General features: G+C 38.6%; 2 protein-coding genes and 1 long non-coding RNA gene across 4 annotated transcripts; 1 reads left to right on the top strand and 2 right to left on the bottom strand.

Moving 5' to 3' along the window:
* Positions 1-6,278: 6,278 nt before the first annotated feature.
* LOC103696923 (ADP-ribosylation factor 2) lies at positions 6,279-12,338 on the bottom strand. 2 transcript variants are annotated; one of them, XM_008778646.4, is made up of 8 exons: positions 12,173-12,312; positions 11,900-12,004; positions 11,429-11,589; positions 9,314-9,384; positions 8,818-8,937; positions 7,546-7,664; positions 6,856-6,937; positions 6,279-6,611 (listed from the first exon to the last, which is right to left on the bottom strand). In XM_008778646.4, exons 3-8 carry the CDS (start codon positions 11,574-11,576, stop codon positions 6,606-6,608), a joined length of 546 nt encoding a protein of 181 aa, XP_008776868.1. In that variant the 5' UTR covers positions 11,577-11,589; positions 11,900-12,004; positions 12,173-12,312; the 3' UTR covers positions 6,279-6,605. The 2 variants fall into 2 exon arrangements, with proteins under 2 accessions (XP_008776868.1, XP_008776867.1); XM_008778645.3 differs by lacking the exon at positions 11,900-12,004 and having other exon boundaries at positions 12,173-12,338.
* Positions 12,339-16,373: 4,035 nt separating this feature from the next.
* LOC113461271 lies at positions 16,374-18,725 on the bottom strand. Its single transcript, XR_003383424.2, has 2 exons — positions 18,649-18,725; positions 16,374-17,188 (listed from the first exon to the last, which is right to left on the bottom strand). It is a non-coding gene; the product is annotated as an uncharacterized LOC113461271 (long non-coding RNA).
* A 28,994-nt stretch (positions 18,726-47,719) lies between these two features.
* On the top strand, positions 47,720-51,835 carry LOC103723010 (putative disease resistance RPP13-like protein 1). Its single transcript, XM_039132863.1, has 2 exons — positions 47,720-51,053; positions 51,156-51,835. Exon 1 carries the CDS (start codon positions 47,854-47,856, stop codon positions 51,010-51,012), a length of 3,159 nt encoding a protein of 1,052 aa, XP_038988791.1. The 5' UTR covers positions 47,720-47,853; the 3' UTR covers positions 51,013-51,053; positions 51,156-51,835.
* Positions 51,836-72,089: the final 20,254 nt, after the last annotated feature.

The following is a 72,089-nucleotide window of genomic DNA, read 5'->3' as shown; positions in this document are numbered from 1 at the left end:
TCTTTTTGAAATTCAGCCACTATTGATCTTCATTGAGTTACCTAAATCATGTCTAAACTTGTCCAATTGAGTTCACCTTGCTCGGACTCACCCGAGCAGTCGAGCATTGTCTCCTGATAGACCTTGCTTTTTTTTCATTCGGATTTGGGTATTAGGTCGTATCCCCAATAGCATTTTAATTTTTTACTTTGCTTGGCTTTTAAGATATTGAAAAAAAATTATTATAATTTAATGATATTAAAATAGGTGAATCTGACTTGTCTAATTGAAGTGATATTTTGAAGCAAGAAGAAGTAATCTAATACTTCAAAGTATGTTTTTCAAATTTTGGTAAAATAATAATTAGTTTATTAAATATGATTATTATATCTATTTTATACTTGGTCGTACATGTCATGCATATTATTGTTACAGTAGTATTTTTTTTAAATATGTTATGTTATATTATGAAATTTAAAAAATATGACTAAGTAAATTATGAATTTTTTTCATATGTATGTATTCTTAGCATAGCTATGATCTGGCCCCACCAGTGGAGATTATTTATTGGTCCTGTCTATTTATAATCTGAGAAACTGTTTTTGACACTGAACCACCTGTGGTTAGAATAGTGATATTTGGACACCGAACCACTGGTGCTTAAGAATAATAGTATTTGACACTTTGTGCATTCTGTCTTATACCACTAGGTTACATGGCCATAGTCTAATGTTGGGATTCTAATACCAGTTATGAAAATAATAGTAAACTTCAAAAGAGATATATGTATTATTCAAAAATTAATTTATTTCTAGTCAATATCTTGCTCTTTAACTAATTATTTATATAGCATGCTTAGACCTCACATTGGGGTATTATGTTGCTTATTGGGCTAGTGTAGCTCATTATCTTCTCTTTCTCTATTTTTTAGATCTAGATTTATTATTGTTCGGGACTTGGGATAGTTGTTAAATTTTCTAAAGATATTCTCAGTTTTTTTTTTAGTTCTAGTTAGACTATTTAGACTAATTAGAATATATTATTTAATTTGAATAAATAATTAAGCATATATTGACTTAAGTTATTTTGGAACAATTGATTGTTAAAATTAAAGATCTTGATTAAATTAGTATTTAAAAATTATTGCTTTGATATGATTTGTAGCGTTGCAGGTTTGTGTGGTCCACCATGCAAGTATGAGGCATCTGTTATGCTCCGGATTCGGCGCATAATAATACTAGTGTTTGTACCCAAATGAGATTTTTTTTTTGGTCGGCTACCATTGAATCTGGGGTTCCTTCCTAAAATCAATGCTAGGATTCACCAGCAGCAGATTATTTGCAGGTTTTCTCTATTATTCTCTTTGTTATGCTTGGCTATTACCAAATCTAGGTTCGCCACTAGAATCCATGCTAGGGTTCATCTGATGTTCGATTTTTATGGGGTTTTTGTTGTTTGATTCGCTCTTATGGTGGCAGGCTATCTCTGAATCTAGGGTTCATCCCTCATGTCCATGATGGATTTTGTTGGTTTCTTTATGTGATTCACTCCCATTTTCATGGCCGAAAAATCATCGAATCTAGGATTCATCCCTCGAATCCATGCTAGGGTTGAACCTCATCTGGACTTATGTGGATTTATCTCTCTTATTCTGTCCTATTATGATCGGCTTTCGGTAAGTATAGGTTTTGCCCCAGAATCCATGGTAGGATTCATCACAGATTGGATTTCTATTTGGATTGCCCTTGTATGATTCACCCTTTCTGGTTGGTTGTAACCTAGTCTAGGGTTTATCCATATTGTCCATGATAGGGTTCATCTGAATCTAGGGTCTATGTGCATTATTTCCTGCTATAATCTTGCATGATATGTTTCTTTGACATATGTTTGTAATGCTCAATCAGTAATTATGTCATCTTCCAGTTAACCCTACTTTGCAATTGCTTTGTTCTCATTTTAGTGAGTGTCTTTATAATGAATCGTTGGTACTTGTGGATCCAAGGGTTCTCTATGCATTACTGTCTATTGTAGTTTTCCATGATATATTTCTAATGATCCGTTATTACTTTTTCCTTGGAATGTATTGTTCCTTGTCTAATTTTTGAGTTGAACTTTGAGTTGCTTCTGATTTCTTTACAATGATTGATACCATGCATAGATTTTGCTCTCATTTTAGTGCACATTTGTCCAACAAGTCGTGTACTTATAATTGAGAGTTGAGATTTATTATGGGTTTATGAAAAATGTATCATTGTAGATTTATCCTACCATCCTAAGAAGATCCATAGGGTTGTCATCATCATCATTCTTGTGTCTGTGTAAGCCTACCTCTACTTGACCCATAGGAAAGGTAGAAACATACCTAGAGAGCCATCTAGGATTAGGGAACTGTATAGGAATACACACATGCTTAGAATACTGCACATCGATGTTCATGCATTCCTTAATTTAGCTAGTTCCTTTAGGGATATGGCCCATATGAATGCTGAGGAGCAATGGCCATGTTCTTGCATTTTATTGGTCATAATACAAAGAATGGTCATATGGATTGATTGTGAGGTCTGGTGAGATGGTCAGCCGATATTCAACCAAGTACTATATGTGATTTGTTGTATTCATGACATGTATGATAGTAAGCTAGCCCCAGATTCATCCGCAAATATTCCAACCATCATTGGACCCCATACTTCAAGGTATAGTTACTGATCTATCGATTTCCTTTATTAATTCCTTTGTTAGATGATTGGTTATGATAACCTATTGCCCCATTTTTCTGACTACATCCTTGGTATTGGACTACCAGATGGGACACATGTGGAGGCTATAGTGATTACCAATATCATTGCTCAATTTCATGTAGGAAATTAAGGTCGCACCCAAGATGTCATTGGCAGTCATCAATCCCAACTTAAGATTGACCGATGTCAGTGCTGGATGGGGGGCTCTGCAAATGATTTCCATGTCCTAAAACATGCACTATGTCTCCCATACCCGCAAGGCTCTTTGTCCTTCTATGTAGCAAATACCTACAGGCTCCAATATTCTTGCACATTTGTGTGTACCCTAAAGCATCTTATTTATTGATTGCAAGGAAGATTTTCCTAGTGGATGCTGGGTAAACACACCAATGCCTGGCTTTATTTCCCTGTATTGTTTCCACCCACTACCACCTGAATGAGCATAAGTGACGTCCACCCAAGGATAGGAAGGAATTGTTCAACCTTTGGCATCACCACTTCTTAAAAAGGTAAATGGCCCTTCAAGATGCTAAGAAACCACTTCAAGATTTTGGCAAATCATCCATTCTTCCCCTATCACCCTCAAGTATGTTCATGCTTGCGCGTTATATTCCATATAATTTCCTTCGTGTTGTGACACCCGATGACTGTTTCTTCAATCTATCTGATGATGTTGTATTGGTAGATGGAGGACTTAGCGAATGAGAGTAGTCCGTACATGCATCCCTAAGATGATGGGATGAATTGATTATTCTTAGTCAGATTTCTGTGATTGATGTACTAATCCTCACGATACTTGTAATTTGCAATGACGCATGTATTATTTCAGGGCTATGACTTGGTGTTTGGAAGACTGTGTTTTCTATGTTCCTAAATGTTATTCATGGTTTATTCCTTTTCTCCATGAATTGCATGCATGATGTTATAGGTTACCCAGGTCATGGATGGTTCGAATCCTATGGGTTGCCCGTTCCATTCTAATCAATAACGTTGAAAAATTTCCTGGCAAAGGTGTGGTTATTCATGGTATATTCTCTTCCTCCATGAATTGCATGCATGATGTTATAGGCAGTGCCGACTCGAGCCTTAGGCGACCGCCTCGGTCGCCTAAGGCCCCCGGCCTAGGGAAGGCCCCCACCCACGGCCTTCCCTCGGGTCGTCATTTTCCGGCATGAAGGTGGAGCTGCAGCAGCTAGTGCTCGCCATCCTCGACGACCCGATCGTTAGCCGGGTCTTCGGCGAGGCCGGGTTCCGGAGCTGTGACATCAAGCTCGCCGTCCTGCGCCCCCCGCTGCCCATCCTCCGGCTATAAGTAAAAGATTTTAGAAGTAAAGTATATCGGTCTCCCTTCCACCATCCTCAAAGATCCTTGGGACGATCAAGTCCTCTTGGAACCGGGAGGAGGTGCTGCTATACAAACACTCGTTCCCCCCCTCGTTTCCTTCCAACATCCTCAAAGATCCTTGCGACAGTTGATGCACGCCTGAAGCCACTCTTATCTTTCATCCCTTCTCTTTTTTGGTTTTGGCCTTGGTTTTCTTTCCCTCACATTACTCCTGATCCAGCTGGGCCATCGGGAAGAAAGATAGGGGGATTGGAGATGGACTTCTTGGAGGGTGGAGATTCTTTTAATTTTCTCCTCTCGATTTCTTCTCCCCTCTTGGGTGGTAGAGAGAGAAAAGGAGCGAGAGGGGGTTGAATGGCTGCTGTGCTTTGATGTTGCAGTTGCTGCTTGGGTACTCACTTGAAGGGGAGATGGTGGGATGGGACTTTTATTTATTAGATGGAGTGAATTTTCCATAATGCCCCTACTTTTCTCTGATAGAGAGGTTCAATTCTTTTCTTTACTTTGACCATGAAGTGCTATGGGATGATTATTTCCTATTCGGCTCTTGCTCGACATGGTAAATATTATTGCCAAGCATTATCTCAGTTATTTAATCAGTTTCATGGCCCTTTTTTAGAGCAATTACTTTTATGTGCTTTCATTTAAATATTATATTAAATTGAAAAAGTTTTTTTGCTTATCTTTGTTAGATTCATGTATCTTTGTTGAAATAGTGTACTTGATAGCTATCTATTCCTATATCTTTTTTTAAGTATTTTATATTTATTAAAAATTTTATTATTAAAAAAAAAGAGGTCTTATTTATTGGATTCGTCTTAGGCTCCTAAATGTATTGAGCCGCCCCTGGTTATAGGTTACCATGTCATGGTTGGTTCGAATCCCAAGGGTTGTCCCATCCATTCCAACCAACAATGGTAAAAGGGTTCCTTGGCAAAGGCGTGGGGAAAGGGTCTTGAAGTAGGTGGCGGAGCTAAGCTTGCGCAGTTTTCCTTCGAGTAGCTCATTGTCATTTGAGGAAAAGCTCAATGGAAAGGCAACCCGGACACGATCATTAAAAACAAAACCTGAAAAATGTTGTCAATGTTGTGAATGAGCATTCTAAGACTTCACATGGGCGGAGAACCATCTCAGATGGATGCCATGTTCTTATAGGGACATCAAGATTTCTAGGTCGCAGAGTGGGGCAAGGTGGGAAGATGAGAACAAAATTGTCATAATTGAACTAGAGATGGGTATGACTACTATATCTATTTACTACCATCTACAGGTTTATATATTCATATAGTATTTACCTGTTTGAATTCAGGTACACCGAAAGATGAAAGACCGCATCAAGCCAATCAAAAACTTTGATGTCTTTTGAACCATATGCAACAATGACCAAGTTGATGGGGAGTTTTTCATGCCGATCTTCAGCCAGTTTGTGGACCAACCAGGGAGTGTGTCAAAGTGCTGGCACAGGCCCCACGAGATACACCATTGAGAGATACCCACTGTACTGAAAATTCTACTGGGGAAAATCTCCGAGATTGAGGGTTACAATGACAACACGAAGGAGATGGTATTTGATGAGATGGCAATGCATGAGGCATCTAGCAAGGACATGGATGAGCAAAGCTTTGACTTTGGCCACCAAATGGATGAAAAACTTTGCAGAGACCAGACAAGATCGCACGCTCTATTTGGGGTTGTACTTACATATGTCATCTTGATACTTCTTGTGCGGTTTTCTTGTTAAACACTGAGCTGAGGTTTAACCACATATTCGATGCCCCTTATGGAATGTTCTATTGCAATGATAAATATTCTCATGCAACAGGCTAGTATTGCAAAAAGAAAGCATGCAGCTCATCAGTCACTGGTTTACCTGAGCCAAATTTTGTCCAAGCTACCCAACAGTAATAACCAAAGGGATTGTAAAAATTCACCACAGGTTGGTCAAACTGGAAGTAGAAATTCATCCAGGTGGGGCTACAAACGACGCAAGCTACACATGAACAGTTCAGCCTTGCCATATTAACAGGCTGATGATCGGGCTCAGTTGAGACCATATAGCCTCATGTAAAGCCCTATACATATAACTCTAGCTTGAAAATTCACTTGGATAAAGAATGGCAAAAAAAGAGGAACAATGCTTTGAGGCCCAGCCATGTAATCAAAAACATTGATCCGGCCAACAAAGTAGTAAATGCATGATCACCATAAAACCAGACTACTAAGCTCAAAATAACCTTTATGGATGAATCATCTGCAGCCCAATTAAATACAGGCAAAACCAACATCAGGACATCAAATTGGAGGACAAATGGCAAAGGCCTAATGAGCGATAAAACAGAGTACAGAATCACAAATTTGACGGTGCAACATTCTATCAATAATTGAAACAGAGTTTTTCAAACGTGAAAACTGAGGAAAAAGAGTAAACCACGTGAATAACAAGCTGGAAGTTTCGAAGATCTAAAAATCCCAAAAGAATTCATGTTATCTATGGAGGAATGTTCCAATAAAGATTCTCTAGTTCTGGCAAGCACCTTGAAATTTCAAGCCTGCAAATGATAAGAAAGACATCACGTTAATGCAAAAGCATCTTGCAGTGCAAGCTTCAGATTGAAAGTACCAAGTAGTAGCAAAACATGAATAAGAAATGTCAATCAAATAAAATCAAATTAAAAGCTCTCAAAACTATATGGATGCACAGATGAACAAGTGCAAGTACTAATAGAATTGAATTCTCAAGCTTAATCTGAAAGATTCAAGAGGAAGGTGAAAAATAAGATAGGGAGATGGCACCTTGTTAGCGATGTTGTTGGACAGCCAGTCAAGCCCCTCATACAAACCTTCACCAGATGTAGCACAGGTGCTCTGAATGTACCTGAGATCAATAGTAGTTCTCGTCAATCTCATTATCTAGCACATCTCTAAGGTAGTAACTTATAAAATGCACACAAATGGACCAACATGCATGTTTTTTTTTTTTTTTTTTGTGTGTGTGTGTGTGTGAGAGAGAGAGAGAGAGAGAGCAACAAGATGCAATAATTTGTGTTCAAAAAAGAAGTAAAAAAAATCCTTAAGTTTCTAGGTCAGAATGTAACTCATCTAATGGAGTGAAGTTTGGGCATGACAGGCGACAAATGGACAGTAATGTAAAAAGGATGATAAAAGGAGGATGGTGGTTGGTTAAAGGTAGAGGGAGAGATTTCAACCCTGTGAATTGCACATCGAATTAAAATTTAAACATATAACACAAAGGCCTTCTTCCTTGATCTTTTTCAAAATTCAAAACATGCAGAGACACTAAAGTTAAGACTTGCATAAAGCTAGATTTCAATGTATATTAGATGATGTATCATTAACTATCATTAACATACTCCTTACTAGGACTTCAACCAAATGATCAAGCACATTCCTAATCTGAAAGACCACTCACAAAAAAATCAATATCTATAAATTATTCCCTATACTGAAAATTAAGTGCTTTACCAGTGTCGCTGACGCAGGGAATGCAGGCCAAGCTTATCTGTTATTTCAGCAGCATTCATTGCATTTGGCAGATCTTGTTTGTTTGCAAAGACAAGCAAGACAGCATCCCGTAATTCATCCTGCATATCAACATAAGTGAAGTCAATCACAGAAATTCAAGTCAGTCTTGGACAAAAGGTGAACCAGTGACATCTTTAATTGTCAATAGGCAAAAAAGAAACGATACAGGCGGCTGACATACCTTTCATGTTTTGTAGATCTTTTAAAAAATCATCTGTACATTATATTGGTGCAACTTGCAAAACAATGCAAGTATACCTAGTAAAATTTTCGACATAAACTTCTGATTTTATGCATGTGACTTTACCTATGCACATCAACTTTCAGGAGTCTATAAATAATTATATTTGGGCATTTTCTGTGCCCACTATGGATCAATTTATGATTCAGTTTCCCATGCCATTACAACATCATTAACTTCATGTATCAGTAGTTAAACACATTATATATTAATAAAAGTGAAATGTTCATAATTGAAGTCCTTGAATAATAAAAAAAATGTTTTGCAGTTGCATTACAGTAGAGTATATTAATTCAAGTAAAACCACAAATTTCTGATATTATCTTATTTAAAAATTGGCGACAAGAATATCGTCTTTAACCATTTATTTTAAGTTACCAAGGAAAGCCTAAGAAACACTGATTACTCATCACCATACAATTTACTCAAACAACTTCATTTAATTAACCAAGGGTTGTCAACAGATACAACACATAAATCTGTCTGATGTCCATAACAGGATAGCCTGTAAGATAAATCTGACACATCAAGTTGTATCATAATCACCTTTACTCACTTTTTCTTTTTCAACTACTTGAGTTCCTCTTCCATTTTATTTCAGCTTAGGATAAAAACACTGTCGCATCCATTTATGACTGATTTGATCAAGTGTAATCACAATAATCTCTACTCACCCAGAAAATTCAATTAATTAAACATGAATCTTTGAACTAGACACATAAAACAATTACAAGAAACAGAGAGATTGCCTTTTGTTATAAAATATACGAAATATTTTGCTTAGAAATATTTAACATGCTGCAACATCATTTATGGTCGTGATAGTTAACTTTCTTTAGGTGCTGATGTTAAATTCTAAAGCACACACAACATACTTACCTGTGCATGTCTATATTTATGTTAGTGTACAAGAATATAGCCCTGTTGGGTTTTTGGGTACCATGAAGTGTTTTCACAATAAAATAGGTTACCTCATTGAGCATCCTGTGAAGCTCATCTCTTGCCTCAACAACACGATCTCTGTCGTTGCTGTCGACAACAAAAATAAGGCCCTGTGTGTTCTGGAAGTAATGCCTCCACAAAGGTCTGATCTGTTTTCCATAATATCCACATCGGCATAACATCAGTCAGATATTAATAGAATAACTGATATTCATCCAACCATCATCATGATAATGAAATATCCAGAGAAACAATCAACTAACATTTACAGTAGATCAATCATATTAACAAATGATGATAGCTTCTTCTTACTTTCCATGATACCAATGGGATACTATTGGACATATATTGTGAAACACATGAAATAACTAATGCCAGAAAGTTCCCCTATGTAATGGTACACATGAAACAATTACACGGAAAACAGAATATTTAGGAAAAGTCATAATTTTTTTATCACCTATTTGAATATTTATTGCTAACCATGCTACAAAAGTCATAAAAACAATGCTCATACTGCAATACCTTGTCCTGACCACCAACATCCCACACAGTGAAGCTAATATTCTTGTATTCCACAGTCTCCACATTAAATCCTGCATTAAAGGCCAAGACAATAATTGTTAGTAACATGTATTTTATAAGCATATACAGTTGAATTTACAGCTTATAACAATAAATATCAAGAGACAACAAGTACAGAAATACCCACCCTTGCCCCACCCCCCCACCCTCCCACTTCAGTATATGACCACATTCTTAAGCCACACTGCACCTCACAAAGCTACAGCAACATGAGCATCCCCAATTATTTTCATGTTTTCCTTACAGAGAGCTATACCAAAACAATTTTGAGAACAATCCAAGCAGAATTACATAGTTTGGATGCCAGACTGAGAAACTAAAAATGTGTTTTTGGGGCTAGCAAATCAAACATTGAAAATATGGAATTAAAAAGAAAATCAAGGCTATCTGTCCAGTCCCATTCGACTGCTTGGCACATCCTCTATAGGAAAAAGGACAGCAATTTGAAGATCTGGTTCCTGATCAGTGCAAACTAAAGCTTAGAGGGGAAATAAAAGATTTAAGGATACAAAAATCAGATTTATACAAGACAGTTCCAATCCACTATTTAAATCCTGCAGCAGTAAGGGAAATAATGAAGAAGATGAGGTATGAAGGAGAGCTGCAGGGGTGGATGGGGGATGAGAAGTGAAAACAGAATGGTCAAACCCGGCCTCTTTCATTTCCTTCACTTTCAAAGAGTCAACAAAACATCACCTTCTTACACCAAGGGTAAGTGGCAAAAAGATTTTTCAAAAAGATGTTGATGTAATAGCAAATAATAGGCCTACAAAATAGGATTCCAAAGCCCTTCTTGAAGATCCAAGCAAAGACACTTCTCCAAGACTAAAGGTCCAACCTTTTAAGCAAACTGGACCATAGCCCAGTGGTCGTACCCTCCTCCATATGGGAGGAAGTTCAAGGTTCAAATCCTTGTGGTACCGCTTCCAAAAAATTCAAGTAATTGCAATTGGTGGTGCTTCCACAATTTATTCTGAAAATGAAAAAGTAGGATAAAGGGCCAATCTCTTGGTTGCACCAGAGATCATCTCTAAACAAATGATTTACCCATATTCCATAAAGCAATGCCACTAAAACAGATGAATTTACACACCAGATGACCCAAACCTAGGAAAAAGATTTACCATCGCTCACAAGGTTCTGAGACAAACATTGAACTATCACATTGTTTGATGCATGGAAGCTAATATATAACCAATACTTGGAAATTATTGTTCACAATGCAAAGTTGGGACTTAAAGGTAACCCCATTGCCAACTTGCTTCTCATGTTTCTCATCACCGCAAGAAAAAGCTTTCAAGGTCATCTAAATCATGCATCAGTTTTAAAATTTAAACATATATGCGAGCCCAACTAATATAATGAACATTTAGTATATAGTTATCAGGAGTAAGCCTCCACATGCTCCCTAATGGGAACACCAAGATCACCATAAAAGTGACTTATAACCTTACATGGTGACCCTTCTGTAGACCAATTCCTATTTGTTAAAATAAATACTCATGCACAATTTCAAAATATTGTATTTGAGACATAACAGCCTCAAAATTCATTGAAGTTTGTTTTAGTCTGATCTCCATATGTTCCCTATACTAAATCTAATATCTTTGCTTGACAAAATAATACCAGGACAAGTTTTTTCAAGAAATCCAAGAACATGATAAAAAGGTGCTTAAACAAAAGTTCAATCATCAGAAAACTAGAAAATTGCAGAGTTCCCTAGAACCTAAGTTTAGCAAATCCTCTAAAGTGGAAGGCTCACTAATAAACACAACTTAGAGCTCATCCAAATAAGCATCATCAGAGAAGTGTGGTCACAATTCAAACATAAAAGGAGGCAGTGAATGTGCTTAAAACCTGTAATTTAATCAATAACCAACGTTGGAATGATCATAAGGGACCATTTACCGTCAACAAACTAATAAAATCTTAAGCCTATATTTTTTTCCTCACACTTTGCATAATGAAAACTCCCAAGGAAGGTTATCAAGGTTAAAAGAACAATTAAGCAATGTCAAAAAGGAGAAATTTTACACTAAGAGATAGAATTCTCACCAATAGTGGGGATGGTGGTGACGATCTCTCCAAGCTTGAGCTTGTAGAGTATGGTGGTCTTACCAGCGGCATCAAGCCCCACCATCAAGATCCTCATCTCCTTCTTCGCAAAGAGGCGGCTGAAGAGCTTCGTGAAGGTAAGCCCCATCTTTCTTCTTCAGCTGTTAAACACATGACGGTATACATGATTTTAATGTCAACCATCCCAGTGAATTAAAACTGGAGCGGAAAAAAACTGGATCTAAGGTGCACGGATCTAAAACTCAACAACAGGAACCAACGATCTGCCACACAAGTAGACTATTACGAATCACAGATCGGCAAAAATGCCAGGTAAAACCAAGATCTGAAACGGAGAAGAGGAGGCAATTTGGAGGAAAAAGCTTAGTAGTAACGAGATCCACACAATTACATATTTAATCATAAAAAGGAAAGAGATGTAAAAAACAGCGGTCGATCCAATGCCTTCACCTTCGAAACAAAGGACAGATCCAATATCAACAACAACAAGGAGGAGAATCAAATCATCCAAGATGTAAACGATCTAAGGTCTTCGCCTTCAACAACGAGAAAGATCTATAAAATTCAAGGATCCAATATCAACAATCAAAGATCTATAAAACAAATTCAACGTGAATCCAAAATCCGTGGTGAAGCGATTCAAATATCTGAGACAAAGTAATGGATCGAGCAACGATCTTTGAGCTGGAGATCGAGATAGGGAGGAGGAAACATCGGCATTACCAGGAGATCGATCTCTGGAAGCTTTGGATGGGGGACGAGGAGAACCGGAGTCTCCTCTTCTTCTTCTGCTCGAGAGAAAGAGGGACGGAGAGGAAGACGAATTGGGGGAATTGGAAAGTGGGGCGACGCGGTTATATAGAAGGGAGTGGGAGAATGGGAGGGGAAAGGCATCCTCCCACCGTCGTTGAAGTCGCCGCGCGCACATGCTAGCCAGCCAATGTCACGTGACTTCCAGGAAGGAGAAATATGGACGCGGTCATCTCTTTGGTGGACCCAAAGAGAGTTGCAGAGAAGCTTCCCGTGGTTGGTCTGACAGCTATACACAGACCCCACTGACGGACGTACCCAAGATGTTATCTTTATTTATGTTTTACTAAAATTCTGTCATAGATTTCATCCATCTAAATGAGTTCCGGGCCATGTCCAAATGTGATAATATAAATTAAATTTGGATTTATCACAATAAAAAAATCCGAACTCGGATACAATCATGATTAAATTCAAGTTTTGTAAGATTCTACCAAGCATATAAGTTTAGTGAAGCAACTAGTTAAGAATTAATAATTTTTATAATTAAAAACATAACAATAGCCTTCCGCCGGCACATAAATCATGCAATATATGGGGCATAGTTTTTTCTGTCTATTTTTAAATTATAAAATAAAAATATAATAGATTGTAATGAGTAGAAGACTTTAATATCTATATTTCTATTCTACATGAAGCAATACATTTGTATTAACCGATGAATGTGTTAATATAGATATCATTAATACTGGCGTCTCCATAATAAATAAAAATTTCTGCACAAATTAAGCATCCATTTTATTTATATATATAAACTTATATATAATATATACAAATAAAATTTTGTGATAGATTATGGGGAGAAAGAAGTATGATATGGGAAGTAAATGTTGATTTTGCCAAAAATGATTCATTTTTGAAAACCAATTTAAATTTCTATTGATGTTATTTTGTTGACATTAATTGAAATCTAAGTGTTAGCTATGACTTGGAAATTGAAATAGCCATGGATGAGAATTATAAAGAGCATGCATGAGAAAATGCATAAATCCAACGGTGGTGAAAAGGAATTAATGCAAGTCATGTAGCCAATCTTTTTTATATTTTTAAATAAATGCGTACATACATACACACACATATATATAGTGTGTGTATATTCGGGTTATCGATCTTTTAGATTTGAATATAGCTACATTTGTCAGATAAAAAATCAGATCCTAAAAGGAGAACCTAGTTTTGATACAATAAAGTTATTGAAATCTTTTGGATCCATTCCTCATTATTGTACACCAAATTAGTTAGATAATTGAGTTTTGGGATTTCATTTACACCCATAACTAAAACATGGTAGCACCCAAAGAAAAAACTTAAAAAGAGTTGAGGTATACTAATATTTTGGCTGAAAGCAAGATATAGAAAAATGCATCTCTATTGTAAAACCTAGATAAATAAATAGTTTAAAGCATTGATTTTAATATTAGCAATTGAAATTTGACTTAAGATCCGAAAAAAGGGAAAATTTAAATGTGTCGATATCATATATATTGTAACAGAAACTACATCTATCCACCAATTAGATTATAATAGCTTTCTCTAGAATGGAGAAGGTCAGTAGTGCCATAGTTGGCAGCCACAGACTCTTGCCAACAGTCATTAGAGGGTGGATGGATTAGGCCTAGTATCCTTTTTGTGTACTTGGAAACAGTGCAATACATAGGGAGCATTGGATCTAATGTATACCTCTTTAATCACTATGGCTAACCCCCAAACCACTTTGCATAGAATTGGACACGATCCAACCTAAGCAGAACATTTAGATGATACCATATGATGTGGTGAATATTTGTCACCCAGACCTCGAGGTAAACCAAAGTTCCTGACCTTGATATTGTTCAAAGTACTTTATCTTGATTCTAGCTGAAGTGCCATTCTAGCTTGATCAAGCAATAAGAACGTGCCACATGTCTCATTAAAGACTATTTGAAGGCAGTTAATCCCTATCAAGAATGTAGCCACAATCTCGGTGATGGTTATGCCAGCTCGTCCATAATTGTATAATTAAAAAGATTATCGCCGACGTAGAGAGTTGTTACCATGTAGTTATTGCACATCTTGGAGAGCTATTACCATGCAGTTATTGCATGCTCTATTAATCTCAGTAATGGACATCAACCCCATCCTTTATATAAGGAGAACTAGAGGATCCTCGAGTAAGTTATTTTGACGACTCTATTCTCTCTCTCTAGAAATTCCCTCTTGCACTATTTTCTTAGAATTTGATTGATTTGAGCATTGGAGGATCCTCCGTCAAAAAATTCTAGCAAGAGGACTTTATTTTGAGGTTGGTTTGACATCTTGGGAGACCGGTTAGCCACATCACCAACATCTCTTTTATTCGTTAGCATAGGATATTCCAGCTCAGAGTATAGCCGACCTCACCTTTACCGCGGGTTCCTACCAATCTCAACCTTCACCTCACAATCTAGTGGCACAAGGTCCTTCAATGATGAAATATGTAAAAAAGATAAAAAAGATATCTCTTCGACTTTTTCAAAATTTGATATCCAACAAATCCTCAGATTGGAGAATATCAAAGCAGATCTATTTTTCAAGTTAGCAACTTCAGATTGTATCGATCTAAAGAAAACATCCTATTTTGAAGTACCCGAAAAAACAAGCATTGAAGAATCTAGTTCAGTAATGCATACTGATTTGAAATTGAGTTGGATGGACCCTCTTATTGAATATTTTAAATATGGGAGGTTGCATGATGATCGAAGTCAAGTCGATGATTCGAAGAATCATGCATGATGATTGAAGTGAAGCTTGGAACCAAGTCCACACCATGGTTCCCCCAACCTGTTCCTTCTTCACATTCCTCTTTCTTCACTGTTCACAATAATGTTAATGGGATGAGGCTGAGGACGGATGACAATGAAATCAGGTCTTCAATATTTAAAACCTACGGCCTTCACCTCAAGATTCATGGTTGATGATGGCGTTCTGTGGTCTAGCACAGCAAAGGCTTCCACAAAACTCTCTCTCCATCTCTCACATCCATCCCTAGAAGCATATTGGGTTTTTCGTGATTTTTCCTGGCCAAAAAGAAGGGTGGTTTTGAGCTACATGAGTCAAGCTCGAGCTAGCTCAAAATTAAATAAGTCAAGCTTGACCATGCAGCTTAACTCGAAATTGAGCTATGCCTCCCTCGGTCATGTTTGAAGGATGTTGTGGGCAATCTAGTGGAATAGAATAATCAAAGCATGAAACCTGATTTTTTTTTTTGATAAATCATCATGAATATATAGATTACATGCAAATTGAGGCCACAGAAGCACACAAATCGCTAAGAATTACTAGTTTTAGCCACTTCTTCCATTTGTCTATCTAGAGCTCTACGTATTAAGAGGATGCTCTGCCAAAAAAAATAAAAATAAAAAGCTTGTTTCACCAGTTCTCTTTTGCTCTCACACTCAATCTTATAAATAAGAAAAAGATCCTAGCCTGCATCTCTCTCTCTCTCTCTCTCTTCTCTCTATGTATAGTGAGTGGGATCTTAGGATATCTAGGAAATAAGGATTAGGATATGTTATCCATGCTTATCCATAAGTAATATCGATAATTTCAGTCTGATACTTCCAAGGAATCCTAGTTCCTAATCTTAGCACCCTTCCTAGAGACCAAAGTCTGAGAAACCGCCTAGGTTTGGGAGGGAAGTAAACACAAGACTCTTCAATGTATATTCACATGAATGAGAAGGGAAACCACACACATGGAGCATATAAAGATAAGATAAATATACTCTCTTTCAAGATGAAGGGATTTCATCCTACTCTCTGATTAGTATTAAATAGTTTCTAATCAGATCAAAGGGTAAAATTTCCATGTTCTTCCTCTCATATGCATTGCACATGTGAAGATATTGTTAGCGTTAATCCTCCTGGTAGTTTTATAATCAATAACATTGGAGTGGTTTGGACTGTTAACATGCACAAATCCACTCGATTCATGCATCTAAGAACCTCTGTTAGGATTTTCTTGCACAATTAACAACAAAACAGAGATTAAGGGCTCAAATTCAGCTCTTCTCACTCGTATGAAGATACCAGTTAAGAAAACCATAACAAGACTTTTGGAACCAAGGTAAGAAGTGAGTAGGCTAGAAAGAATCTTGATCCTACAAGCCAAAATTTATTTGGACACAACATTTGCTTTCACCAGAGTAGCCAGTCAAAATAGTGGTATTCCACCTTCCTGTGATATTGGGTTACTAAAGTTCTACCAAAGGATACGTAGGCAATTCTGATACAAAGTATTGAATACAAAGTGCCCTGGGGCCCTACACTGGTACCAAAAATATGTACAATGCCATGCGTCATGTCTACTTTGGTGCCTTAACACGGCCAAAAATGACATTTCCAATTACACAATTCAGAAACCCCTCTGTGTACAAGGGAACAGGAAAAAATTACGCCCCTCAATCCATCATGGACCAGATCAAATGTTTGCACCGAAGACCACATAATAGAGAAGAACTGAATTTTGTTCCACATTTGATCACATACCAATTGCTTCCGACCAGAGTGGATCACAGTTGCTTCAGATTAGATGATCACAATGAATTATTTCTAAATATCCCTGAACTCAATTCCACCCTCAACATCGCTCAACATGTGATGCTTCTCTTCCAAGTAGTAATCACAGAGTTCCAAGAGCTGGTCAGCAAGCAGGGGAATGCCAGGGTTTCGACCATCATTGTACTTATGGGCATTATAAGTGATCTGCCAAACATCATGCCTGAAGTCTTCTCGGCTCTTATACCATGTTTCTTACCTTCTCTCTGATCATGGAAAGGTCCATCGGGCGCTTTATGATGTCAAGGTAGTCAGGGGCTTCTTTCTTTGTCACAGGTTTAAGGAAAAGATATGATATTTCGATATTTTCCCTCAAGCTATCGAGTATGCTCTCCAATATGTTGGACAACTCAACCTGTGAAAGAATCCATCCATCATACAGAAGATTCCATAAAAAGCCTGGAAACAAATGAAGAGAATTATAACACTAAACATCAATCATAGCACCAATGAAGGGGCATCATTATGAATCCTTATTCAGCAAGTGCTAGTGCTTCTGCAAGCTTTTCCAAACCTTTTCTCACAACAAATAAGAGAAACAAATGCATAATCATAAATTAAGAGTCCAATATACAAGCCAAGACTATAGGGATTGTAAACCCAATTTTCAGTGAAATGGTTTGATAGAAACAAGAAGAAAATGTACATACTATTTTTCAGGAAATTATAGTTCAGACGAAGATAAGCACTTGAGCTTTTCTTTTTTTGGCTAGATAAGCACTAAAGCTTTTTTTTTACTTAATTAATTCACATGAATGGTTGCAACCACTATGTTAACCTCAAGATCAGATTCTGATGATAAGCACACACATAAAAGGAACTGATTTTCAGATGAAGTGGCATGAGTGCACTTGTTCTTTTGAGGGTTTTAGCAGATCGTAAGGTTTTAGGAGATCATTAAAAATCATACTTGATGGATCATTAATGTATTTTTTCATCGAAAAATATCACATTTTTAAATAATTATCTAAAATTAACAAGATGGAGGATGTGACTGACTACTGACTTTACCTTGGAAGCTTATGTCCAAACTCAAGAACGACTTGCTAATGAGTGTATCAAGAGATTCAAGACCTAGGCTTTCAAGTTGGTCATTCATTCAGAAGAAACCACTGAATTCTTCCTCCAAACCTTCCCTAGTATACTAGATAATATTTCTTAAGTAAAAAGTATCTGACTTACAAATTTTGGAGTGAAATCTTTTTAAGTCAAAAAATGGTTCATGCTGTTGCATGATATTTGTTTTGCAAGTCAATTTCAATTATTCAGAGTTCAGATGCTAATAAAAAAACATTGCTTCTTTGTAACTCAATAGGTTCTACCATCCTAAATCTGTGAATTCTTAAATGGGCGGGATTCTAAAATGGGCCAATCAATCTATTTACCAATGTAGCCAAGTTATAGATGACTACATGAGCAAATTAATCAAAGTGAAATTGAATAGATCAAAGCTACTTCGAATTGCATGGAAATATAGAACATTGTATGTCTGGGTAGTCACTTAAACCTGTAAATTAATGTAAAACCTTGTCAGATATAATACTATACCCAGATTTAGGAACTTGATTAAAACCAGAGTAAATTAGTAAAGTATTACTACTGCTACTACCACTACAGGTTAACTTTTTTCTTTTTGTGCTTTCGGTCGTATGTAGTGTCTGTGAATTGCTAGCAGATTCCACAAAAGCATGCAAATGTTTATTGAAAGCAATTCTAGTTAAGCCGGCACGGGTTAGGCAGAAGAGGCCCTTTAAATGACACTGCAATCAAGAATGTGATAACTAGTAATTTGGATCCATTTAATCGTAGTGTTACCTCTCCTCCTCTACGGCGCTTTGTTAATGGTGTGTATTCTGTCTGTCCTGCATCAGCCAGAGACTGCCTCTTTGCAGCTCGATCCTCCTTCTGTCGTTTCTGTATGGCCTATGATCCAGTAAGTATTCATCTCTGAAATCAGGTTTTTTCTTTTTCTTCTTCTTCTTCTTTGCCTTTTCCTCCCTCCTGAATGATTCTTCATACCTTCTAGCCTCAAACAATCTTTGATGCTCTTCTTGCATCCTTCTTTCCTCCTGCAGCATCCTCCTAGTTTTCTCTTCTGCTATCCTCTCCTTGCTTCTCCTTTTCTCTTCCTCATCCCATAATCTCCTGTCATAGATGGGATTTGTTTTGCTTGTCTCTTCAGGGAACTGCCGGCTCTCCTGCTTTTTCTGTTTCTCAAAACTTGATAATTCAGTAATTTTCTTTATTTTTCTGAAATCATGATCCATTCCAGTGTCGATGGCAGAATTAACTTGCTCCACATTAGTATTAACTTTAGGCTGTTTGATGATAATTTTATTGCGTGGTTGTTCTCTCTCTGGGTCAACAGGAGGATGTATAACAACAGAGGGTTTCTGAATTTCATGCTGAACATCATCAGACTTCATCTTATTAGATATTATTATTTTATTGATCTTTCCTGTCGATTTATTCTCTGCCTCTGGATCTACAATCTGTTTATCAGGAGCATGAATCCCTGACAAGTTTTTCTCACAAGGCTTGTCAGCTGGACCACATTTAAACTTCACTGGAAGAATCTTTTTCTGCAAATTCAGTCCTACCTTTTCAACACTTTCTGTTACATCTGCCTCTGCCACTTTTGCAAACATCTTAGGCACCAATTTCTTGCTCGGAGTTTTCACTTGAAGCTGAGTTGCAGCATCAGGAAGATTGGATTTACCTGAGACACTTTCTAGTTCTGAAGTTTCCGCATCTTCTCCATATTTAGGGCAGTTCTTGTTGGTCCTCATGTGTCCAAGCTGGTCAATCACAACATCTTTAGTCACTACGAAGAAAGACAATCCATTTCCAAATGCAAACTCGCATACAATATATTACCCACCTGACCACAGGCTTCACAGACAAAACTTTCTCCCACTGGCTTATCACTCTGTTTCTTTTCCTTGAAAACCTGATTAGCACAAAGAGAAGGTTGAAATATTATGGAGACAATTTTATACACAACTGAAAACTGCACCAAGTGGTAATCCATAACTATAAAAAAATTACTTGATCAATGCTCTGACCAATTATTCAAAATGTAAAGAATTAGTGCAATCGTACTTTAGATTAAAAAATTGGCAATCATTAGGTGAACTTCTACAATGTATTTAGTATGTAGGATCCAAAACACGAATAAATGATTAGTGAGCCCTATATTAGATAAAGGCATATCTTTGCTGGAATATAACTGAAAATGGCTATTCCTTTCAATACTGTCACTGAAGCTAATAAAATTAAGCCTTTGTCATTGCTCTTACCTTTCTGGTTATGTTATTCTGTGAGGACTATAGTGCTGGTTTTGTATGATACGTATATTGCTTGAAGATTATCAACACGCTAGCCCTCTATACCATCAATGCCACCATGTATCTTTTTCTGCAGCCTGAACCATTTCATATCATTTCAACTTCCGATATATTTTCAGTGCTCTTGTTTTCGTGCTCTGCTCTTTTATGAGGCAAGCTCTGAAATGGCCCGGCTTCCCTTATGAGATTAGCCCAAACCAACCACCATTATGTCGATCCCAAGCAGAATTGAGCGCCCAGACCATTTGCTTCCCTATGTACAGGACGACACCGAATGGTACAGGGCTATGTCCTGCTTCCTGTTTTAATGCTTGTCCATCCGCATTCCATTGGAATAGCTTGAAGCTTCTTCCTATTCCTATTTTGGTCCTTTAAGGTCAGAGTAGAAGTTATAGTAATTATCATTTCGCATTGGATTAAAACTACAAATTGAACTAGTCCATAGTGCACAAGCTTGATATAGAACCACAAATATACGACCCTCCCAAAATACTGGAAAATAGTATACATCCATGAGTTGTCAGCATAGTTATAAGAATTTTTGTAGTTTTATCTTATATTTTTCAGCTTTGTTTTTACTATGTAAACATAGTTACGTACCACAAATCTGTACCATGAATTATTTGACAACTAATGTTGTTAAAGGCATGCCTAAGGCGCCTTCACTTGAGCGCTGAAAATGTGCACCTTTTCTGTGCCTTGCAGAAAAGCCCAGGCACAAATTCCAGCCATTCATTATAATAATGCCAATTGAGGTTTTGGGGCTTAAGTAACCAGAAGAGAGAGGGGTAAAAACCTATCACCAAAATGAGATAGAGGGGGACAGATCTAGGGTCCTGAGCAGGGCAACAAGCATTCTTCTTCCATTTGATAAGTATCTCATTCTTCCTCCTCTTAATCAATTTTTCCCCTAGGGGATCTTAATTACCACTGCTTAGCTTTCAGTTCGCCTCTAATCATCAAATTAAATGTGAATAACTATCCTCCTCTCTTTGAAATAAGGGGTGCTTCTGGTTCTATGCATGCCTCAAAAAATTGTCTTCTTCATATTACCACTTCTTTAGAGTCAATAATTTTCTGAGGAACTATTGAACTCAATCTTTTGCTGCCATTAAAACTGTTGGGGTCTATCACCTAGAAGTAATCAAATTGGATCAGTGATTGATCTCTAGGTTTCATCGTAAACCTAATTGGTTACTTCCAATTACATAAATCAATAGTTCAAACCACACTCAAAGGCAGGGCATTCCCATTGATAATAGGAACTTCTGTCCTAGAAACAATGGTATCTCCAGTTATTGCCCCTCGGATTCTTCACTTTCTTCTCTCCTTTTTTCTGGGGATATGGACTGGCTTTTGTCCAACAGAAACTGGGGATGGAACGGGCCTCTTAGGTTTTCCTAATGTTTGCTACTTCTTAATTAGGTTGACATGTTTTCTATTGGAAATATGAATTATAACGCTTTTTATATTTTTACTTCTATCATAAAATTGATAATTCCTTGGTAAATATGTCAGTATCATTAACAATGCGTTAGTACCATACATGCATGCAAGCATGCATGTATGTTTATGTAGAGGATTTTACATCCTATGGATTTTAATTTGATGTTGGGGGTTGAAAATGCAAATGTAAACCAATTTTGTGATTAAAGGCCAAAAATGGTAATGTATAAAAAAAGTTATACATTTTGGAGGCCCCTTGCTTGTGCATCAAATTATCCCAAAATCCATAGAATATCCTATCACTAGAACTAACATGAATGGGAGGTTCTAATCATAAGCAAGATGTCTCCAGAGCACATCTATATTTATATGTAGACAGTAGACATTTTAGGCCTTGTAGAATATACAAAAATTTGGGCCTTGTAGAATATATTTTAAGCTGTAAGGAACCAACTGCATCATAATTTTAGGATTTGCCACCCAAAATCTGCAAATTAGAAGTCAATGTCACATCCTCAATATAATTGAGTAGCGTTGGTGGAGTGTTTGAGATTTGGCTTGTTGATTATAGTCAGGCTTCGCAATAACATTTGAAGATATTATGAGGAAGTTGTATGGGTTTAGCATGCCAATATGTATGAATTCTAGACCAGAAAATAGCCAGAATTAAAGTATCATATACCATGCCTATGAGACCTAGAGGTCAGCAGGGTATGTATGCTATGCCATAATATGCTAACTCTTTGAATGTGCAGGAATGAAAGAAATGCAGGTGTGTAAAAAGCATGGTTTTAAGTACCAAACCATACCAGTCCATACCTAGCAATAGTGTGCAGTAGGGAAAAAAGAAACCAGTACAGAACAAAGGCTCCATACAGTACCACACCAACACTTGGTATGGGTGCAATCTTGACTTAGCAGCTTTATGATATGTTGGTATGGGGGCATGCTATGCTGTGCTACGTTATACTGGTAAGGCACCAGTAAAGGATTTGATACTGAGACATAAAACCTTGGTAAGAAGATTCACAGCTAGCATTACTGAATTATTCTACTTCATTAAAATTTATTGCAGACCAATTACTACTGTATGTTAATGTATTTGATTTGTCTTAAACATACAAATATATTTTTTACTGGTAAACAAAGATTTAACATCGTATATCATACTAAATTTCTGTTTATAATTTATATGTTATTTCAAAAGTTATCAAAGGCTCAAGGCCCTCTAAGGCACCAACATCTCTTGGAGCCAGGGCGCAAAGTGAGGGGTGCTTGTCAGCAAAGTGAGGCACAAATAGCACACAAATATACATAAATATATATACATACATACATATACATATATATATATATATATATACAAGTGTGTATAGGTTAGCGAATCCGAACCGGGCGGTTCCAGCCATTCCGAGCCATACCGGCGACCCACCGGTATGGTTCCGGCAACAGAAACGAAATTCATTGCTAGAGATAGAGAAGGCGACCCACCGCTGCCCGCCTCCCTGGTCCCACGGCTGGGATGCCGCGGACCCGCGGCTGGCGGAGGCCACGGGCGTGTCCCGAGCCACTCCACGGCCGGCCGCAGGCCGTGGGGTGTCGCGGCAACCCCGGGGCTCGGGCACTCCATGGCCGGCGGCGCGCCTCGTGGCTTCAAAAAAAAAAGGAACAGGGGCGGCGGCGTTGAGAGGAAGAGGAAGATGGAGAGGGAGAGGGAAGGGTTTTCCTACCTAATGGGCTTTTGGATTGGGCCAGTGAAGCCCAATCCAAATGATCTGAGTCTTCTACACAGCGGGTCTTCGGGTTGGGATTGCGAGGCCCGGTCCGAATTTCCTCATGCATTGATGCAGAATGGCTCTTTCATATAACCAGCCCATGTTTGTTTAATGGACCAGAATGGGCTTTGGGTCTGGGGCTAAAGAGTAGTAACCTTTGCACTTGTTATTTAAATATTAAATAATTTGAATTAAGGCCCAATTAGTGTGACTAATATACCCATAGTGTATGCATTCGAATTTGACCTGGGTTTGACCCAATTTGATCATTTATTATTATAATAATATTTTCAGAAAATATTATTTAATTAATTATTATTATTTAATTCAAAAAATAAAAAATATATAATTGCTAAATAGGGTTATTTCACAACACCAATGGCCCTCCATTGTTGGTAGATTGGAACACTTTTAATTAATCTTGGTTGAAACTAAAATAGTTAATGCCATTATTAAATCTTGGGGTTCTGGTTTACTTTTTGGAAAAATAAATGTGTGTGTATTAGCAGTAGGAGTGTTATTAAAATAGTAGCACAATCTTGCTAAAGATACATGCCATTTAAATAATGGTCAGCATTTAACCAAATAAACATATATGCTAAAATAGCAAAGGATTGTGTTTGATTTGGTAGCCAAAAAAAAATCAGGAGTCATAAAAATTCGCATATAAGATTTGTGACATGTGACGTGATCATGATGAATAGTATCTATTTGCTTTTACAAGTTGTACCATACAAAATGGAATTATTATTGTACATAGGGTAAAAGTTCTTGATACCCACTTAGACAGTAAATATAATTGTTATATTCTAGTTTATAATTGTTGCATGAAATTGAATTATAAAGTATTGAATAAAGTATGATATTAATCACTTGAGTATGAATCGTACTTTATTGCATCGATAAGTATGATATTTTTATATGCTTGCTTTTTATTTCTTTGTGAAATCTGGCCGCCATTGGATCCCGTCTACCAAGGCATCCATTCATGAGCAAGGTTATGATCACCTACAGATTAAAACCCTAGATGGGTTGGACAGTGGCCATGTTTTTACATGTTTTTACTTGCCTTTGTAACTTCTTTCAAAACCCTACGCCTTTTCTTATGTTATAAATCAACTGGTCTGATGAGCAATGATTCTAACCTTAACTCTTTCCAAGTAGAAATTATTATATACAGCAAGAGGCTCAAGGGAGACGTGTAGATAGGGCTGTTAATGAGCCGAGCTATTCGGGCTCGGCTCGATAAAAGCCCGACTCGGGCTCGGCTCGTTAGTCAAACGAGCCCAAGCCTGAGCCCAATTTGAGGCTCGTTTATATCCGAGCCCGAGCAACTCACGAGCCCAAACGAGCTCTAGTCTCCCAGCCCAAATAAAAGACTCTCAGCCCAAACGAGCTCTAGTCTTCCAGCCCAAACGAGCTTTAGTCTCACGAGCCCGAGCTCGGGCTCGTTCTGGAGCTCGTAATTGAAACGAGCTTTACGAGCTCAAGCTCGAGGTCGGGCTCGTTCTGGAGCTCGTAATTGAAACGAGCTTTACGAGCTCAAGCTCGAGGTCGGGCTCGTTCTGGAGCTCGTAATTGAAACGAGCTTTACGAGCTCAAGTCCGAGCCTTTGCTTTGCCAAGCAAGCCCTAGCTCGAGCCCAATACAGAGCTCGTTACTGAGCCCGAACCTGAACTTCTGTGAAACGAGCCGAGCCGAGCTCTCCCAGGCTCGGGCTCGGCTCGGCTTGTTAACAGCCCTACGTGCAGAAGTAGCAACCAAAAGAAAGAGAAAGAGATGGAGAGCAACAAGGTTACTTTGCTCCAGTTGGCGACCATGGTGCTTGTCGCCACCATTGCTCCTTCCGCCTTCGCCACCTGTGCGAATAATGGACTCCCCTCTGATGCCAATGGAGTTACTAGTAACCGGACTCCCCTCTCAAGGTGGAGTCCGCACGAATGATGGTTGTCCTGGTTCCTCATGCAATCTCTTCAATGTCCATTGTTGTAGTGGGTGTTTTTGCCTTCCGGTTGCAATTTTGGTTGGGGTGTGTGTTGGGTCGTGTTGTAAGAGAATGGCGATCTGGTACGGACACCAGTGCCAGATCAGCCATCACTTGAGTCTACGGTCGCTACATGGTCCAACCAGTTTAGTCAGCTTGATTTTATTTTAGATTGATTTTATGTTATGGGTTTGTTTGCAAATTGTCATTTTAGGGCTTTATGAAATTGTTTTTTTTTTTATAGAGGTCTTTTTATTATTTCTTAACCCTATATATATGGGTCCATGCACTTGTTTAGGGTTAATGAATGATTGAATGAAATTAGCCTCCTTTTTTCTGAGATTCTGATGTGAAGCCATGGCTAGAGCCAGGTTAGAAGCCTGGTTCTTTTTCTTCCTGTAAGAACCCATCTTTTTTTTTTATTTGGGCTGGGGCCGACCCCTAGGCCACCGCGCGCCTAAGGGCCTCGGCTGTTTAGCCACGGGAGTCTTCCTCTCCTCCTTCACCGAACTCCCCCAAATCCACCAGAAAGGGAAAAAAAAAAAATCAATCGAGAGCTCTTTCAAAGAGAGAGAGAGAGAGAGAGAGAGAGATCCGTGAGAAGCTTGGGTTGTTCGCCGTCGGGCCGGCCGGAGGAGTTCGCCGGAGGCGAGGTAAGGTCCTCCTCCTTCTCCTTGTCTTTAGGCCACTATTTTTCTTGGGAATCCGGCCGGCAAGCCGCCGGATCGATGTGAACCGTGTTTTCCTGTTTTGGTCTGCTTTTCTCTTCCATTCCGGCCGGCCGTCGCCGGTCGTGGCGCACTGCCCGCACCGCCGGCACCGCCAGTCATGGGGCAGTGTCGACCATGGGCCGCCGCCATCAAGTTTCTCTGTCAGACGGGAAGAAGGAAGAAGAGAGGAAGAGAGAGGGTCTTTCCCCTCTCTTTCTCTTATTATATAACCCTTTTATTATATTATTTGTTTATTTGTTGTTTGGTTTTCTTTTTACTCTTGAATCCGGGAAGATCATGGCCTTGAGGACTCTAGATAGTCTTAGGATGCTAGATTTTAGAGGACCCTTTAGAGGATTAAACAGGGGTCCTAGATCATCTTATATCTTTGATAAATTTTAATAATAACTTGGTTCTGTAGGGGAACAATCTATTGGACGAGAGGACGCTGAGCAAAGTCCTGTGCATTCCGGTTCATAGATCACCGTGAGGGCGGATGATTACTTGTCGGAGTTTTCAATAAAGAGTAAGAACCCTTGTACGCCAATCCTACATGATATAGATATTTTTGCACTATATATATTTGATATGCTATGATCCAGACAAAGCAAAATAGTTTTATATTAATTATGTTTTGATCGTGTTAGCTTGTGATTGGTGTTGTGATGGATGCATATATGTGTATAATCTACACCTGTATAATTGGATTTATGGATGTGGTGGTATGGACTAACCATGTTTTATTGATTGCCCTGTCACGGGCCGGAAACGTGACCATGGTTAGTCTAGGCCGGAAATAAAGTGGCAAAGGGAATGGATGTGTTTGTGAATTGATTAAATGATCAGGGACTTTGGGCTTATCTCGTTATTATTGATTGCCCCATCACAGGCTGGAAATGTGATATTATCGATTGCCCCATCACAGGCAGAAAATGTGATACTATCGATTGCCCCATCACAGGCTGGAAATGTGATACCATCGATTGCCCCGTCACAGGCTGGAAATGTGATACTATCGATTGCCCCGTCACGGGCCGGAAACGTGACCGGGATGTAGCCCAAAGTCGGAAAGATAATTGATCTGGATCAAGTTAATATAGAATGGAAAGAAAAAGCATTGAAAACATTAATGAAGATTTATGAGCTATCGTATGCTATATCATTTTTGTGTGGTTGAACTTTCATTGATATTTGATGTACATACTTATGTTGATTATTTGAGCCTTTTGATAGCCGGTTTATGATTTCATGAAATGTGAATCGATTTGTCGTGGCTTTCAAATTCATATTATTATTGTGTTGGTTTGGATGTGTAGGAATTCTTACTGGGCTGTAAAGCTCACCCCCTCTTCTTCTTTTTCTTTACCAGAGTTACATGATGCATTGATTTGGACAGGATGGGCGCAGAGTGCGAGTACCCGAGTCATTAGTTAGTTGGTTTGTTTATCTTTCTTTGATGTTGATGAACATTTGAAGATCTTGTAATTGAACTAATTTGTTTATCTGGTGTGGACATGTTGGATTTGTCTATTTGAATTACTAAATTAATTGTGGATTTATTGGAATTTTTGATAATCATAGGCCTTGCATGATCTTTAGGGCACTGCTCTAGGGCTCATGCGGCCGGTCGCGTGCCGGACCCGGGTGCTGGGTTCGGGGCGTGACAGAGTGGTATCAGAGCTTGGTTAAGGTATCCTAGAGTTTATGTTCAGGTGAGTGTGAGTGGGGATATGATAGAAAAACTATCAGAGCCTTGGTTTATAATCACTTGAGATTGTAATAGGAATGATATTGTAATCTAAGCTTTAAGACCACTAGGGACTATGGCCTTAGTGGCATTAGAGTTTGAGGTTTAAGATCATTGGGGATAGTGACAAAATTGGAATCCGAGCATATGTTTAAGATCACTAGGGATTATGATAGAAATATATCATAGCTTAAGGTTATGATCACTTGGGACATGATAATTAAATTCAGTGCTTAAGGTGTAAGATAACAGGGCATTGTGATAAAATGTATGCATCGGATTTGGTTTTTGATGAGTGTGGAAGAAAAGTATAAATTGTCTTTGATCATGATAAGAGAGGTTTGACCTAAGATAACTGTAGGAAGGTCAACAATGGCATATCGGTTATACCATGTTCAGATATTATTTAAATGATCTGGAAGTTCAAACTTGATATAGGTTTTGATGTGATCGTACTTTTGGTATTGCTGCTAACTATTAGAGTGGGATTTGTACGTAGATCTTCTATAGTATTGGAGTGAGCTAAGGAGATTTCATAATATTGAAAAGAAATGTTCTTCGAAGTTGAAAATGTATGTGGATTATATCTGGTATTGGCATGTTGGAGATTGCAAATAGGTCTATTTTCTATTAATGTATTTGATTATTTTGAGGCCATAGAGTATGCATTATTGATGGGGGAATTCTAATTATTTGAATTCTCATGTTTGGATTGGGCTACTGGATTTTACTTGTAATTGTAGAAGACTATTTGATGTGTTGATGTAAAACTCAAGCCTAGGTTTAAGATTTGAGCAGGGATCTTTTGTCATTATTGATGAAGCCACTAATAAATGTCATATTGAGTAAAGACTTTGATCATGAGATGCTTACATGAATTATCATATATAGCATTGCTGATGAATGTTAAGAATTTTGGTGGAGAAAGATCTGGAGATTGATAGAGTTAATTTCTAATCATAGTGTATTGGCTCAATGGCTTTTAACCCATTGAATTGAAGTAAATCTTTTTGGAAAGAAAATCAATATAGATTGTCTAATTGAATTGCTGAGAAAATCTAAGGTTAACTTATTTTAAATTAAACCTAGATATTTTGGATCCTAAAATGGTTGTGAAGATCATGTAGTGACGTTAAACTTGATTAATGCCTTGAAGGTTAGTTATGGTTAGTATACTCTACATAAATTGAGGACAGAGAGATCTGGAGGTTCTACTCAATTAAAGTTTTGAAATTTGAATTTTCCTACTCCTAGTGCAAAGTGATATTTTGGTCCTAAATCTTTAGAGGCTTTAGAGTATTTAATGAATTAAATCAGAGTGCGCAGCGAAAGTGTGGTGGTTTGAGTTATTTTGAAACTGGTTAAGGACAATATTTGATCTAAAAGACATTATGATGGAACACTTGAGTTAGATTCTAATAGAGGAGAATATTGTTTATTCTATGGATGATCGAGAGGTAGCTATGTAATTTTACCAGTGGGCTCTTCTATTGCTGAGAACTTTTGGGAGAATCTTGGGCATCTTAAATTTAGCATTAACGGTTGATGATTCCTTGGTTGGTCTTAGACCTGAAATGTTTTAACATGAATCTCGTACTCCTAGATCGGTATTGTCAATCTAGCTATTTGAAAGGGGTTTGAGGTTTTCCTAGGATAGAGGTTGATCATTAAATTATGGGCAAAGTTAAGAAAAGAAAGAGGATTAAAGATTATGAAGACCATTTGACGATAAAGCCTTCTCCTATCCTTGTTAAGCCAATTATGATCTTTATGCGAAATTAATCAAGAGTAATTAAATTCTCGGAAAAAGAATTATGACATTGGGAGGTGGGCCTTCTTTTGAAGGAGATCAAAATAACCTGCTATGTGTTATAGATGGAAAAGATCAAGTTTTGTGATGCCATGATTTTGTATGTCAAATCTTGTGAGCTTGCATTTTGAGAGGGAGATTGTTTAGGAGTTCGAGGAGTATGTGACGGTTGCAACCTCTCAAAGTCTGAAACTTAAGTATGGTAATTTCGAGGACAAAATTTTTTTTTAGGGGAGGAGAATGTAAGAACCCATCTTTTTTTTTTTATTTGGGCTAGGCCACCGCGCGCCTAAGGGCCTCGGCTGTTTAGCCACGGGAGTCTTCCTCTCCTCCTTCACCGAACTCCCCCAAATCCACCGGAAGGGGAAAAAAAAAATCAATCGAGAGCTCTTTCAAAGAGAGAGAGAGAGAGAGAGAGAGAGAGAGAGATCCGTGAGAAGCTTGGGTTGTTCGCCGTCGGGCCGGCCGGAGGCGAGGTAAGGTCCTCCTCCTTCTCCTTGTCTTTAGGCCACTATTTTTCTTGGGAATCCGGCCGGCAAGCCGCCGGATCGATGTGAACCGTGTTTCCCTGTTTCGGTCTGCTTTTCTCTTCCATTCCGGCCGGCCGTCGCCGGTCGTGGCGCACTGCCCGCACCGCCGGCACCGCCAGTCATGGGGCAGTGTCGACCATGGGCCGCCGCCATCAAGTTTCTCTGTCAGACGGGAAGAAGGAAGAAGAGAGGAAGAGAGAGGGTCTTTCCCCTCTCTTTCTCTTATTATATAACCCTTTTATTATATTATTTGTTTATTTGTTGTTTGGTTTCCTTTTTACTCTTAAATCCGGGAAGATCATGGCCTTGAGGACTCTAGATAGTCTTGGGATGCTAGATTTTAGAGGACCCTTTAGAGGATTAAACAGGGGTCCTAGATCATCTTATATCTTTGATAAATTTTAATAATGACTTGGTTCTGTAGGGGAACAATCTATTGGACGAGAGGACGCTGAGCAAAGTCCTGTGCATTCCGGTTCATAGATTACCGTGAGGGCGGATGATTACTTGTCGGAGTTTTCAATAAAGAGTAAGAACCCTTGTACGCTAATCCTACATGATATAGATATTTTTGCACTATATATATTTGATATGCTATGATCCAGACAAAGCAAAATAGTTTTATATTAATTATGTTTTGATCGTGTTAGCTTGTGATTGGTGTTGTGATGGATGCATATATGTGTATAACCTACACCTGTATAATTGGATTTATGGATGTGGTGGTATGGACTAACCATGTTTTATTGATTGCCCTGTCACGAGCCGGAAACGTGACCATGGTTAGTCTAGGCCGGAAATAAAGTGGCAAAGGGAATGGATGTGTTTGTGAATTGATTAAACGATCAGGGACTTTGGGCTTATCTCGTTATTATTGATTGCCCCATCACAGGCTGGAAATGTGATATTATCGATTGCCCCATCACAGGCTGGAAATGTGATACTATCGATTGCCCCATCACAGGTTGGAAATGTGATACCATCGATTGCCCCGTCACAGGCTGGAAATGTGATACTATCGATTGCCCCGTCACGGGCCGGAAACGTGACCGGGATGTAGCCCAAAGTCGGAAAGATAATTGATCCGGATCAAGTTAATATAGAATGGAAAGAAAAAGCATTGAAAACATTAATGAAGATTTATGAGCTATCGTATGCTATATCATTTTTGTGTGGTTGAACTTTCATTGATATTTGATGTACATACTTATGTTGATTATTTGAGCCTTTTTGATAGCCGATTTATGATTTCATGAAATGTGAATCGATTTGTCGTGGCTTTCAAATTCATATTATTATTGTGTTGGTTTGGATGTGTAGGAATTCTTACTGGGCTGTAAAGCTCACCCCCTCTTCTTCTTTTTCTTTACCAGAGTTACATGATGCATTGATTTGGACAGGATGGGCGCAGAGTGCGAGTATCCGAGTCATTAGTTAGTTGGTTTGTTTATCTTTCTTTGATGTTGATGAACATTTGAAGATCTTGTAATTGAACTAATTTGTTTATCTGGTATGGATATGTTGGATTTGTCTATTTGAATTACTAAATTAATTGTGGATTTATTAAAATTTTTGATAATCATAGGCCTTGCATGATCTTTAGGGCACTGCTCTAGGGCTCATGCGGCCGGTCGCGTGCCGGACCCGGGTGCTGGGTTCGGGGCGTGACACTTCCCCTCCTCTTTTCTTTTTCTTCTTTCTTCCCTCTCCTCCCTACCGATGCTTTATCATGGCAAATGATGTCGATCAAGTGTGCATTGTGTTGTTGGGTAATGGAAGCTATGTAAGGCTTCATGTCCTACTTCGAATGGTGTTCGATGCTTTAGCATTAAATAATGTCGACTGAGTCTCTGTGTTGCTGTTTAAATGGAAGCTATATAAAGCATGTCTGCTTCGATGTTTTCTATGTGTGTCTGTGTTTTATGTAGCTGTATCTTCTATGCATGCGTGGATCTTGCCTATTTGCGAGTCCGTAGAGGAGTGCCATTGCATTCCGGTTAGCAGGACTAACTTTCCTATAAACATGTTTCTCATCTTCCCCAAAAAAGAAAAAAAAAAGAAAGCTTTCTTATAAGCATCACTATTTGAGACGTACCCTTTTCTAAAACAATACTAGAGCATTACCAAAAGTGTTATATGGAGAGGAGAGCGTTTGTGTTTGTTTCGGGTGAATCATCAACGTTTTTTTTTTTTTTTTTTGAGGTGAGGCGAGCTTGCACATAGGTTGCATATGATTAGCAGTTAAACATCGAGCATAACTCCTACCAATTCCATTATTTTTCCCAATGAAATAGCAGTTGAATAACTTTTAATCCTCATAATTGCACCTACGAGTTGATTAAATTCAAAATTAGATGCTAGAGGCTGCATCTGGACCATTAGATCAAACATTATACCTAGGGCAATTCTCAAACTCACTTGATTTACATTGGTCTTTCAACCAAAGACTTGAAGAACCAAGTTCAGTCCCTTGTGATGTAATTAACATAAATAGAAAAGAAGTACGGCTGCGTTTCGCAGCTGTTAGCAGTAGAGCTTTCTAAAGTAAAGCTTTTTGAAATAATTTTTTTGTAAATTGCTATTTGTTGTTTGGTAACTACATTTCTAGAGTGATGTAGAACTTTAATATGTATTTGGTAAATAAACCGAGAAAATACTTTTGGTATGATAAAATGACCATAAAGGATATTACATAGTATTATACAATAGAGCATAATTAAATATAACATGTATTAATACATAAATATATAATATAATATTATATTATTGTAATGCAATATAATTTTATTATAATATAGCAATATAATATTGTATACTATAGCATAATAATATAACATAATTTGATATTATATAACATAACATATCAATGTATTATGATATGATATTATATTTATAGTATAATAAAATAATAAAGATATAAAATATTATAATTATTATCATTATATATTAATATTGTATTAATATAATATTTTTAGGAACTAATTTTTGTAATTATAATATTTTTATCGTGGGTATTTTAGTCCAAAAAATTATAAATCAAAATAGCTTTCCGACGTATGCTAAAAGTGCTTTTTCGAAGAAGCTCTATTTTAGAGCTTCTCTCAAAAAGCCATTTTAGCTTTCCAGCAAAGTTAAAACAGCTTTCTGATTTTTTTACCAAATAACTCTATTCCATCCAAAAGTATTTTTGGAGGATTAAAAAGTACTTTCTGACCCATTAAAAGTTCTTCTAAATGGGGCAGTAGTAATAAAATATAGGTAAGACAAAGCCCTTTTATTAAAATAAAGACAAAGCCCTTTTATTAAATATTATATTTATAGTACTTTTAGGTGGTACGACACTTAGAAATTGCTATATTTCCAATGAGAGTCTGTCCAACTCCATTTTGCTAGTAGGGCTTGCTTGAAAAGTCTAAGATCTATTCGGGAGAGATCTTTGGAAAAGTTATGTAGCTGTTCCTTTTCCTCTTCGCTATCTCCTTTCTTCTGACTCTCTTGGTTGTACTCATACAAGAGTTGTGTGAGCAGTCGTTGTACTAAAAAAAAAAAAAAAATCTAAGATCTTTAACTCCCACTTTTTCCATTCGACCTTGCTTGCTAGCCTAGAAATAGTATCCGATCCCTTTCATAGAAATGCTCTTCTAAATTTATCTATCTTCTTAAAGACCCAAGCGGCAACTTGTAGAGTAACATCTGAGGTGTTTGGGCCCTCTTTTCCAGCATCAAGCAGCCTCCTTTCCCTTTTTTTTTTTTTGGGTACAACGGCGCCTCATACACAACGGGCGTGGGTGCAGTCCATAAGATAAAAAAGGATAAGAAAATACAAGAACGACGGGATCAAAGAAGCAGTCTCCTCTTTGATAGCAAACAATCGTTAGCTTCCGGTTGCATGCCTCCTCTTCAATATCGAGCGGTCGTTGATTGGGCCACCTATACTTGGGGGTGTTAGGCGGTAGTGGTCATACAGTAGTTAGATGGAAAAAAAGTTATAATCAACAAAAGATGATGGGAATGCGCATGAATCATGCTTTTTTTTCAGGAAAGAAAAATAAGAATAGAGTTGTTATTTGATACAAGATATATTTACATTTGATTTGTTTATTTAAAGCATATAAAAAAATAGAATTATTTTAGGTGCACTTTACATAATTTCAAAGAAAAAATTGGTTAGGTTAGTTCCTATAAAATTAGTTTATATTTTTGAAATTCTGGAAAAAAATTCACATGTAAATATGAGATACAATAATACTTTTAGGGTATTTTCTTTTAGGATTTTTGTCATCAAGTATTTTTTTGGTATTTGTTGACTCATACTGGTTGGACGATTTTTTTGCTAAACAAATATTTTCTCCTTCTAATTTTTATAAATTAAAATTAAAATTTTCTATTTCAAATTGTGTATAAATGAATTATTCTTATTTTCAAGTTTTGTTTTTTCCTCTCTTCGCTGAAGGCTAAAGTAAAATATGGCTTTTACAAAGTATTGTATAAATTAAGCTGCCCTTTTACTTATTTATTCATTATCTTATGCTTTTTTCCTCTCCTCTCCCTTTATTTCTTTTATTTCATCTTTGTTTTGTAGTCATTATATTGTTCTATTATTTAATTTGGTACATGGACGTTTTAGGATTGTTATATGTGCTTTAGTTGTTCTTTAGTAATATTATGTTTCTATTAGATAAACTATCCAATATATAGAATAATAATAAATAAATAACTAGATAACATAATATGATTATAGTTTTATTATATCCAATCAACATAATTATGTACTCTACTATTATTTGTACAATGTTATGAATATACCGGGTGGATGACCACTTAACTTTCACCTCTTGAGTTTTCCCACCTCTTGGATTTTTCACCTTTTGTAACTTCTAAATGTGCCATATATCCCTTGGGGATGTCTACATTTATCAACCTTTTCATCTTCTCTTGTCTTTTAGGTGTTTTATCATTATGACTATCATACCTCATCATTATAATCCTTGGTCTTTTAAAAGGATACCTTAAGGAGGATGAAATGTACACAAGTGAAAAGAGAAAGAAAGATATAAGAAAGAAATGAGAAATACTATCAGTTCCTGAAGAACTAATTTTCTATAATTTTTTTTGTCTTATTTATTTTCTTATCTCCAATCTCTGTACCTTTTATTTTATAATACGTTATTAGCATGAAGGCTCTACTAATTGTGAAAGTACGTGGTGTTCTTTTCACATGAAAAATATTTTCTGTGCCATTCTTTAATCTGTAAGTTTCTTTCTCAAATTAGTATTCTCAATATCTAATTTGTGCTTTTTATGATTGACATAGAATAGTCATATTATTCACTTGCAATTTGTATCATGTTTTTATTCTTGAAGAAAGTGTAGAACAATATTATTGTTTATATGAATATTACATGATACAAATTCTTAATCCTATGATTCTTGTTTGTAGAGAATGTCGAATCTTACCAAACTTGAATTCGTTGCTCTTAATATTTCTGGCAAGATTACTTATCTTAGAACCTTGATGCTGAGATCCATCTTGATACGATGAACCTTGAAAATACTATAAAGAAAGAAAATCAAGCATCCCAGCAGGACCGTGCTAAAGCAATGATTTTTCTTCGGCACCATCTTCATCAGAAATTGAAAACCGAGTATCTAATGGTAAAATATCTCCTCATTTTATGGAATAGTTTAAAAGAGATATATGAGCACCAGAAGTGTATAATCCTCCCAAAAGCTCAATATAATTGGATGCACCTAAGGTTGCAAGATTTCAAGAGTGTTAGTGAATATAATTCTGCACTCTTTAAAATCAGCTCACTTTTAAAATTATGTGGTGAAAAAGTCACCGATGAGGATATGTTAGAGAAGACATTTACTACTTTTCATGCTTCGAACATGTTCCTGCAGCAGCAATATCATGAGTGGAAGTTCACGAAGTATTATGAACTTATATCTTGTCTTCTAGTGGCTAAGCAAAATAATGAGCTTTTGTTAAAAAATCACCAGTCTCATCTCACTAGTTCCACACCATTCCCTGAAGCGAATGATACATCATTCCCTGAAGCAAATGAAACTTCATTCCAGAAGAATCATGGACGTAGGAGAGGATGTGGTAAAAAGAACTATCATGGTGGCACCAGAAGTGAAACCACCAAAAGGAAAAATAACAAGCGGGATGCACCGTACCACCAGAAGTGGAATAATTCAAATAAGAGAGAAGGCTCTTAGAGTAAAAAGAAATCCAAAGATGCGTGTTATAGATGTGGTATGAACAAACATTGGTCGCGTACCTGTCGTACACCTAAGCATTTGGCAGACCTCTATCAAGCCTCTTTGAAAGAAAAAGAAAAAAGAATTGAAACAAATTTGCTGAACCATTAACACATTTCGAAAATTCTGATGGGGTTGATATTACTCATCTTGATATTTCTGATTTCTTTGAGAATCCTAGTGGTAGAATTGACCATTTGATTGGTGATGGAAGTGTTCCTTTTAATTAGTGCATTTTTCTTTATCATGTTGTAAGACTTTATGTTATGTTTTAAGTAAAAAAGTTTTACATATGTTTTGCATGTTTGTAGAGGCATAGGTCTTACTGATGAATTGAATGGTCTGGTAGACAGTGCTACAACTCATGCAATTCTTACAAATAAGAAGTATTTTTAATGCTTGAAATTAAGCAATGCCTATGTCAATACCATATTAGGTTCATTGAATTTAATTGAAGGTTTTGGAAGAGCGTATATCATGTTGCCAAAAGGCACAACATTTTGAATTGACGATGCTCTATTTTCTTCAAAGTCTAGAAGAAATTTATTGAATTTTAATAATATACGTCATAATGGTTATCATATTGAAACCACTGACGAAGGCAACAAAGAGCTTCTTCTTATTACTCAAATGAGTTCGGGCCAAAAGCTTATTTTAGAAAAGTTGCCTGCTTTCTCATCTGGATTGTATTATACACCGATGAGAATGATTGAATCAAATATTGTGATGCACCAAAAGTGCACCGATCCAAAGGTCTTTATGATTTGGCATGATCGCCTTGGACATTCGGATTCTATAATGATAAGGCGAATTATTGAAAATTCATTTGGGCATCCATTAAAGAACCAGAAGATTCTTTTACCAAGTGATTATCCATGCTCTGTCTGTTCTCAAGGTAAATTAATTGCTAGGCCATCCCCCTCAAAAGTTGTTGTTGAATCTCCTTCATTTTTACAAAGAATTTATGAAGATATTTGCAGGCCTATACATCCATCATGTGGACCATTTAGATATTTTATGGTTTTGATTGATGCATCAACTAGATGGTTACATGTTTGTCTTCTTTCTACTAAAAATATTGCATTTGCTAAACTTCTTGCTCAAATAATCAGATTGAGAGCACAATTTCCTGATTATCCAATTAAGACAATCTGGTTAGATAATGCAGGTGAATTTACATCTCAAGCTTTTAATAGCTATTGCATGTCAATTGGAATTAATATTGAACACTATGGCTCATACACATACTCAAAATGGTTTAGTCGAATCATTTATCAAAAGACTTCAGTTGATTGCTAAACCTTTGCTTATGAAATCAAAATTACCTGTTTCTGCATGGGGACATGCTATATTGCATGCAGCATCATTAGTTTGGGTTAGACCATCTGCTTATCATAAATATTCTCCCTCGCAACTTACATTTGGTCAAACACCAAATATTGCTCATCTTCGTACTTTTGGTTCTATTGTATATGTTCCAATTGCACCCTCACAATGCACTAAGATGGGTCCTCAACATAGACTTGGTATATAAGTTGGTTTTGATTCTCCATCTATTATTAAATACCTTGAGCCCCTCATAGGGGATTTGTTTAAGGCATGTTTTGAGGATTGTCATTTTAATGAAACAATCTTTTCATCATTAGGGGGAGAAAAGTCGATACCTGAAGCACGATATGAAATCACTTGGAATAATTTTTTCTTATCTCAATTTGATCCTCGTGCAAATCAATGTGAATTGGAAGTTCAGAGGATTATACATTTGCAAAGTGTTGCAAATCAATTACTGGATGTATTTACTAACACCAGAAGTGTAGTAAAATCTCATATTTTTACTATTAATGCACCAGCAAATATTGAGGTTCCTGAAAGATAACTTACAAATAAAGCAGCGAATGAGTCTGAGGCACGCCTGAAGCATGGAAGACCTATTGGATCGAAAGATAAGAATTTCCGAAAGAGAAAAGTACGAAGAAAAGAAGCTGGCGCTCCTGAAGAGGCCATACCCACAAAACAGACCATAAACTTTGGTACTTCTGAAGAGACCATAACTCCCATTCTAAAATCTCCAGGAATACAGCCTCCTGAAGAGGAACCTCCTAAAGAGTTATTCTTTGAAGAGGAAGATATACCTAAAAATAATGAGATCTCAATACATTATATAAGTACAGGAGAAATATGGGATAGAAATAAAATCGAAGTCGACAACATATTTTCATTTAAAGTGGCTCTTGACATTACCAGAAGAAATGTTAGCATTACCAAAAGTAATGAGGAAAGTGAGCCAAAAACCGTCGAAGAATGCCAACATAGAAATGATTGGCCAAAATGGAAAGAAGCAATTGAGGCTGAATTAAGCTCATTAGCAAAAAGAAAAGTTTTTGGACCTGTAGTCCAAACACCTGAAGGTGTAGTGCCAATTGGATATAAGTGGGTATTTGTATTGAAGCGTAATAAAAATAATGAAATTTTGCGATATAAAGCACGACTTGTTGCACAAGGTTTTTTGCAGAAGCCTGGGGTTGATTATGAAGAAACTTATGTTGAGATCCCTCACACACGGTAGAAAAATCAGATTGGAAAGGAAGAGGCATGCGCGAGATTCCGTTTATTGCATGAACGTATTTTAAAACCGTCATTTGTAGATAGATTAGGATTAAACTTTTTCATAAAATTAGAAAGATCAGATCTTCACCTTGTGCGGGTAGATAATCACCGCAAACTGATGATCGTGGTATTTGTTGAAGGTTTGCTTGAAGCCGCATATGCGTCCGGCCTCTACAGGTATCCACATGAGGCAGAGGACCAATCAAAGCCTTTGAATCTCCCCGTAGTGCTAGCTTCCTTGTAGAGATTACTTTTGATGGCTGAGATTCTCTCTTGATCTATCAACTCTTTGATTGATCTCAAGAGGAAGAAGAAGGATGGGTCAAAAGGAAGAAGACAAAGCCCTTTTTCAGCCTTTTCTTTTTCTTTGCGTTGGATCCAAAGAATGGAGGGAGGAAGGGCTACACACCTATTCGTTTTTCTCTTTGTTGCTGGCGGCTGAAAACCTAAGAGGGAGAGAGAGTCTCATGGATCAAAAGGGGATTTGATCACTAGGGATCACGCCCTATATTTTTTCCCATCTTATGGCGTGTGGAGCTCCTAAATTTTAGGAGCTCCATCCTTATCTATAAGGCAAGAGGAGGGGCGTATGCCCCTCCTCCTTTTCATCACGTAATGAGCCAAGGGAGGGGTACGCCCCTCCCTCTTTTCCCCTCTTCATGCACGTCCCCACTTAATCAAATTAAGTGGGGTGTGGGGCCTCTTGTATAGGTGTCTCCTCTTATAAAGAGGATTAGGTGAACCCAATTCTTATCCCTATGAATCCCAATCTAATTAGGACCCAATTAGATGATGACTCAATTGAACTCTTCAATCCTAATCCAATTAGGAGTCATCTTAATTTATTAGATCAAAATTAGTTATGACTTAAGAAATTCTAATCCAATTGGACTCATATAATTTTAGTCCTAATCTAATTAGGACTCTAGGAGTCCTACTCCAAGTAGGACTCTTATTTAATATGATCAAGCCTAATTAATTAAGCCCAATTGATTCAATTGAATTGCAATCCAATTGTAATTATTTCTTCTTCAACTCACTAACTATTAGTGGGTTACACCAATTATCAATCAAATTGATAATCATGAACATTTCTTCAACCATCGGATCAGTCAATACCTCTAATGTGTATGACCCCATAGGTTCTATTATGTCTGGTAGTGAGATATATTGCGATCTTTATCACAATATCATTGAAAACTCTTTTCAATGAGTTGGAACAATTCCAACTTATCTCACCGAAGATCATTGACCATCAAGATAGTCCCTGTGAGTCTCACTATCCACCAGTGACATCTAGCAGTATATAGTGACAACCCAGCAGAATGGAATAATAAACCTCTTGGTGCAGTTATCGTATAATACAGTCCTTCTATCGTGGATCCCTACAAGGTGGAGGACATGAATAACTCGTCAAATCCTATCATCTGTCATATGTCAAGATTTATTCGACTTAAGTTCGAGAGTGGAAAATTCCTTTTCTACTGTACATACTGCCCTGATGGAGGTCTTACGAACGTAGTCTTATAAATCACATAGGATCACTCCTTATCTATCAAGGTCGATAGATTCAATGTAGGTGCATATCCTACTCCTACAGTGAACCTACTGCAGCCAATCTACATCACAAAAATTCATATGACTAGAGACCATATATACGTGCAGTACAGCAACCTCAATGTGAATAGCCAAAGTACCGCAGGTCAAAGGATCAGTCACACTACTGCAACATCAAGCAAGTCACTGACGAGTGGATAGATATCCAAGTGACTTCTTGTTTTGGTCATGCTCAGTACCTTGTTCTCTAACATGCATCTGCACTATCACTTTAGTGTCCCTACACTGTGGACTCGAGACTCGTCTAGCCAAAAGAAAAGCGATCTGTGCATTGATCGCATCGGATCGATCACCGTCCTCGTGATGATCCATTGATCAGGAGTATTTAGAAATTAATCACCAATGACACATGGCTCAAATTCTCGACTCTTGAGAATATGCATCATCATCTTATTAATTTCTTGGACGATTCATAGACACATACACAATATAAATGAAAAAGATGCCTATTTATTATTCAATAATAATAAAGTCAAGTACAAAACTATGTTCCAGAATTAATAATGTGTCAGCCTTCTAGGGCATACATCTAACAACTTATTCTTCCGTTATGGATGCAATTACATTCAGATTTTTGATTAGCTTGGTAGTTACAGAAAAATTAGATATGTGGTTGATGGATATAGTCATTGCATATTTATATAGATCATTGGATCATGATATATACATGAAAATCCCTGAAGGATATAAAATGCATGAAGCATGTAATTCAAGTACATCCCGAAGCATGTATTCTATCAAGCTTCAAAGATCTTTATATGGGTTGAAGCAATCTGGGCGCATATGGTATAATCGCCTCAACGAATATTTATTGAAAGAGGGATTTGAGAATAATCCTATATGCCCATGTGTTTTCATTAAGAAACCAGAATCCGGATTTTCTATTTTTGTTGTTTATGTTGATGATCTTATTCTTATTGGAACTCCTTAAGAGCTCACAAGAATCGTTACTTATTTGAAAAATGAGTTTGAAATGAAAGATCTTGGAAAAACAAAATTTTGTCTCGGCTTGCAGTTCGAGCATTTTCCAAATGAAATTTTTGTTCATCAATCAACATATACATAAAAAGTCATGAAGCACTTTTATATGGATAAAGCTCATCCTTTGAGTACCCCAATGGTTGTTCGATCACTTGATGTGAAGAAAGGCCCATTTCGTCCTCCTGAAGAGGATGAAGAAATTTTTGATCCTGAAGTACCATATTTGAGTGCTATTGGTGCACTAATGTATCTTGCAAATTGTACTCGACCTAATATAGCCTTTGCAGTTAACTTTTGGCAAGATTCAGTTCTACTCCAACTCCAAGACATTGGATGGGGTCAAGCATATACTTCGTTACCTCCGTGGAACAACTGATATGGGATTGTTTTATCCTAATGGATCAAACTCACAATTGATTGGATATGCAGATGCTGACTATCTATCTGATCCACATAGGGGTTGATCTCAAACAGGATATTTGTTTACTTGTGGAGGTACTACTATATTATGGAAATATGTGAAGCAAACACTATCTGTTACTTCTTCGAATTACTCGAAGATTATTGCTATCCATGAGGCAAGTTGGAAGTGTGTTTGACTGAGATCAGTAATTTACCATATTCGAAAAAAGTGTGGTCTATCCACAATCAATGATAGCCCAACAGTTTTGCATGAAAATAATGCTGCTTGCATCACCCAAATTAGAGGAGGCTATATTAAAGGTGACAGAATGAAGCATATTTCACCTACGTTCTTTTATACTCGTGAACTCCAGGAGAAAAGTGATATTGATGTCAAACAGATATGGTCAAGTGAAAATATGGCAGATTTATTCACCAAGGCATTGCCAACTACAACATTTAAAAAGATTGTGCATAATATTAGAATGCGACAACTTAAAAACCTTTGATTATGCACTTTTCAGGGGGAGTCAAGGACTTGAAGTTTTGTGCCGGTTGTACTCTTTTTCCTTCGCTAACGTTTTGTCCCACTGGGTTTATCTTTGCAAGGTTTTAATGAGGCAATCCTAAAGCATTTGATGGTACACAAGAATACTATACTCTTTTTCTTTCGCCATTGGTTTTTTTCCACTGGATTTTTTCTTAGCAAGATTTACAAGGCATGTTCTTTGTGTGTGGTCATCCAAGAGGGCATGTTATGAATCCACCGTATTTGGATGGATGACCACTTAACTTTCACCTCTTGAGTTTTCCCACCTCTTGAATTTTCCACCTTTTGTAACTCCTAAATGTGCCCCTTATCCCTTGGGAATGTCTACATTCATCCACCTTTTCATATTCTCTTGTCTTTTGGGTGTTTTATCATTATGACTATTATACCTCCTCATTATAACCCTTGGTCTATAAAAGGGTACCTTAAGGAGGATGAAATGTACACAAGTGAAAAAAGAAAGAAAGGCATAAGAAAGAAATGAGAAATACTATTAGTTCCTGAAGAACTAATTTCCAACAATTTCTGTGTCTCATTTATTTTCTTGTCTCCAATCTCTTTACCTTTTATTTTATAACATACAATAAATTTTATAATATAAAATTTTACATGATTACCTAAATATTCTTGATATATGATAGATAATATAAATATAATAAATGATATATTATGCTATTAATTATCATATACGTATTATAATATTAGAATATTGTATAAAAAAGAATTATATCTAAATTATCCATCAAGATCACTGAGATCTTAAATGGATCATGAAGAATCTCTTTAACACATATGACTAAGCTGGCAATGACCTCATCCAAGTTGCTTGTTTGATGCAATAAATGGAAAAAAAAAGCATCTCTATAAAACAAACAAAAGCTCATGGTACAATTTCTTCAAATAGGGAAGCTTTTTGCATTTTCTCATTTCCAATCTTTTTGATTCATAATGGTTGGTTGGTTAGTTTGTTGCTTGTGGGATGCTTTACCTTAATTTCCAACACAGTTTGGCCTTTGTCAGCCAGCCCTGATAGTGAGTTATCCTGGCCATCCAATGACTGAGCCATCTAGAATGGACGAATAGATTTAGTAATAGCACGTGGTTCGCACATGCATGCGCATCTTTTATCTCCATCAGAGGATTCCTTCCACATTCTTGCTTCTTAACATCCAACTTATTCAAGGAAAACCCGTTAGGATGCAATCTTATGTACTAGCAAATTTCAACTTTCCAATATAGTTTTGTGAAGGCTCGGATTGGGCCTGATCCACTTGATCGAATTGACCTAGGGCTTGGCCCCTAGATTGGCCTAGCGCATGTTACACACATGACAAGAGCAAAAGACTCCTAGAGGGAGTCTTCTTCTTCTCTAGTAATTCCAACTACGAGTGGGAGACCTAGGGTTGCTGGAGTCCTAGGTCTCCTCAATATAAATTCCTCCCCACCCCTCTATGTCCTCTACTGATGATCATCGAACATTTTTCTCCCTTTGAAATCATGGCATCCCATCTCCGAGCCTACTAGAAATCAGGGCCACAGAGCTTGCCAGAGTAAGGAAGGCCTTGGTTTTCTTTTTCTTTTCTTTCTCTTCTTTCCATAGTCCCAAACCACCTACCGCCGGCCTCAATTTCGTCGAGAACCACTTGAGAAAGAAACCCCCGTTTATACCCTTGTTTTTTTCCTTTTTCTTTTAGTTCCAGCCATCTCTGCCACCAGCGTTCATCGCCGAGGACTTCGGCCTCTCCCGTGTGTCAGCCCCTAATCAGAGCCAAATCTCCAGCTGTCGGCAAGCGGGCTGGGATCCGAGAACATCCGAGCCAAGAACTCCATGTTTGGCCTTATTTTTCTGGGTTGATTTCAGCCAGCCGACCATTGTCACTGGCCGCTCTCCACTGCCCTCCAACATCATCGACTGCCCCCTCGCTGGACCACTAGGACAAGAGCTGGAGTCAACCATGCCTTCTTCCCCTTTTCTACCAAAGAGAAGAAGAGAAAAAAAGAGAAGAAGAAAGAGAAAACCCATCCCTCTCTTTCTTTCTTACTTCTCTCTTCATCTCTCTTCTTTCTCTCTCACTTATCCCTCTTTCTCTCTCTATAAAACCTATGGACCCTAATGAGGGGCCTTGTTGACCTGTTCTATGGATCCGAGATGACCCCACAAGAATGCCCTGAACCGTCTTGGTGCCTGGGGCAATCTGTTGAATCGATCACCGCCGGCCCGGTTGAGTGTCCTTAGAACCAACCGATGATGAACCTTGTCGACCGACTTTAGCCCTAATCGAGTCTATGCCCCATGATTCATTAATCCAGTTACTTAGACCTAACCCACCTATGGCTAACTGACGCAGCAAACTAATGTGTCTACTAATATGGCTAATTTACATCGCAAACTGGTGTGTTTGTCGATGTGTTTGGTTGACGTGACAAATTGACGTGTTTGCCGGTGTGACTGATTGACTTGTCTGATGATATGACAATGAGAAGACATATAAAAGATGTTAGTTGTAGCAATGACAAAGCTCAGAGAGAAGACAACCGAAGGTCGATGATCCTCGTAGATGGAGATACCATAAAAGAGGAGCAAGAGACCTTGGACTGGATAGTGAATGAGCTGGAGGCAACAAATAAAACCAAAGGTGGAGAGAAAGGGGCGAGCGACGGGGAGGAGAGATGACCGAAGATATGAAGCTGAGAAAAAAAGTAGTGGAGAGGAGCTATGGATCCATTAGAAAATAAAGAACTTCGGATGTTAATTTACTGAAAATAGAATATATGTAGATCTACTAAAAAATATGAAATTTTCGAATGTTGATTCACTAGTTAATAGAGGATCCATAGAGAAATGAAGGATCTGTAAATCCACCAAAAACCAGAGGATTTTCAAGTATTGATTCACTAGAAAATAGAGATCAATAAATTGGCTATAGTGGTCTTCAAAGTTTCTAGATATGGCAACAATGATCATAGTAAGGGCAGAGGGGATAGCGCTAGCAGATTAGATAATTATGGCTCTGATACCATGTTAAAATATTTGCAGAAAAGAAGAAAACTAAGAAAAAATAGAGAGAGAGAAAAGTGATTTTATTTCTCTATTTTATCATATTCGGTACATCTTAGGGGTTATATATATTCATATACATACTCCATATAAAAAATAATATAGGCTGATATAGGATCATACTAATAAAAGAAAATATTATGGGCGATATATGTTGTTACGTGATCCCTAAAATCACTCTAGCAAGAATATGCTAATAAAAGAAAATAATATAGGTTGATACATGATCGTGTTAATAAAAAAAATATTATAAGCGATGCATGTTATTATGTGATTTCTAAAATTATGTTAACACGGGAGAGGTGGAAACGAAGGCTAGCGCAATGCTTGATAGGAACGCATGAGATATGGTGTGGTGGTCGGGAGGGATGGTGGATCGAAATCTGCATATAAATTTGTATACGAGGTTAAAGCCTTGGGTCGGACCGGAGCCGCGTTCATCCGATGCCGTCGTGGGCTCAAGTCACTCGATTTTTTTGTGAACAGGTGGCGAACGAAGGCTCTGCCAACGCACAGCCTCCGTTTTAATATAGATATATTAGATACACGTGGATGGAAATGACATGGCTGCTTGCTCTTAGCATCCAACCATGCGATCTGTTCTTCTTCTCACTGCATGAAGATATTTTGGGGATATGGCATCCCCAGGTGCGTATTTCTTTGAAGCATTCAACATGGTAAGGCCATGGTACCTTTTTTAATACCATGAAAGTGATTGATTATAATAATGTAATATTGACTATACCGAGGCCTAGGGCCTTCCAATGTTTCTGCTAACTAGTGGAAATATCACACATGGATCAGGAAAATGAGCAGCCCGCGTAATGCATCATGTATGGCTGGAAATTAGGAAGGTTGGGTTCGATTTCTTTCTAGTATGGTGCTCTTCAAAGCAATGGTGAAGGCACCCTAGGCTATGCTTTTAATTGGATATAAAGCCTGCGGGGTCTTTGTAACTGAAAAGTGGAGAGGCTATTAGCATGAGCTAAGCAGAAGTCAAATGTTGAAAATAGTCTATCCTAACCTTGTTAAAGGTAAAATTTTTTGTTACACTAGATCCGCCGTCGAACTACTGAACTAGTGGACCAGTCTAACTAGAAAGCAACACGGACTCAGCTCTTCTTCTTTTTTTTTTCTCCTTTTTTTTGTTTGTTCATATTTAGCCGTGTTGCTTTCTAGTTTGGCTTAGTACCTGATTCAACTAATATTTTTTTTTTAAAGAGTTTAACAGTTTTTAACAATAAAAAAGAAAAAAAAAGTTCAACAACTCTCTTGAGTGATGTTGCAATTCCATTGTGATGGCATCTTTTCTGTTCCCTTTTCTTGGTTTAGTCTGTTCGATCATAAACATCTTAGCAAGAATCTTATAATGATCAAATTGTTGGCCTATCATCTTATGGAAGCTGGATGCTCAGGCCTCATTGCTTAGATGATGGCTATGCTTGTCTTGCAATGTGACATTTGTTTGTATCACACTTGAAGATATTTTTGTAATACGGTGTCAGGCATCCCTAGGTGCATCTTTTTTTTTTTTTCTGAAGCATTCATTATAGGGGCCATATTTCCAACTATCTCAAAACTATTTAATAGAATAATTATTAGATGGATCAGTTCCACCAAATGAGCTAATAATAGGCTAGTCTTACACGGAGACATATAAAAAAGGAGAAAAAAATAATCGTAATACAATCGCGTTTGCGCATGCTGCTTTGAGTTGCCCAACAGCTGAGTTGGATCTAATCCAACTAAAAATTAGTCATATTTCTGCCCCAACGATATAGTTTAACAACAGCTAACTACGAGAATCTACAGCCATAAATGTTTGACTATAATTTTTCAGGCTATCATCCGTGATGCCAGCCGGCAACGACATCGACCGCTTGTAAGCGGACAAGAACCGAATCCGGTTCCATATCTTGACACGGATCATGTTCCACGTCCTGAAACGGAAACAAAATCCATGGAGGTCCCCGGCGTCCAAATCAAACTCAGTACACGTGTATGGAAAAGCCATCTCCTGACGGCTGCTTGCTCTTAGGATCCAACTATGTGATCTGTTCCAGCCCCTCCCGTTCTTGTCTTCCCCAGTCTTGAGCTAATGGGTAAGCAACGAGCTCCCAGGCAATCCTCTCTTCAATCTTCATAGCTTCCATCATCTCAAATCGAAACACCGAGGACCAAGAAAGAGAATGGCCAGCATAATCTTAACCTCCCTTGCCAAACTCACCACAAAAATATTATCCTCCTTTGGGTCCTCGCCAGCCTCCAATGTAGCAGAAGAGCTCGACAAGCTTATGACCACGGTTGCCGAGATCAGATCCCAGATCGCTGATGCGGAGAAGAGGGAGATAAAGGAGGAGTCCGTCAAGCTTTGGCTCTTTGAGCTCAAACAAGTCGCGTATGATGCTGAGGACATACTCAGTGACTTCGACTATGAGCTGCTGCGAGTGGAAATGGAGCGTGGCCTCCAACTCGATACCCGGAAGAGGAAACGGGAGGCACCCAATCCATCCTCATCATTTTTCACTCAATTCAAGAGGCCAGCGCAGACTGCTCGACCTCCGCCGGCCGCAGTCGAGGAGATGGACGCAGCTGACGAGCCTGTCAAGCTTTGGCACTTCGGGGCCAAACAAATGGCTTATGGTACGGAGGCCATGGTAGCCAGCATCGACTATGAGATGATGGCCGTCGACATTGATCAAAACCTTCGCATCGGCGCCGACACTGAAATGCGCGAGGTAAATCATACCAACCCTTCTCTTGTAGCATTAGATGCTCCATTCCAGCATGACTTGTTGAGAAGGATAAAGATGGTTATGGAGAGGTTTGATGAGATTAACAAAGATCGAGTTACACTCTGCTTGAGGGAGGAAGAAGGTATCAGGAGAGCTGAAACCAACATTAGACGGTCCACCTCATTAGCAGATCTCTCAGAAATATATGGTAGAGAGGATGATAAGAACAGGATAGTGAATGCACTGTTGTCAGCTGATGGTGAGTCTGATAACCACGCTATACCTGTTGTTTCTATTGTTGCCATGGGTGGGATGGGCAAGACAACCCTTGCTAAGCTTGTCTATAACGATAAGAGAGTGGAACAACATTTTCAAGTAAGGTCATGGGTCTGGGTGTCTGAAGTTTATGATGAGATTAGGCTGACAAGAGCAATTATCGAGTCTGTAACTGATCAAATATGCAACCTCAGGAATCCTGATGAACTTCAGGATGAACTGAGCAGAGTACTTTCAGGGAAGAGGTTTCTGCTTGTATTAGATGATATTTGGAACGAGGATCCGATCCATTGGGAAACACTACAAGCATCCTTAATTAGTGGAGCAAAAGGGAGCCGAGTCATGATCACCACCCGATACGAGAATGCAGCATCGATCATGGGCGCACAGCCGTTTCTTCGCTTAGGTGGTTTGGGGAGAAGTGATTGCTGGGCCTTGTTCTGCCGGCATGCATTCTATGGCTACCAAGCTGCTGCCTCACCAAGCCTGATAGCAATTGGTTGGAAGATTGTGGAGAAGTGCAAAGGTGTGCCTTTGATGGTGAAGACACTTGGGGGTCTCTTATCTTCTGAAACCAGTGAAGAAAACTGGGATGAGATTTTGACGAGTGATGTATGGGATCTGGACGAGGGTGAAGAGAGCATCCTGAGGGTTCTAAGGTTGAGCTATCATCATTTGCCTGCAGCTCTCAAGCCATGTTTCACATATTGTGCGGTATTTCCTAAAGGCCATGAGTTTGAGATGGAAAGACTGGTCAGGATGTGGGTAGCACAAGGTTTTATTCACACAGAGGATACCAAGGAGATGGAAGAAACAGGGCGTGCATATGTTGACGATCTACTAAGGAGGTCATTGTTTCAAGATCCATCTCACTTCGATTATAAGCTCAATTTCACAATGCATGATCTCATCCACGACCTGGCAAAATCCATAGCAGGAGAAGAATGTTCTATAAAAGAATATGCAGAATCACAAGGCATTACCTGGAATAAATATGTCCGCCATTTATCAATTGTTGTAAGCAATGAACTATCTGTGTCATTTGAGCAAGGTGAAGAGCATGATGCATTAAGGTCGCTCTTGCTACATCCAGGTTGGCGCACCATTTTTCGGCTCGAAAGAGATTTTTTCGCGAAGCCAAGATTGCAACATCTTCGAGTACTCTGCTTAAATCGCAGTGGAATCGCCGAGGTGCCAGATGCAATAGGCAACCTAAAACAATTGAGATATCTTGGCCTCTCTGCTACAAGGATTAAAAGGTTGCCAGAATCTTTGTGCAACCTGTATAACTTGCAGACGCTTGACCTCCAATTTTGCAACAGCCTTGTGGAGTTGCCAAGAGACATCAAGCATTTGATTAACCTGCGTCACCTTGTTATCCACAATAAATTTACTGCTCCAAGTTCTGTGAGTTTTTTTTTCCGGGGTGAGAAACTTATGTTACCACCAGGCATTGGAAGACTAACTAGACTCCAGACACTACCACTGTTCACTGCGAGCGGAGAGGAAAGATATGCTGGGATCGCAGAACTGAAGGACTTGAATGATCTCCAAGGAAAGCTTTCCATAGTGGATCTCCATAACATAACACATGACCGCATAGGTGAAGCCAAGGAGGCAAAACTAAGGCTCAAGGAACGCCTCAGCTGGTTGGTTCTAAAATGGGACAATTCTATGAGTTTCATTGGTTCAAGGAATGAGGATGATGAGGTGGTGCTTGAAAGTCTCCAGCCTCACACCACCATCCAGCGCCTCGAGATAGAAGGATACAAGTGGTGCAGATTTCCCACCTGGTTGGGGAATCCTTCCTTCTCAAATGTAGTAGATATACAGCTTTCACATTGTGTCAGCTTGGAGCAGCTCCCAGCTCTTGGCCAGCTTCCATCCCTCAAGGTTCTCGAAGTGTTCAGCATGCAGAGTTTGCGACGAATAGGCCATGAGTTCTATGGAGACACAAAGGTGACATTCCCCTCACTCCAAAGACTACTACTCAAAATGTTGCCAAAATGGGAAGAATGGTTGCATGTACCAGAAGAGGGACATGCATTTCCTTGCCTTCAGGATCTTGCAATCTTGAAATGTCCAAAAATTACATCGCTGTCTTTGTTCGGCTTTACTGCACTGAAGAAGCTTCAGATTGATCAGTGCGAAAAGCTTGCAGTGATCAATGGTTTAGATAAGTGTTGGTCAGTGTTGAAACAGAAGCTTGACCATCCACATTCAGAATCTTTAAGATGTGGAACATGTCCAGACCTTGAATATTTGGAGGAGCGGCGGTTACCGATGGCACTTGAGACTCTGGATATTACTGGATGCCCATCACTCACCAAGTCTTGAATTAGTTCTGCTAAAGAGCTATCAAAATCCTCATGACAGAGGTAATGCATGATATCTATTGTAAATTTCCTCCATCCTTTTGTCGGGTCTTCATATCCTTATTTTGTGCCATAACTGAGTCTTGCCTTATGATCTAAATACAGGAAGAATTTGGACAAGAGCAAAAGATTATAACCTCAGAGAAATTCCTGATGCAAGTGCATATATAACCTGTGTGCCAGGACCTTGTGGCCTCTCTTGTGTTCTGATATGGATTGGTCCACATAAGATAAGAGGCGTGCAGTCTCACTAGAAGAGGCTGTGATTACAATAAGTGGAACCCCGAAAGTAATTGGTTGAGAAGATCAAATGATGGCTGTCCTAATCAGTTAAATTGTAGTGTTTGTGATGTAATTTAGTAAGGAATGATTCTGCTCGGAGTCGTGTACATGTTTTATGTGCCCTTAACAGTTCTTTATTTTCAAGATCTCAATTCATTAGCCAATCACTTTGCAGGTTCTTCCCAACAACTCAAATTTCGATAGAATATACTGCATCTGCATTTGTCATGAGCTACTAAAAGTCAACCTTGCAACACAATTTCATTGTCCTTTTTATATCTGAATTGCATAGTTGAAAGAGAAGATGTGCGCAGAAGAGAGCTCTGTATGCGTGACTGCTTCTTTGGCCTTTCCTTTTTGTTTTCTCTATTCCATTCTCATGCAAGCATTTGAAATTTAGCGATAAAAGTGCTTGTATACTTCTTTTTGTAGATCTTAACTCTTTGAGCAGACACATTCCATGCAATAATGAATGAGATCATTATGGAAAATCCTAATTTTATCTCATGGAAAATCTGCTGATCCAAATGGATGAGACAACACTGAATGGTTATGGTTATTCCTCATGAGGTATTTACCTATGCTTTTTTCCAAATAAAGTATGGGTGCATTGTGTTTAAAAGAAAAGTTCAGAGAATACAGGGGGAAAAGAAACATAGAGAGCAGGGCCCTTTATTCAGTAGGTAAAAAAAGGTGAAAACATCTGTTGGACTTTGGGTATTGGACCCAAATTGGGATGCCCATGATAGATTAACCTTGTCCAATCCAAACGCAGTTCCACAAAAGGATAGTTACCATCTTGAGGGAGGGATAGAGTCCAATATTACTTCTAAAAAATCACCGGAGATGATAGAGTTTGACTCTCACTCAGTTGCTTGAGGTGATTAGGGATTTCATCTTTATAATAGAGAGCAATACCTCAATGGTATATGAAAGAATCACACAAAGATCACAAGCATTGAGAGGATCAAAGATTCAAGGAACCGCGATAAGCAAGCAGCCGGATGCATGAAGAAATCCAAGAGGTTCTCCATCAATGCTCTAGAAAGCTATAGGGCACTTGTGCAATGGCAAGAGGGTGCTTTTCGCTTCATTAGTGCACACCTGATTATGGGATTGAGAAAGTTATCCAACTCTAGATTTTAGATATGCTGTGTTCGTGCTTATGTAAAGTATGATTACCCAAAAATACCAATACTTTTTTTTTTAATCTATATTAGAATTGACATTGGTATCAGAGCCCTAGAGTTGTTTCCTTAGATTAATATGCATCCCTCCTAATACGACTATATCTATGTTTATATTGCCATATGTACTGGATTTTTTAAGGGAGCCCTTGGGGCACCCCCTCCACTATTACACACCCTCCACCAGGATCCTGACAATTAGACCACTATTGGATCTGATGGGTCCTGAGAACTTGGCAAATGTGATGCTTGCACCATAGTGACTGGTAGTAGGGTGATAGCCGGTGGGAGCTGTCATGAGCAGCCACCGGGTTTGTGCAGCATGTTGGTGTCACAATGGGCTCGAAGGAGCCTAGTCAAGCCAAGCTTAGGAGGCAAGGGGTGCCGATTTGGAGGAGCTTTTGGAAGGCCAAAAAGTACTTTCTGACCCTCCAAAAATATTTTTAGATGAAATAGGAGTGTTTGGTAAAAATTTCACGAAGCTGTTTTAGTTTTTCTTAAAAGCTAAAAATAGTTTTTTGGAATAAGCTTTATTTTGGAGCTTTTCGATAAATCACTTTTAGGTCCGATTGGAAAGTTATTTTTTTTACCAAAATATATGTGATAAAATATAACAATTATACAAAATATCCTTTTAATAATTATTTAACCAATTTTATCACTTAGCTAGAAAATTTATTATATTATGAAAAATTAATTTACACTAATAATTATAATATTTTATACTTTTATTATTATATTATACTATAAATATAATATTATATTACATTATATCATAATATATTGAAATATTATGTTAAATAATTTAATATTATATTAAATTATTGTGCTATAGTATATAGTATTATATTACTATATTATAATAATATTATATTAAATTACAGTAATATTATACTATATTATATGTTTATATATTAATATATATTATATTTGATTATGCTCTATTATATAATATTATGTAATGTTCTGTATAATTATTTTGTCATACTTAAAAACATTTTTTCAGTTTACTTATCAAATATATATTAAAATGCCACATGACTTTTAGAAACTGCCATGGCCATTGGGTTAAAGTACAGCCACCTTAGGTGGAACAACTATTGCTTTCGGCCACTGTCAGCCATCGGATCGTGTGGAGAGGGTTCGAGCGATAGCGGCCCTTCAAGAAATTTTGGCGCTAGATGCCGACAGACAAATTTTGGCGGGGGTGGTTTTGTCCCTTTCGTCAACATTCCAAGCCACGGTGTCGGGTGGTTCTATATACACCCCCCCTATTGCTCAGGACACCCCCCAAAAATTAAAAAAAAATTAAATACTCTCTACACCCCCCCATTTGCTAAGGACACCCCTAAAAAATTAAAAATACCTAAATTACCCCCCACCCTCCCCACCCCCTCACCTAAATTGCTCTCTACACCCCCCAAACCCCCCCCCCACCCCGCTCTTCCCCTCCAAAACACCCGTAACCCTTCCGCCCAAAAAACCAGCCTCAAGCACCTCGCCGGCGGCCAAACCCCCTCCGTCTCCCCCTTCTCCCTCTCGTCAACGGTCGGTGCAGTGCACCTCGCCAACGCCCAAAACCCCCCCGTTCCCCCTTCTCCCTCTCGTCGCCGGCATTCTCCCGATCTCCGACCACCTCGCCGGCTTCTCCCGGAACCACCTCCCCGGCCATCTCCCGAGCAACGAGCACCTCGCCGGCGCCTCCACGACCACCTCGAGGTAGCTCCCCCCCCCCCGCCTCCAGTGCTCCGTTCGGCACTGGATCGCCGAACAGAACCCTTCTGTTCGGCTGAACAGTGCCGAACAGAAGCCCTCTGTTCGGCAACCCTCAACCGAACAGAAGGCTTCTGTTCGGCTGCACGGTGCCGAACAGAAGCCTTCTGTTCGGCTGCACAGTGCCGAACAGAAGGGTTCTGTCCGGCACCGTGCAGCCGAACAGAAGCCTTCTGTTCGGCTCTGTGCAGCCGAACAGAAGCCTTCTGGTGCCAAATCGCGTGCCGTGCTGAATTTTGTGCCGAACATTTATGTATGCAATTGAATTATTTTCTTTGATATAGCCTAACATTGAATTTCTATATTTTCAGACATGGATCCCCGTCTCGCCAGAGTTAGACCTACGGCGTCAGCTAGGAGACGTCGTGCTAGGATTGCTTCTCCCGAGCCTGCTCATATGCCATCGGACTCTCCTGAGTCAGAGCATGATGATATGCCCGCTAGGGGCGAAGACGATGAGTCCGTTGGACCATGTCCAGGAGGTCCAGAGGATGAGTCCGTCCTGATCAGTTTCAGGACGCATATAGCAGCTTCCATCTGGAGGCAACAGGTATTGTTTATTTGTAATAGCATTATATTTTGTTTATTGATGTTTTATAAAGTAGTAGTAATTATACATTTATATTACAGGAACGAGCTCCACTAAAGTGCATGAACCATACTGCCAAGGTTGGTGAATGGAAGTGGTGGTCTTCAAACCAACCAAATACCAGGTTCAGAGCACTATTGAGGCAGTCGGGCCTCGTAGAGTTAGTACAGTGCTCTTATCGATTCATCGATAAGATTCTGATTTCGGGCTTCGTAGAGAGATGGCAGCCCGAGACGAACACCTTCCATATACCATTTGGCGAGATCACTATCACGTTGGATGATGTATCCGCCATTTTAGGGATTCCTGTCGCAGGTTCCTCAGTATCAGTTTCTCCTGAGAGGATGAGTGATCGGGATGCTGAGGAGCTACTTGTGGAGTTGTTGGGGGTGTCAGCTGGAGACGCGCGTCAGGAGGTACTGTCATCGCGCGGTCAGTCTGTGAGGATGGAGTGGCTGAGGACTCAGTTTCACTCTGTATCTGATAGAGACAGGCAGCAGAGGATAGAGTGTGCAGCACGAGCCTATTTGTTATTTTTGTTAGGCTGCACACTCTTTGCTGATAAGAGTGGGACCAGGGTGCCTAAAGCGTATCTGTATTTACTGCGGGATCTGGATAGGGTGAGCACATATGCCTGGGGTACAGCTGCCTTAGCATATTTGTATCGGCAGTTGGGGATTGCGTCGAGGTCATCAGTGAGACAGATCAGTGGTTATATGACGCTTCTGCAGGCATGGATTTATGAGCATTTTCCAGCACTCAGTCCTCACCCGTCGCTCGAGTATACTGATGCCAGTCCCCGCGTGCACCGCTGGATGCCCGGTACTCCATCCCGTACCACGATGGACCATTTAGTGGTTCTACGTGAGTCATTGGACCTTTTGAGCATCGATGAGGTATGTATCATATTACCATTTGCTTGTGTTTGTCAGTACTTTTAATATGCGATATAGTATAAAACTGAAATGGACCTTTTGTTTTGCAGGTTATTTGGGATCCCCATCATCGGCTTCGGAGAGATCGCCCATATATACCCGTCGCATTTTTTAGTGGCTCCATCAAGTGCCTTGATATCGTAGAACCCTATCATCCAGAAAGGGTTCTTAGACAGTTTGGTCGTATTCAGACCATCCCTCGAGCGCCACTAGCCCCTACGCGAGCCAACAGAGGTTCCACAGCAGGCTCGTACCGGATACATTACTCCTATATGGATCAGCTTTGGGAGCGGTGGGAGGACCACGTGCTGAGCCAGGCGAGCAGGAGCCACCCAGTTACCCGGCCATCAGACAGCGTACCGGGATACATGGAGTGGTATCTCCGTATCACGCACGTTGCAGTTCAGCCTCCTCATCTGCGCTCGAGTACTCATTCTGGAGCTAGGGGAGGTCATGATGATGCTGACATGCACCGGCGGCGTAATGCAGCTGCACTCGGTATCAGTACCGACATTGTACGGATGGGTCCCTCAGAGGCTATGTCACTAGGTGCCGGGCACCTATATGATGCTATTTCTCAGATGCATCAGGTACTTCTGGGTGATGAGCCTGGCCCGAGTACAGCACCTCTCATTCGGATCCAGGACCCTCTCATTCGGACGTACAGCAGTACACGCGTCGACGATGGCGTCATAGGGATTGATGATGGAGCCTTTGTAATCTTTGTAAAGCCTTTGATATTAATGAAAAATATATATTTTTGGTACATTTACGTGTAATCTTTGTAAAGCCTGGCCCGTTCTATTTTACACAAATATAACAGTGCACATAACAATCAATCTAACAATGCGAAGACAGATATTTTTTGATTTATATTGATGATGGAGTTTCACAGTACATGACTCTAAGAGGCCAAAAAAATTTACAACTTTCAAAAATTGTACATATATAAACAATCAATCTAACTCTACTGTCTTGCCTCCACCTCCCCCTGAGGAGATGGAGTCCCGTGGGGGGTTTGACCCTGAATCTGATACGACTGATGTTCTGCCTCCACCTCCCCCTGAGGTACCTCCAAATGTTGTTCCAATCAAAGCTGACCCTGGACAAAGTTCCCCTCCAAAAAAGGCAGCAAAGCCTAAGAGGGTGCCAGTGGCAAGACCTGGCCTTGCAAGGAGAGGGCAGCCGATTAACCTCTTAACCAAGAACATCACAGAGCCCTCTTTTCCAACAAATGTGTTAATCATCTGCTCAAGCTTGTCACCGTTAAGTTCTTGTACATCAGAAAGGTCTATTAGTTCCCCTGTTTGATTTGTTTGCTCCCACCAGCTCTTAAGTATGTTTCTGTTTACATCTGAAATCTCAACGGAAACAACAGTCGTCATATGTATTCCCAGCTGATGATGGAGTTTCACAGTACATGACTCTAAGAGCCCAAAAAAATTTACAACTTTCAAAAATTGTACATATATAAATAATCAATCTAACTCTACTGTCTCGCTAATTATAACATTAGGTGAGATGCTCTCTTTGAACTGTTGAATCCGTGCTTCATATGAATTTTCCCATCCGGTAGCACAAGGAAGATGATATTTTCGCCAGTTGGTCGCTACTGGCGGAACGGGATGTCCCGGCAACAAGAACACCTTCAAAATTAGAAATAAGAAAATATTAATAGCTACAAAATTATAAATAAGCAAAATTAAATAAGCAAAATTAAATATTCGCAAGTGTTGTGAACGTAGTACCTCAACAAAATGATTTTCATTTACGAATCCGATAGCGATATCTTTGCGGGATAGAAGAGGTACTGGCACAGAACGGAGAGGTAGGAAGGTCAGACATTGTTGCAACGAGAGATGGTATAGGACAACATTATAGCAGTATGCTATAAGATGACCCATGTCCGGCATAGTCATCCATCTGTCATATGGTGGACAATCATCATAATATGATAATGCATGAGTGATCTCAGCAATCGTCCCTTCCACACCATATAATGTGCGATAGTGGTCCGAATGACATTGCAACTCTTGCAATAAATCCTTCCTAACACGCACCCAGTCATCTTCTCCAAATCCCAGTAAGTCAGCTATTGCCCTAAATCCGCAATTCCCATCAGCTTTTACATCCTTGATATGCTGGATGTATGGTCTCAAGGCAGAAGGAATAGCATCAATATAGATAATGGGCGTATGTGACTGGGCTCTAGTACGAAAAACCTGCAAATAATATCAAATGATAGAAAATATGTAACAATGGCAGAAATATCCAAATAGTTATCCGTCTCAGCACATCCCGTACCGGCACGGCACGGCACGTCCCGACATGTCCCGTATCGGCACATCTCGGCACGGCACGTACCGACATGTCCCGTATCGGCACATCTCGGCACGGCACATCCCGTATCGGCACATCTCGGCACGGCACATCCCGTATCGGCACATCTCGGCACGGCACGTCCCGACATGTCCCGTATCGGCACATCTCGGCACGGCACGTCCCGACATGTCCCGTATCGGCACATCTCGGCACGGCACGTCCCGACATGTCCCGTATCGGCACATGACATACCGGCACGGCACGGACCGTCCCGTAGACGTTGTGATACCTATTGTAAGGAAATAAATATTTGGTACTTATCTTTTGCTTGGGCCGCCTCTTTTGAATCTGAGTAGATGGATTGCGGATGGTAACTTTCTCAACACCAGGTGAATAACTATCCTGTCCAGATAGAACCAACTCAAACGCAGACGGGTCACGTCGAGTAGACGTATCAACCTTCATTGAAGCGCGCCCACGTGAACCGGTCTTCCGTTTTGCAGGCTCTAAAAGAGGTGTACTATCTGGACTTGCAATCTCTCGTAACTTCTTGATCATCTGCAATTGAGAAGCCCTATCTAACTTCTTGAATCGTAGCGCAATCAAATCTAACTCTGCATCACAACTCAACTGAATTGGCTGCACGGGGGGGGGGGGGGGGTAGGCAGAATATCAAGTTTCCTCCAATGAGGATCTATGCAGTCGAGAGGAATGGGCCGACCTTCCACCCTGTACCGCGCAATCTGGTGAGCACATGGTATACCATGTGTGCGTCGAATAGCGCACCCACAATTTGAATCATCAAACCCAACTGAATTGGCTCGTTTCGATTGGGCGAGGACATGATTTAACGCACTTATAGATATGAAACCTCGCAACTCTTTGAATTCAGCTGGCTTGAAGTTGTGCTGCACTACCAATAAACTCTTCTCCAATGAGGCTTTAACGGAGCTGTGCTGCAACTCAATCAATCCATGTATTCTAGTCCAAGATGACTCGAAACTTCCTTGGCTTGATCCAAGCTGCTTTTTGAGCTTTGCATGTGCACTCTCGACCCTAGTAAACAAATGAAAGTTAGATATAACAATTGAGGCAAATTAAAATTAAATGAGTCTTTATTTGTGATACCTATTTGTCGTCACATTTCCGTAGTGCCTGCATGTATCCGTCCACGCCGCAACAAATCTTTCCTTGTATTTGCTCAGCCAAATATCTGACACATACTGTAGTGCATCTGGATAGGTACCGAACTCTCTCTGCAGTGCACTCCAGCGATCATTATACTCGTCTTCCGTGGAGGACAGCACTAGTACATTCCAACTCATAATAAATTTATCCCATTTCTCCTTCAATTCGAAAAATTTTTTGCACTTGGCCAAAACATTCCTACTAATATGCCATCTACATAATAAATGTCTAGCAGTAGGAAATACTCTATGAATTGCATTCATCAAAGCCAAGTCTCTATCTGTAACAATCAACTCAGGCAAAACATCATCAGCTATGACACTGCGCAATCTCTCTAATGCCCAAGTATAGCTTTCTTCCCCCTCAGAATTTAAGTATACAAAAGCAACTGAAAATGTCATGTCAGTAGATGTCACCCCCACAATCTCTAAGAGCGGAAGACGATACCTATTCGTCTTGTACGTGCAATCCATTATCAACACACGGGAAAATGCACGGAACAAATCAATGCTGCCAGGGTGTGCCCAAAATAAGTCATGCACAACATCCGTATTAGTACAATTCCTATGCCACTCAATATATTTAGCCTCTGATAATTTACTTAATAGATGTTGCATTTCAGACCTCCCGGCTTTCTCTGCAACCTTAAACCGTTGACGTACATTGTAGATAGTCTTGATAGTCGTAACATTGAGGGCATCTCTTTCCTTCAATGTGGATAATATGTCCTTTGGACGAACCAAACTCTTCGACATATCCACTAACAATTCCGTCTCCTGCTCAGATAATCTCCCTGCATATGAGTGCCCCTCCAGATTCTCTGCAGCGGGATGATTGTGCACTCCACATACGACCAGTAATATCCAATCATCCGCAGTATCCAATTTCTTTCCTCTTAATGCAAAAGGGCATCCACACTTCTTTGTCCCACAGGCAGTCTTTATTCGCTTTTCTTTTTTGGTTCGGTACGTCCCACCCCTCTCACAACCTAACGTAATTCTGGGTTTCTTAGAAATGGTACCTGCATCAGATGATTTGATTACAACAACAAAACCATTTCGCCTCCCAGCTTCACGACACCAATTACACAAGTCCTCTCTACTCTTGAAGATCTATACATTAAACAATTTATGTAAGTACACAGTTGTAAAAATAGCTCGCTAAACTAATACAAAATTGCACAATACATTATAATACCTCGTAAGTTGTAAATTCGCTTGTGTAATCCAGTACAAATTCTGATCCAATTATACTCGATTCGGTTGTAGCATAGCCCTACATATAAAATAATTTATCACCAAGAATTAATGAATCAGAGGATCTGTTCGGCACAAAATTCAGCACGGCACGCGATTTGGCACCAGAAGCCTTCTGTTCGGCTGCACAGTGCCGAACAGAAGGCTTCTGTTCGGCTGCACAGAGCCGGACAGAACCCTTCTGTTCGGCACTGTGCAGCCGAACAGAAGGCTTCTGTTCGGCACCGTGCAGCCGAACAGAAGGCTTCTATTCGGTTGAGGGTTGCCGAACAGAAGGCTTCTGTTCGGCACTGTTCAGCCGAACAGAAGCCTTTTGTTCGGCGATCCAGTGCCGAACGGAGCACGAACCGTGAAAAAAAAAAAATTTCGAAACAAGGTGGAACACGGCCTTCTGTTCGGCACTGTTCAGCCGAACAGAAGCCTTTTGTTCGGCGATCCAGTGCCGAACGGAGCACGAACCGTGAAAAAAAAAAATTTCGAAACAAGGTGGAACACGTACCTTTGCGGCCGATTCTTCGTCCCAAATCACTAGTTGCTTGTCCATGCTTCGAATGGGGCTTAAATCTCCTTCAAAGATCGCCTAAACGATGTAAATGGATCGAGGGGTTTAAGGGGGGTTTGAGGGGTTGTTTGTTTTTCTTTTCAAAACGAAACGGAGGAGGAGGAAGGGGGGGTGTATGAGAAAATCTCAAGGGCAATATTGTAATTACACTAAAGGTTAGTTTGGGTATTTTTTTTGGTTTTTGGGGGGTGTCCTGAGCAATAGGGGGGGTGTATATAGAACTACCCCACGGTGTCCTCCTTACTTTTTTTTATATATAGTTAAATTACCGAAATACCCCTATATGGCGTTCTCCATTTCTCAGGACGCCCTCCAGCTTCAACGGAATCATGATGGGGTCCTCGGTATGCCAGGTTGTTGGGAAAACCGATCAAAAAAGAAATAAAAAAATTTCCATAGAATTAAAATAGTTTAATTAAGTCAAAAAAAATCTGTTTCTGTCCTAGATTTTCACCATCCAAATAGCTGAAAGTTTTAATTTTTTATATGTTTTTTATTTTTTTATTTTAAATTTTTTTAAGCAGCTAAATTTGTCAATATAGAAAATGAATTTTAGGAGGAGTGAAACTGATCAATACTTTCAAATTTCCAAATTCTAATGAAGTTCGATTTGGATCATCCAGTGCAATTGCCAATATGAAATAGTTAGCGTATTTTCAAATTTAAGAATATACATGCTGTTCATGGCAAGATGTAAAAGAGACAAAAAATGTCGATGTTGCTAGATCAACCTTATGAAGTAACATTTTCTTTTAAATTTTGTGGAGTGATTGATTATACCCCTATTTGATTTTGATGAGCTCAAAGCATTTGAGTATATCTTATGTTGTACTAATGAATTCAATCTAGTGTTTCGGCGAATTTATGTGAATTTCTGTTCAAGTGCCTCTAGCTTTGGTCCAAAGTAATTTTGCTAAGTGTTGAACTCAGTTTGAACTAAAGTCTGAAGCTCGAGTCGACTCCGGAAGATTACGAGTCGACTCCAAGTGTTTCAGAGGTTCTGGCACAAGCTTGAGTCGACTCTGGTACACTACGAGTCGACTCCGACTGAGAACAGACAGGAGGATAGAAAGATGAATTTTAGATCCTGTCACCGAGTCGACTCCAACAGGTTTCGAGTCGACTCCGATGGTTGTCGAGTCGACTCCCGACGTTTTCGAGTCGACTCCAAAGAGTAACAAACAGAAAGACAGAACGATGGTTTTTAGACCCTGTTACCGAGTCGATTCCGATGTTTAGCGAGTCGACTTCCAGTTATGTCCGAGTCGACTCCCAGAGGAAAGCAAGTCTGAAAGGTAGAGAATTATTCTCGGAGACGCTGTGAACGAGTCGACTTCAAGTGCTCCAGAGTCGACTCCCAAGTCAGCCGAGTCGACTCCGAGGCAGTTCAGATCAACAGACAGAGAACCATTTTCGGAGATCCTGTGAACGAGTCGACTCCAAGTGCTCCAGAGTCGACTCCCAAGTCAGCCGAGTCGACTCCAACAAAGTGCGAGTCGACTCCGAGGCAGTTCATATCAACAGACAGAGAACCATTTTCGGAGATCCTGTGAACGAGTCGATTCCAAGTGCTCCAGAGTCGACTCCTAAGTCAGCCGAGTCGACTACAACAAAGTGCGAGTCGACTCCGAGGCAGTTCAGATCAACAAACAGAGAATCGGCTTTTCGGACTCTGAGAGCCGAGTCGACTCCAAGAGAATCCGAGTCGACTCGAGAGAGAAAAGCAGATAAATGGATTTCTGGAACCCTGAAAATGAGCCGTCTCCAAAAGTGTCGAGTCATCTCTAGATATTGGCGAGTCGACTCCAAGTTTGGTCCGAGTCGACTCCAGGATGGGACAGCACTTTAATTTAAATCCTAAATAGTGGGCGAGTCATCTCCAATAAAGCATAAGTCGACTCAAGCAACAGCCGAGTCGACTCCAGATCGAGCGAGTCGACTCCGACCCCAATGAATATATTGCCAGGATGTGCAGACTGTACAGAACGGCTACAAATCAGTCTCTAACGGCTATTTTCCGTAGGAAACCGTTAAATAGCTAGAGTAAACAGTAGTAGAAGACAAATGAGCTATTCCATTGTGTGCATTAAAGCTTTTTAACTACCAAGAGCCTCTTGAGAGAAAAGACAAGCAAAAGAAGGAAGAAGTGCATTCAACTCAATCCGACAAGTACTTCCTTCGCATTCAAGGCTCTACTACTGTCATTCAATCTTCTGTGCATTCAAGAGGAGACTCAAAAATCGAAAAGCCCCTACTTCCCTTTCCGAAATTTGTTTGAGGGCTTCTAACCTTACTCTATTTATATTGTTCACATTTGCTTTTTAGAAGCTTTCCTTGTGATTGTCCCAAACTGTGTTTCTTACGTGATTCAATCAGAGGATTGAATCAAGGGTTGTAAGGTTTGTTGGTGAGCCAAATATAAAACCAACGGTGTAAGGTTGTAATTGGTGAACCGGAAAAAATCAACTGGGTTTGATTGTAAACCCGGAAAAACAGTCGGATGGTTCTAGTCGGTGAGCCTGTAAAAAACGACCGAGTACGTTGTGATCTCGCGAAAACAACAAGTTGGGTTGTGAACTTGTAAAACAACCGGCTGTAATTCTAGGAATTATAGTGAACTCCTAAGTGCGGCTTGGTAAGTGGACGTAGGAGTAAGAGTTGGCTCCGAACCATTATAAAGTCTCTTGTGTTTGTATTGATTAATTGTCTCTTCCACTCTCTCCATTCATTACATCTAGTAATCTATTTAACCTGCTTGCAATAGATTTAATTAATTACTAATTAAGATTTAATTTATCAATAATTAATTAAAAACCAATTTACCTCCCCTCTTGGGTTGTCTCCTTAGGCAACAAGTAGTATCAGAGCAGGTGCTTTTATATTGATTGGTGTTCCAATCCCAAAAGAGTAAAAGATTAAAATGACAACCCTTTTGGATCTTCCCTTAGTGAGGGGCAATTCACCAATAGGCCCCCATTGTTCAATGGAACTAACTACACTTATTGGAAGGCTAGAATGAGGATATTTATCCAAGCCCAAGATTATGATGTTTGGAGCATCATAATTAATAGACCATATACTCCTTCTATCTATGTAGATAACATTGCCATACCCAAGCTTGAAAAAGATTAGGATGATAACGATAGAAGGAAGGCACAACTAAATGCCAAAGCAATGAATGTTCTTTATTGTGCCTTGGATCCTAATGAATTCAATAGAATCTCTACTTGCAATTCTGCAAAAGAGATATGGGATAGATTTGAAGTGACCCACGAGGGCACAAATCAAGTTAAGGAATCTAAAATAAACATGCTACTTCATAAATATGAACTCTTTAAAATGGAATCTAATGAAACCATCTCTTGCATGTTCACTAAATTTACTGATATTGTCAATGGCTTGAAAAGCCTTGGCAAAAGTTATACTAACAATAACCTTGTCAGAAAAATTTTTCGCTCTTTACCAAGATCATGGGAAGCCAAGGTCACGGCAATCCAAGAAGCAAAAGATTTAAACAAGCTGCCACTCAAGGAGCTTCTTGGATCTCTAATGACGCATGAACTCACAATGAAACAGCACAGTGAAGAAGAATCCTCTCATAAGAAAAAGGTAATTGCTCTCAAGTCTACTTCTTCTAACAAGAATTTTTCTTGCAGTAGCAGCAATAAAGAAGAAGACAATGAGGAAGATGAAGAAGAGGCTCTCCTTGTGTGAAAATTCAGAAGATTCATCAATCAGAAGAAGCCCTTCCATAAGAAGAGAGTTCCCTCGAGTTCCTTCAACAAAGATAAAGATAAGAAAAGGGAAAGTGAGGGAACCGGATGCTATGAATGCAAAAAGCCCGGCCATTTCAGAGTTGACTGTCCCTTGCTGAAGAAGAGTATCAAATACAAGAAGAAGAAAGCTCTCGCCACCACTTGGACTGACACCGATAAATCATCATCATCTTCGGAAGAGGAACAAGAGGAAAAGGCCAATTTCTGCTTTATGGCAAATGAAAATGAGGTAATATCTGAAACACATTTAGATTTTACTTTTGATGAATTGTATGATGCCTTTAATGAACTAATGGATGAATATAAGTTAATAAATCTTAAAAACAAAGAATTAAAGCTAACTAATCAATCTTACATTCATAAAAACGATAAATTAATTAAGAATAAGGACTCTATCATTAAAAAAAACTTAGAACTTAAAACTAGCAACCAATTGCTAACTCAAAAAACTAATACTTTAATTAAAGATAAAGAAAGACTAACTAAGAAAGTTTCAGAACTTAAAAACAGTAATCGAACTCTAAAAGATAACTTTACAAAAGATCTAAACTTACTAAAAACAGAAAAACTAAACTTAACGAATGAACTTAAAAAATATAAACCTATAGTTAAGAAGTTTACCTTTAGTTCTGAAAAACTAGAAATGATTCTTAATAGTCAAAGAGTTGTATTTAATAAAGCCGGTTTAGGGTATAAGCCTAACAACAAGCAAAAATTTTTTAAAAACTTTTTTGTAAAAGCCGGTGAAAGTAAAACTAAAAATGTAACTTATTTTGTTGTGGTCAAGTAGGACATATAACGAATGTATATAACCACAAAAGAACTGAAGCTAAAAGAAAGATTAAGAAGATTTGGGTTCCAAAAGGAACCAATATAAGTAACCTTGAAGGACCCAAGAAAACTTGGGTACCTAAAATTGTATGATTTTCTTGTGTAGGAGTGTCTTGCAGCCAAGCTCAACAAACACTGTTGGTACTTGGATAGTGGCTGCTCAAGTTACATGACGGGTGACAAGGAGCAATTCTTCACCCTAGAGCCTAAAAAGGAAGGTGCGGTGACTTTTAGAGACAATAACCAAGATCACATCGTTGGTATAGGTAAAATACAAATCAATCCTTCAACCTTTATTGATAATGTACGGTTTGTAGATGGTCTTAAGCATAACTTACTTAGCGTTAGTCAATTATGTGATAGAGGTTTTGATGTTCTGTTTAAGCCATCTTTATGCATCATAACCAACTCAATTGACAATAGCTTAGTATTCAAAGGAATAAGACGTGGCAATTTTTATGTAGTAGATCTTGAAGATCTTACCAAAAATACCCATTGCTTAGTAGCTAGTGATTCTAAAGTCAATGATGCAAGTTGGTTATGGAACCATAAATTAGGTAATGCAAGTATTGATACAATATCAAAATTAGTTAAAAGAGATTCTGTGATTGGTTTGCCAAAGCTAAAATTTGAGAAAAATAAAATTTGTGAAGGATGTCAATATGGCAAACAATATAGAAGTTCTTTTAAATCCATAAATTGTGTCTCTACTACTAGACCCCTTGAACTACTTTACATGGATCTTTTTGGACCAACTAGAACCACAAGCCTTGGTGAAAACAAGTATGGTCTTGTCATTGTAGATGATTTTTCTAGATACACATGGATCATGTTTTTAGCTCATAAAGATGAAACATTTTCAGTATTTAAGAAATTTCATAAGGAAGTAACTAACGCAGAAAATGCTTCAGTTATAGCTATTAGAAGTGATTATGGAACGGAATTTGAAAATCATCTATTTGAAAAATTTTACAGTAAAAGGGGATAACTCATAATTTTTCTGCACCTAGGACTCCACAACAAAATGGAGTGGTGGAAAGAAAGAATAGAACCCTAGAGAAAATGGCTAGGACCATGTTATGTGAAAGTAATCTCCCAAAGTATTTTTGAGGTGAAGCTATTAACACATCATGTTATATATTAAATAAAGTTTTATTGAGACCAATTATTAAGAAAATACCTTATGAACTTTGGAGAGATAGAAGGCCCAAAGTAAACTACTTTCATATTTTTGGTTGTAGGTGTTTTGTTCATAATAATGGCAAAGATAACTTAGGAAAATTTGATTCCAAATCTGATGAGGGTATCTTTTTGGGATACTCTACATCAAGTAGGGCATATAGAGTCTTCAACAAAAGAACTCTTGTTATTGAAAAATCTATTCATGTTGTTTTTGATGAGACTAATGATGCTTCTTCTAGCAAGAGAGTGGCCTTTGATGATGAAACAGGGATACTTGAGGAAAAGATGGATGACATGACCTTACAAGAGGATGATCCGAAGCAAATTGAAGAGACTTCAACAAGCCAAGAGGTAATTGCTGAACATGGGCTTACAAAAGGCTTGGAGGTATGCTCACGGTCACCCTAAAGAGTTAATCTTAGATGATCCATCTCAACCTATTAGAACTAGAGCCTTTCTTAGAAACTTAAATAATCATCTAGCATTTGTTTTACATTTAGAACCTAAAAACATTGAAGAAGCTGAAAATGATGTGAATTGGATTAATGCTATGCAAGAGGAACTAAACCAATTTACAAGAAACAAAGTATGGAACTTAGTAGAAAGACCCACTGAATATTCAATAATTGGAACTAAATGGATATACAAAAATAAACTTAATGAAAATGGAGTTGTGGTTAGGAACAAGGCTAGACTAGTAGCAAAGGATTATAATCAAGATGAAGGTATAGATTTTGATGAGACTTTTGCTCCTGTGGCTAGACTTGAAGCAATTAGACTGTTACTAGCATTTGCATATTTTAAAGATTTCAAATTATTTCAAATGGATATAAAAAGTGCCTTTCTGAATGGGTATATTAATGAGGAGGTTTATGTAGAACAACTTCCTGGTTTTGAAAATCATCAATACCCCAATCATGTTTATAAACTAAATAAAGCACTTTATGGTCTAAAACAAGCCCCTAGAGCATAGTATGAAAGACTTAGCAAATTTCTATTAAACCATGAATTTTCTAGCGAAAATGTTGATACAACCCTATTTTTGAAAAAGAAAAATAAAGATATGTTAGTAGTGCAGATTTATGTAGATGATATTATTTTCGGTGCTACTAACAATCGTCTTTGTGAAGAGTTTGCTGAATTAATGCAGAGTAAATTCGAGATGAGCATGATAGGAGAATTGAACTATTTTCTCGGACTTCAAATCAAACAATCTAAGGAAGGAATTTTCATCAATCAAGCCAAGTACATCAAAAAAATGCTAAAGAAATTTGATATGGATGGAAACAAGTCAATTGGCACTCCCATGAGCTCATCATGCAAACTAGATAAAGATGAATCAGATAAATCAGTAGATCAAAAACTGTATAGAGGTATAATAGGATCATTATTATATCTTACAGCAAATAGACCTGATATCATGTTTAGTGTATGCATGTGTGCTAGATATCAATCTAATCCTAAGAAATCACACCTAACTGCAGTTAAGAGAATTTTTAAACAAGTCAACTTTCCCCTCGTTGTCGGCATCCAAATTAATATGAAAAACATATATATGAATGTTTTTGCAGATTAATCATGGCCAACTTTCACCCTTTATCTAGAATTTAGATGATAATCGTTTGACTAGGCCAAATTTTATTGATTGGAAGAGGAACCTAATGATTGTTCTCACTGCTAAAAAGATTGTCCTAAAGGGAGACCAACCACAGCTTGCTATAGATTGTGCCACTGAAGAGAAAAAGGTTATTTTTGATAAATGGTATGATGATATTGAGCTTGCTAGATGGTACATACCGGCCTCTATGACCAATGTGGTGCAGAAGCAATGTGAGGGTATACCTACAGCATGGGATATGCTTATGCATCTTTAGGAAATGTTTGGAGAGCAGAGCAGGTCTGCATGCTAGCAAACAATGAAATTGCTAATGACCACCAAAATGGTGGAAGGTACTCCAGTTTGGGATCATGTTGTGAAGTTGATTTCTTACATTGACGAACTGAAGACTCTAGGTGCAAATATGGATGGTGAGACTGAGGTAGATGTGATTCTTTCACCTCTACTTGAAAATTATAATCAGTTTGTACTTAATTACAATTGAACAAGATGTGCTCGATTCTATCTAAGCTGCTCAACATGTTGCAAGCAGCAGAGGAACTAATTAAGAAAGAAAAATGTTCTCTTATGATATATGATAAATCAGTATTCTCCTTTGGAACCAAGCCATTTCATCCTAAGGGCAGAGGTTCAACAAAAGGAGGAAGTGGTCTCAGAGGTCTCAGTCTGGTCCTCCAACCAGGAAGACTAAGAAACATGACAAGGGCAATACAAAGAAGAAGCCAAAAGAAAATTGTTTCCATTGTGGCAAGCCAGGATACTAGAAGAGAAATTGCCACACTTATCTTGCTTCTTTGAAGAATAGGAAACCTTCTGAAGGTATGCTCATCCTTGAAATTAATTTATTGGATGGTCCAATTAATTCTTAGTGTGAGGAGATTTATATGGAATAGCGGGAGGGCTTCATATCTCCTGGAAATGAATCTAAGGTGTGCAAGTTGATCAAGTCCATCTCTGGACTAAAACAAGCATCTCTTGGCGGGAACATCCGATTTGATGAGTCAATCAAAGAGTTTGGTTTCTGACAAAATATGTGAAAGTTATTCCTAGGTTCTTCGGTGTTTAGGATGCTGAATTTTTTTTTTTTTTTGAAAACCATGGCTAAACCTGATCGGGTTGCCTACGTACCCCTTCACAAGGGGAATCAAGCCACACGTAGTTCTTCTAAAGTTTCAAAAATACAGCGAAAAAATGAATCAAATAATTTAATTCATGCATGCTTACAAGATCAAATCTAGAAATCAGCACATTAAGAACATATAGGATTATGTCGGAATCGTTTAAACAATTATGCTAAAACTTTTATGCATGATTAACTATCAGATCTAAAATTTAAGAACTCTATTTCAATTAATCTTCGAATATCCATCGAATGGATTCTGGAGATATCTCCGTGAGGAGCCCCAAAAGAGGGTAAAACCTCGAGAAATCGGACCTAGACCTTGACACCATAATAAATGATTAATGGTAGATTAATACTTTTTATGATGGATAAAAGTTGTGAATCTGATTCTTGACTTCGCAGCCACACACACGAATGGCCTCTACGAGAAGTACACGCGAAGTCCTGAAGGATCTTCTTCCGCAACAGTGCTAGCAGCTGCAGAACACTTGAAAGCTGAAATCTGCCCGCCAGGATTCAATCAACTCTTGATCAATCGTCTTGAAGCAGATAGAGATGAGGTTTGTAAGGAAAGTAGAGGACTCAGATTTGATCTTGAATCTTCTAGATATTCATCCTGAAAACCCTATCTAAAATGGAAAAGAAGAGGAGGAGGAGGCGGGTGAGGAAGAAGGCTGCAATGGATGTATTTTCGGTGCCCATGTTTGACCCCTTTTAATGGCCTCCGAATTTTCATTCAAAATTCAAAATTTATCTTCAGAAAATCTTCTTTAGTTGGCGCATGCAAAGGAATAGGAACAACCCAAATCAGATCTCAACCAAATCTGATTTAAATTCAAATTTTAAACACATGTGCAAGAGGGGAGGAATTTGAAATCCATGCAGCAGAATTTTCCTTCCTCTTGTCGCATATATTTTATTTGAAATTCAAATTTAAATGATTCAGAGGTTCACACGCTAGCTAGAAAAGTTATTTGATGTATGAAATCATTTAATATATTGCTTAATGTTTGAATTCAAATTCAAACAACAAATAATATCGCCATGTGTCAAGCAATGGGTCCATGCGCCATGCAATAATTTTGGTTTATTTAAAATTCATGAAATCCAATTCCATGTCACCACTAATTGCCACATCATCTGAGCCTAATCCTCTTGGGTTGCACCTAATCAAATTTGGTCAAATCCAGATTAAAATAAAGCAATTTGGTTGAACCCAATCTAAACAAGTCAGACCCTAATTGAGCTCAAATTGAATCCAATTCAATTTTTGGCTCATCCAAACTCAATCAAATTGAATTAATTACTTTGTGTTGGACCTAATCCAATTAGGTTAATCCCCAATTAAGAACAAATTAATTTAAAATTAATTTAATCAGCTTAAGTCCTTTTGGTTCTGACCTAATCCAATCAGGTCAAAACCTTGATTGAGCCCAAACTTGAATCCAATTCAATTTGGCTCATCCTTAGCACAATTACTCAATCAAATTGAGTTTATTAGCAATTTAAATTACTAATTAATCCTTCAATAATTACTTTAATTATTTTATAAGATAATTTGCCAATCAAATTGATCAAATTATCCCTGAATGATTCTTAATCATTCATCAGCTTTCTTGATCAATCAGAAATCTTCTATGCGTGTGACCTCATAGGTTCGAACCTAAGCCGGTAGTATAGGAATAATTTCCTACAGTAATCGATGTGACCATCTAGCAATGGTACCCGACGTTCGGATAGGCCAAATATATGCGAAGCAAATATTCTGAAATCCTGAACTATGGTTACTGTATAATTCAATCCCTTTGACTCCTAATGCCAGGATGACTTAGAGCTCACTGTCAACCCTATAATTAGTACATCCATTATATGATTAACTTTAGATATCCCGTGACTCCTCACTGGGATTACCCTTGCCAAGATTTTGCTAAATTAATCACAAGACATTATCTCCTATTTTCAGGAGGGGTCAATTCCATCTTGACTCACAACTGACTACGCAAGTACTTGACTGCACCTAGTGACCTTCCATCACTGAATTAGAAATTCAGGTAGTCCGGTACCAAAGTACAGTGAGTTGCTTGCTAGTCACAGGTTGCGTCTCAGGTCAGAGGGCCAAACTTATACCCATATCCACTCGGAATATCTCTCGACAGTAGAGCATTCCGGAATTGGTCACGTTCAGTGAAATGTACTCCTACACTTCACCTGTGTGGCATACCAGTGTCTCCACACTTCTTGGTTAAGAGGATAACCAACGTATATGTCACACAACGACCTAATCTCGATAATGCTGTCATCCTAGTAACAACATATCATTTGGTCGCGAACAAGTTTATGAACTCAAAGATAAATCCTCCTTTATCATAACATAAGTCCTAAGGACTTCATCATATGAGAGTTCATTTGAAGATG

Source organism: Phoenix dactylifera, chromosome 13 (genome assembly GCF_009389715.1).
Source record: "Phoenix dactylifera cultivar Barhee BC4 chromosome 13, palm_55x_up_171113_PBpolish2nd_filt_p, whole genome shotgun sequence".
NCBI lineage: Eukaryota > Viridiplantae > Streptophyta > Magnoliopsida > Arecales > Arecaceae > Phoenix > Phoenix dactylifera.
This window is presented reverse-complemented; position numbering and strand designations above follow the sequence as displayed.

Coding starts and splice junctions, on each gene's coding strand:
- LOC103696923 (XM_008778645.3), bottom strand. CDS start 11,576: ATGGGGCTTACCTTCACGAAGCTCTTCAGCCGCCTCTTTGCGAAGAAG. Junction 8,938..9,313: donor ATGTTGGTGGTCAGGACAAG/GTATTGCAGTAT, acceptor TATGGAAAACAG/ATCAGACCTTTGTGGAGGCA. Junction 6,938..7,545: donor TCCCTGCGTCAGCGACACTG/GTAAAGCACTTA, acceptor TATTGATCTCAG/GTACATTCAGAGCACCTGTG.
- LOC103723010 (XM_039132863.1), top strand. CDS start 47,854: ATGGCCAGCATAATCTTAACCTCCCTTGCCAAACTCACCACAAAAATA.